At 42.4% G+C, this 72,089-nt stretch overlaps 1 protein-coding gene across 1 annotated transcript; it reads right to left on the bottom strand.

Annotated features, from left to right (window-relative positions):
- Positions 1–30,923: 30,923 nt before the first annotated feature.
- LOC140202071 (scavenger receptor cysteine-rich type 1 protein M130-like) lies at positions 30,924–62,876 on the bottom strand. Its single transcript, XM_072266931.1, has 8 exons — positions 62,582–62,876; positions 53,381–53,686; positions 47,393–47,707; positions 45,715–46,029; positions 33,570–33,794; positions 31,527–31,844; positions 31,365–31,439; positions 30,924–31,276 (listed from the first exon to the last, which is right to left on the bottom strand). The coding sequence occupies exons 1-8, from the start codon at positions 62,874–62,876 to the stop codon at positions 30,924–30,926; spliced, it is 2,202 nt and encodes a 733-aa protein (XP_072123032.1).
- Positions 62,877–72,089: the final 9,213 nt, after the last annotated feature.

Below are 72,089 nucleotides of genomic sequence, written 5' to 3'. Positions count from 1 at the left end.
TTCATTTCGCTCCCAAACCCCAGCAATTCTAGTTTAAACTCTCCCCAATACCCTTAGAAAACTTCCACGCCAGGATATCGGTGCCTCTGGAATTCAAGTGCAATCCATCCTTTTTATACACGTCACATCTGCCCCAAAAGAGGTCCCAAAGATCCAGAGATCTGAATCCCTGCCCCCTGCTCCAATCCCTGAGCCACGCATTTATGCTCCATCTCATTGTATTCCTATACTCACTATCACGTGGAACAAGCAGTAATCCCGAGATTACCACCTTTGTAGTCCTGCTTCTCAACTTCTTTCCTAACTCCCTGTAGTCTGTTTTCAGGACCTCCTCCCTTTTCCTACTTATCCCGTTAATACAAATATGTACCACGAGCTCTGGCTGTTCTCCTTCCCACTTCAGGATATCTTCGACGCGATCAGGAACTTCCCAGACCCTAACACCTGTTTCTTTCCTTCGTCCATAGAATCGCCAGTCGGACCCCCTAACTATAGAGTTCCTTCTCACTGCTGCCATCCTCTACCTTTCCCTACCGTTCTGCGTCACAGGGCCAGACTCTGTGCCAGAGGCATGGCCACTGTTGCTTCCCCCAGGTAGGGCGTCCCCTCCAACAGTACTCAAGTAGGATACTTATTGTTAAGGGGGACAGCCACAGGGGTATGCTAACCTCTGACTCCTGCCCTTTCCTCTCCAGGCTGTTACCAACTTATCTGTCTCGTACGGCCCCGGTGTTACTAACTGTCTATAGTTCCTATCTATCACCTCCTCACTCTCCTTGACCAGACGAAGGTCATCGAGCTGCATCTCCAGTTCCTTAAGGTGGTCCTTAAGGAGCTGCAGTTCGACGCACCTGGCGCAGACGTGGTGGTCCGGGAGGCTGGGAGTCTCCAGGACATCCCGTATCTGACAATCGGGACAGAACACCGGCCTCACATGCACACTTCATGTCTGTATTCTACACAGACAACCTACCTCGCCGCGACGCGCTACCGCCGAATCCCTGCTGAGCAAGTGCCTTGCTACCCTGTCTCCCTCTAATCCGTCGCCCACTCCTTGGAGGCCCGCTCTATAAAGCGGTCGCCTTTTATACTCTTCTTGCTCTTCTACCTGGCTGACGTCCGCATGCTTGCGCAGTCGTGCCCCGATCAAATCGCTGAAGACGTAACGGCTTAAGAAATAATCTTAAGAAGGAGGTGACATAGAATCAGAGAATGATGAATCTTTGTGGATAGAGTTAAAAAAACAGCAAAGTTAAATAAAAAGTACATTATGCAAATCATCTATTAGCCTCCAAATAGTAAACAAGATGTGGTGTGTGATTGCAAACGGAGCTGCAAAATGCAAATAATAAGGAGATACCTCAATTGTAATGAGGAACTTCAGTTTGCAAGGGAATTGGGTACATCTGGTCTGTTTTGGATCACAAGACAAGGATTCTATTGAGTGCCTACGAGACATCTTTTTGGATCAGAATGCACTTGAGCCTACTAGGAGAAAAGCGATACTAGATTGGGTGTTATGTAATAAGACAGTCTTCTTAGGGAGTTTAACGTAATGGAATATCAGCAGGCAGGGATCATAAAATGATTGAATTAATACTGCAGTTTGACAGGGAGAACATAAGTTGTACGTATCATTATCACAATGAAATAAAGGGAATTACAGAGGCGTGAGAGATGAGCTTGCCCAGGTAGATTGGGGGAGGATGCTGGCGAGGATGTCGGCAGAGCAGAGTTGATTAAAGTTTCAATAATAGATCACAGGGCACAGGATGGATAAGTCCCACAGAAGAAGAAGTTTTCAAACAGCAGAGGGTTATAACTGTAAATGACAAGAGAAGTTAAGGGCTGCATAAAAGCCACAGAAAAGGCATATAAGGTAGTAAAGTGAAAGGAAATTTGGATGATTGGGATGCTTTTGAAATCCAACAATAGACAACTAAAAAAGCTATAAGAAGAGAAAGAATTAAATATGAGCATAAACACGCCTATGATATAAAGCAGGACACTGAAAAATTGTCCAGTTATATAAAGAGAAAGAGAGAGATGAGTGTTGTTATTGGAACACTGGAAAATGATGCTGGTGAGGTAGTAATGGGGGTGTAAAGATTTAGCAGGTGGGCTTAACGGGTATTTTGCATCAGTCTTCACTGTGGGAGACACAAACAGTCCACCAGTGGCCCGTGTGTGTGAGGGAGCAGGAGCGAGTGCCATTTGCAGTAGAAAGAAAAAAGTGCTCGGCAACCCAAAGGTCTTAAAGTGGACAAGTCATCTGGACCAGATGAGCCAGATCCCAGAGTCCTGATTAAGGTTGCTGAAGAGATGATGGATGCATTGGTCATAATCTTTCAGGAATCATTTGATTATGGCAAGGTCTCTGAAGCCTGTAAGATTGCAAATGTCTCTCCAGTCTTTAAGGATGGAGTAAGGCCAGATAGCCTAACCTCAGTGGCTGGAAAAGTGTTGGAATATATTGTTAAGAACGAGTTTTCAAGTACTTGGAGACCAATGACAAAACTGACCTGTTGAGTTCTTCCAGGATTTGTGTTAAATTCTTCTCAGTTCTTTTGAATGAAAACTTATAGAAAGAATTTCAAAAAGGACATATTCTATTGCATTGTTATCTCTATTTGTCAGAAGTAATGTTGTCCTGTATCTAAAATAACTTCCCATGACACCTGCATACACAAGCACTGAAAATGGACCAACAGTTTGAAAATACTCTCCATAAGGCACAGCCAATAGATGGCGCACGAGGTCCTTCAGTGACCTGTGTGATGAAGGCATTTCCTCATATTGAACCACTCCTTAAATACGGTGTTGAAAAATATGGTGTTTTTAAAGATCAGGATGAATTGTTCTCAGTGAGAGACTTATGAACAGAGGACACAGATTTAAGGTTATTGCCAAAACGAGCAAAGGAGAGATGAGCGTTTTTATTTTCACACTCTGTGAATATTCTATTCGGGAAATTACGAGCTGAAGGGACTGTGGATAGGGATTTAACAATGAATCTCAAAGGGGAATTGAATGATTCCAATGATTCCAAAATGTACTGACACAAAAGCAAGTATTAAACGTGTATTTCATCTGCATTTATCATGCCATTTCTATTCAGCTAATGTCTGGCAAACTGTCATTTATTTTTCCTTCTTAAATATTTTTCTGCTATTGATTTTTCTAAATTTATATCATGACAATATCTATATATCATTGGTAATGCTTGTATTTATTACCTACGCCTATTTGCATCTGAAATGAAGAGGTAGTTGAGAATGAAGTTTGTTATTGCATCTGCAACCACAGATAGGGCAAATACAACAATATATTTGACCCAGATTGCATTGTAGAACCAACTGCATTTTACTGCAACTCAAAAGTCATTGTTATTCTTACTGAGATAAGAGGTTTATTTTCATGTTCAAATTCCACTGTTTCCATGATGGAATTTCAGTGTCTCACCAGCAGCTGTTGAGAATTCTTGCTGATACTTCACAAACAGAACCTCTATCTTTCATTACTGAGCCTAATTAATCAATCATTCTCTTGAAGTTGTAGTCAGAAGTGTGGACGTGGAAGTGACCAGCACCAGATAAGTGGCACTGAAACAAGCCTTCACTTGTGCAGTAACGTAGCAAATAATAGTTATTTTTTGAAGTCCTCTGTTGAAATGAATCCCATTAGAGGAAGCAGACTGGAGATTGCAGATGTAAAAAAATCAAGGAAATTATATCATTTGTATAAATAGACCAGCACACAACAATGTTTCAGAGTCATCAACACTCTCAGACAATCCACCACATTGCACCTCATACAATTTCTAATGCTATGTTCCACAAGTTAAACTGATAATGAAAATATCATGGTCGTATATCCAGTCATATTTGCATGGAATTTTATGGATAAATACACAAGAAAAATAAAGCTGGAAAAACTCACAGGTCAGGCAGCATCATATGGAGTGAAATGAACAGTACTCGTTTCAGGTGAAGACCCTACATTAGGACTGGAAGAAGGAGAGCTATAGCCAGAAGAAATGAATAGGGGGAGGCGGAGGAACAAGAAATTGTGGGTAAGAAGTGAATCCGGGACAGGAGAGACATTTTATATCTGGCAGTCCGCTCCTTTAGTATGAGAGCAATATCATTTTTTCTGTCATATGCAGATAGCTCTGAAATATTTTTCTGACAATGTTTTTAAATGTGTTTTTAAGTGCACTCAATGTGAGCAAACGGCCAGCAGAGTATTTGCACATGACAAGTCTCTTTACACAATATGATGCATGATCAGTTTCAGTGGTTGAATACCAGCCAGGTCACCAGGAGAGAATTCCTATACTTCATATAGATCATGTCAGCTGTGATTTGAAATGTAGCTTTACTTTGTGGAAAATCTCATATGTGGAGTATTTAAAATTATGATTGTTATTACTTCTATTTGCATTCTTACGGGAAGACCACACTCTGTGTGGATCGGAAATAAAATCTCCAGCTTACTGATGATCAACACTGGCGTACCTCAAGGACGTGTGCTTAGCCCACTGCTCTATATTTTCTAAACCAATGACTGTGTGTCAAGTCACAGCTCATATGCCATTCATAAATATAATAGGCATCCGTTAGTCTTGTGAGACCATGGATTTGCGCCTGGAATGCTTCCAGGGCGCAGGCCTGGGCAAGGTTGTATGGAAGACCGGCAGTTGCCCATGCTGCAAGTTTCTCCTCTCCACGCCATCGACGTTGTCCAAGGGAAGGACATTAGGACCCATACACCTTGGCGCTAGTGTCGTCGCAGAGCAATGTGTCGTTAAGTGACACAACACGCTATCATGGCCAAGGCTGGAACTAGCGACCTTCAGATCACACAGACAAATGCCTTAACCACTTGGCCACGCGCCAACATAAATATTATAACGGCACAATTATTGTTGGCAAAATATCACATAGTGACAAGAAGTCATAGATGAGTGAGATATATCGGGTAGTTAAGTAGTTTCGCCATAACAACATTCAACTCACATGCAGTAAGACCAAGGAAGTGATTGTGAACTTCTGAAAGGGTAAGTCGAGAGAACACTGATAGGGGGATCACAAACAGGAGAAACTCTGCTGGAAGCAACATGTATAAAATGCTGGAGGAATTCAGCAGGCCAGGCAGCATCTATGGAAAAGAGTACAGTCGATGTTTCGAGATAAGACCTTTCAGTAGTGCTCAGGGTCTGCCGAAGTCAGCAGACTTGAGTCCTGCCTAATGTTGTCGGCCCAAAACGTCGACTGCACACTTTTACATAGATGCTGCCTGGTCTGCTGAGTTTCTCCAGCACTTTGTGTGCGTTGTATAGAGGGACCACAAATGGATTTCAATTTCCTGTGTCAACATCTCTGAGGAACTAATCTGGCCCCAACAAATCAATGCAGTTACAAATAAGACACGACAGTAGCTACATTCCATTTGAAGTTTGTGGAAATTTGGAATGTCGCCAAACACACTCCCAGATTTCTACAGATGGTACTACGGACAGCATTCTGCATCACCAGCTGGTGGGCGAGAGAGAGCGGGTACACACAGGAGCCAAATAAGCTGCAGAGATTTGTAACCTCAGTCAGGTCCATCTTGGGCAAGAGTCTCCCCAACATCCAGGGAGGAGTTACATGAGCGAGAAGGCACTTACTCAGTGATTTAGGAACAGTTTCCCCCCTGCAATCAGATTTCTGAATGGACAGTGATCCCATAAACTGTACTTCACTACTTTGTTTTGCGATACTCATTAAATTTCACATGTACAATATATACAATTGCATTAAAATGTATGCATATACATATTTCTTACTGTAATTCACTGCTTTTTATTATGATGTATTGCAAATACTGCTGCCACATAACAACAAATTTCATGACACATGCCGGTGATATTGATAACAATGTATTAACGTACATCTTGTCTTGTATACTCTTCATCCAGGTCAATTTATCATAGTGTATTGAGGTAGTGCGTGTTAAAACAATAATAGAATGCAGAATAAAGTTCAACAGGTGCAGAGAAAGTGCAATGCAGGTGGATAAAAATGTGCAAGATTGAGACAAGGTAGATTGAGGAGTGAAGTCTCTATTTTATCGATGGCAGATAAATGTTGTTGACATTTGTGAAGATTTGGTTATCTCTGGACACAAATCACGACAGGTTAACTTGCGGGTACAGCAAACATTTAGACCATCATTGCCGGACCAGTTGCGTACCAGAATTAGGATGTTTTGCTCCAATTATAAGGGTCTACTGAGAACACATGCAGATTATTGTGTAGAGATCTGGTCTCCCTATGTAGGGAAGGATACACTAGTGATTGATGGAATGTAATGATTCACGAGATTGATTCCTGTGAACATTTTGTTGTAGAACAATAAAATGTTTTTTTTCATTGAAACACTGAAAATACCTACTCGGTGCTTGGTGGGACGGATACAGCGAGGATATTTTCAGGTTAATGGTCTCAAGGCGCTGATCGAGTAGAAAATGATAGGAAAGTTTCCTGGTGTCAATCTATCTAATAATAGTTCATGAAGGCAGATCATTTTATTATAATTTAAACTAATAACTCCACTAGAAAAAAAAGCTTGATTATTCATTGGCTACCCTCATTGTGGACTTAACGAAAGCAAGCTGACTCCCATATTACAGCAATTACTGTACATCATGACTACTGAATTAACTCCAGGCGACTTCATAAAGACTAACTTTCAAAGGAACTAGCATTTGCAACAAAGAAAAAACAAGGTTCAGTCAGCATCTGGGAAGTGAAAATTACAGTTGGCATTTCAGGTCAAGACTGGCAATACTAGATTTAAGTAATTGTCCAAGTTGTACTCATTATTGATATATCATTGCACAGAGCGATGGATCGCTGAAGCTCTGCGTGTGAACTGTAGAGGCTCGATCTTTCAGAGCACTAAAAGAGGAAGCTGGTAACTTGTTGAACAATCAGGGAATTCAGAGTTGTTTGGAAGTGACACAAAGAGGAAATCGGGCATGGGGCAGATCAGACATGATCATATTAAAAGCTGTCATTGGACTGAGTTAGATTGGCCATTTTGTCCTATTTTTCCAACTCTTCTATTAGTTAACTGAGTCTTCAATGTTGCTTAGCAAAATTCTGATGTTTACCCTATTTGCAACAATGTTGAGAGCACCTTCACCAGAAGACCACATGCAACTTTGACATAGCTAACAGAACGAATGGCTCATAGCACCTGAGATCTGATTTCAATACCGATGTCTGATGCTGTCTGTGCAAAGTTTATACACTCTCCCAGTGACTGCATAGAGTTCCTCTGGGTGCTCTATTTCAATTTTCCTGTGTCTCAAAGTGGTTGTGAGGTATGATATGCATATATGGGTGTTTATAGTTCAGTGTAGTCATGACGTACCAAAAGCTCTGTGATTTTTCAGTTGTCCAAGAGAATCCGTCATCACCAGCTTTTGGAGTTGTCGGTAAATGTTATCTAGTCTTTAGTCAGACCAGAAGGATTTACGATTTACAGAATGGTGCAAACTGCGGATTCAGGTAAGGCGAAGGGAAAAGGCGTATGTTTTCTGGTTACCTCTCGTTAGTGCTCCTATGTGACAGGTGGGTCGAACTTGAGTTCCTCGACTTGGAACACCTAACGGTCAAAAGACGTCCACTCTGTTTGCCTCAGGAGTTCACCAGCGGCCGACTAAAAGCAAGTACTCATGACGCTGCATGATGCTGTCTCCCGACAAGTAAAACTCCATCCAGACGCATTTCAAATTATAGTCGGAGACTTCAAAGAGGCTCGTTTGAAGCAAACCCGCCTGATTATCAACGGAATAAAACCAGTATTACCAGAGGTTCCAACATAATAGACATCTGCTACACTAAGGTAAGGAATGCCGGCAGTTCCTTTCCCAGATCATATTTTGGTAAATCAGATCGTGTGGCTCTCCTCCTTTGACGTGCATAGAGGCAGAGCATAAAAAGCAAAGCTCCAGGGATCAGGATGACTAACGGGCGGTCGTAGAAGGCTTTGCGTCAGTGGGCTGGGTCATGATCAACCACTCTTCTAGAGATATGATTGAATATACCATTGTTGCAATAGACTTCATTAAAACAGCTGTAAATGGAAGAGTCCCCACTTACGCATTTAGAGTGTTCCGATTCGGACACCCTGGATGAAACGTGAGATCCGATATTTGCTCAGGGCCAGATCAGAGGCATTCAATTCTAGGGACCAAGGAAGCAGCAAAATTTGAAGGTATGACCTCCAGAAAGCCATCTCGCAAGCCAAGTGGAGACTCCGGACCAAACTGTCAGTGAGGGATGTTCGGCAGCTGTGGTTGGCCTTGAATGATAGCACCTCCTACGAATTAAGTCAAACGACATGGAGACAGCAGTCTTTCACTGTCAGATGAGCTCAATTGCTTCTATGCTCGCTTTGACCATCAGAACATGGAGGAATCATCACATAACTCCACATTTCCCGATGATCCCTTGATCACCTGATGTGTGTACTACTTTCTGGGGGGTAAATCCATGGAAACCATCAACACCGGACGGGGCACCTGGCTATCTACTAAATCCCCTTGCTGACCCACTAGTTGCTGTATTCACTGAAATCTTTAACCTCTCGCTTCGGCACTGTGTGATACCCACTTGCTTCAAGCAGCTTCAATTATAATCATGCTTAAGAAGGGCATGGTGTTCTGTGTCAATGACTATCACCCAGTGGCAATTACATCCACAGTGATGAAGTGTTTTGCGAGGCTGGTGATTAAATATATAAGCTCCTGATCGAGAGGTGATTTGGTTCTGCTCTACTTTGCCTACCAGAGCAGTACGTACACAACAGATGCCATCTCACTGGTTCTTCATTCAGTCCTGGAACTTTTATCGATTACACCTCAGCATTTCGTGCAATTAACCCCCAAAGCTAATGTATAAGCTCCATGAACTGGCCTTAATTCCAACTTGTGCAATTGCATCCTGGATTTCCTCTTTTGCAGACCCCAGTCAGTTCTGATTGGCAACAACATCGCCTCCATGGTGTCCATCAGCACAGGTGCACCAAAGGCCTCTGTGCTGAATCCTCTGTTCTACTTTCTTTATACCTGTGACTACATGACTAAACACAGGCCCAATACCAAATGCTCTTTTGCTGATGAGAACGTTATTATGGGCCGAATCACGAGTGGTGATGAATCAGCATACAGGAGGTTATTTAAGAATTATTCGGAGTGATGTTATAACAATAACCTCTCACTCAGTGTCAGGAAGACTGAGGAACAAATAGCAGGCTTCAGACTGAGAAACCAGATGCCCATAAGTCTGACCTCATCAGAGGATCAGACGTGGAGAGGGTTAGCATCTTTAAGCTCTTGTGTGTTGCTATTTCAGAGGATCTCTCCTAGACACAGCATGTTAGTGGAATTGCGAAGGAAGTCGGGGAGCAATTCTACTATCTTGGGAGTGTGCAGAGATTCGGCATGACATCTAAAACTTCAATAAACATCTATAGATGTGTAGTGGAGAGAGTGTTGTCTGGCTGCACCTTCGACTGGCATGGAAACACCTATGCCTTTGAACGGAAAATCCTCCAAAAGACATTGGATTCCGCCCAGAACATCATGAGTAAAACACATCCATCTATTTGCACATGTACACAAAATGCTGTCGTAGGAACGTGTTATTTGTAATCAGAGATCCCCAACCATAATATCATGGTCTGTTCTCACTGCTGCAATAATATAGAAGGTATAAACGCCTCAGGACTTGCACTACCAGGTTCAAGAACAGTTTCTACCTCTCAGCCATCAAGCTGTTAAACTAAACAGATAACTACATTCACATGCCCCATCACTGAAGTGTTTCTACAACCAATGATAGCACTATAAGGATCTTTATTTCATTTTATCATGTACGTCTTATTTATTACAAGCTATGTATACCTTTATTTGTACAGCCTGTTTTCTGCTGCACTCCAGTTGATCTTTCATTAATTCTGTTACAGTTACTGTTCTATGGATTTGATGAGTATGCCGCAGGAAAATTAATCCCAGCGTCGTATTAGGTGACATATATGTACTGGTTAATAAAAAAATTACTTCAATCCTTAAAAATCCCCTAAAGTTGTGGGCTAGCCACAAGCATTCGCACGGACCCCATCTATGCCTGCCTCTTTGCTGGCTATGTAGAATAGTCCATCTTTACAACCTTCCCTGTTTATATTCCCCAACACTTCCTCCGCTGCATTGACGACTGAATTGTCACTGCTTCATGCATCAATGCTGCGCTGGTCAATTGCATCAACTTTGCCTCTAACTTCAATCCTGCTCGTAAATTGATTTGGTGCATCTCCTACCCACTGTTTCTCCTTTTTGCACTCCACTATCCTCATCTCTGGAGACAAAAAAAATGACAGGATATCTTTTATAAAGCTACTGATTCCCATGGTTATCCTGACTATACCTTTTCCTACCATATATACAGTAAAAATCATATACCCTTTTCTCAGTTTCTTCACTACATCTGTTGCCACACGAGGAATTTTGCAGATACTGGAAATTCAAGCAACACACATCAAAGTTGCTGGTGAACGCAGCAGGCCAGGCAGCATCTCTAGGAAGAGGTACAGTCGACGTTTCGGGCCGAAACCCTTCGTCCTGGAATTTCTATTTCTATTTCTCCTAATTTTCTACCTGTATTAGATCTCCAGACATTCTCCGACACTCCAAGGGATAAAGTCATAGCCTACTTAATCTCATCCTACAACTCCTGTATTCATTTTCCGGAAATATCCTGGCTAATTGTCCCTATTCTCCTCTAATCATATCGACAGCTGCAATGCAGGTAGATAAAGAGTAATGCCTACAGTACAGTACTCCAAAGTTGGACTCATCTACGTCTTCTGCAACTTTCGCATAACATCCCAGCTCCTATATATAATACTCGGATAAATAAAGGTCAATATGCCAAAAAAAACTCCCTTTACCAACTTGTCTGCCTTCGACACCATATTCCAGAGCCCTCTGCTCTACCGCACTTTCCAACGTCCTGCCGTTCACAATGTAAGTGTAGTTTGTCACCTCAAGGTGCAACCCACTACCGACGTCCAGATTCAAATCCATCTGACATATTTTAGTCCCTTTTTACTGCAGTCCAGGACAACGCTGGAAGCTTTGATCACATTCCTCGCTGAACACTGACCCATGCTCAAACCTACTGATTAACGTTCGCACAATTTCACCCAAATCCTAATGTAGATGACATTCAACAACGGACCCAGTAGCGGACATTGCGGTACACTCCTAAAGACAGGCATCCAATCAGAAAGCACATTTCTACGACCATTAGTTGGCTAATCCTGCGAAGCTAGGGTTGAATCACATTAACTCCTTCAACATGAATTCCAAACGACAGATGCTCCTGCGTCAGCCTCCCATGCTGGATTCTGTCAAAGGCCTTGTAAAGCTAAATGTGGGCAAGGTCCACCGTCTTTCCTTCATCACCTTTCCTGGTAATCATCTTGAAAACCACTATAGGACTGTTTAGACACGACTTACCACGCACAAAGTCATGCTGACTATCCCTGTTCAGACCCTGTCTATCAGAATTCTTGAATATTCTGTCTCTTTGAATGCCTTCCAATAATTTACACCGGCCAAATGTTTTGAATACATCTGGAGATCCATTCAATTTGCTACCAAGCATCACTTTGCCACTAAATCACCATTGCCAATCCACATTTCCACGGTCATTTCTAACGCCAAAAAAAAAAACGTACTCCTGAAATTTATAATCTCGAAGAGAAGACCATTTCTATTTTTCTGCATCATTGGTTCGAAATTAGACGAATTGCGATCGCTAGGCCCAATTCTCTCTCCTTTATATACAAAAGTACTTACGACACTCGTCGTGACTCGTTCCCTAATCGGAGATCTCGGGCACATTCTCTCATTGAAGCTTTCATACGTTGTTCGGAAGTTTCTCTTAACAGTTGACTGTTTTATCCCAGCCTGGCATTTTACAGTATGCGATTCTCAGTTGATGTGAGGAAGCTAAAATAATCTACCATTCAACTGTTCTTCTCGCAGCTGGCCTCTACCTCTCCATAAATTAGACCGTCTAAATCCCTCTGACTACTGGACAGTCTAAACAATAATAGAACTAATGTGGTCACCTCTGTTTTATTTCTCAGTTCCTCAAGTATCGGCTCAGTTGACGACTCTCTCAGCACTGCTATCTGGGCGCTACCATGATATTTTCCCGGACGAATGAAGCTAAACCTCCCACTTTAATACCTCGCCTTCTGTCATACCTAACACCACAGAAACACAGACTATTGAGCTGCCAGGCCTGTCTTTCATGCATCTCAGTTTCAGCTACGGCTACAATATCATAATTTCGCCTTCTGGTGTCTACTCTAAGGGCAGCTGCCTTATATAAAATACCCCTTTCATAGAAGTAAAATCAACGTAGATCACGTCCAACATTTGCTGTTTTTGTTTCCAGTCCTAACATCTACTTTCCCTACAAGAACTGCACCGGCTGTTCTGAAGCTGTCTCTCTCAGCACACTGCAGCTGTAGTTTGAAACCTCCAGGGCATCGCTAGCCAATCTTACAGTAAAGTTATTGGTCCCACTCCAGTTCAGTTGTAAACCATCCACTTTGTTCAAATACCCACTCCCTAGGAAGTAATTGAAATAGTCCAATCTGTTATGGAGATACGGCATCAGTCATAGAGAAAGCTGCAGACATGCAGCGAATCGCTGTATGTTCAGGTATGCTTTTCTGAATTGGCGGAATCCCCACGGTTTTGCTGGCTATTGATATCAGCGTTCAAAACATCCGAAACACTGAACTGAAAACTTATTTTATTGGAGGGCTTACTGAATGCGAACCCTCTGCGAGAAAATGTTGAAAATATCAGGAATATTTGCATGGATAAGGAGGATCTGTCTCCAGTAGGACGGCAGTAAGCAGAGGACACGTATATAAGGATATGGCCTGCGCCAAGTCAATGAGCGTGAGAATGGAAAACGTCAACGATTTCACTTTGGATCACGGTTGTAGATTTAATATGGCAGAACTTTGCAGTAGCTTTTCGGAGTTAGGCTTCAGCCAATCAATTAATGGGATACATTAGAAGATATGAACAAAAACAATGTATGGGTAAGCGAAGCAGCAATTGTTGGAGCGGTCATTGTGTGAATTGGGCAGTGTCGGAATCAGTTTGGCTCATCTGGTTCTGCTGAGTTCTCGAATTGGCGAGGTACGTATCTGGTAAGTATTTTCCTTTTCTTTATTCGGGATTCCTCATTTGTTGAGGCACCACTAGTCCAATAAGTATCACTTCAGGGACAGTGTTTTGTTTTGTGTGGGAGTTTTGGAAATTCTGGGAGAGCTCTAGTCTCCTGGGAAATACAGGTACGCTAAACGCACTGATCGGAAGCTCCTAAAAGAACGTGTTGAGTAAAAGGAACTACAGCTCGATGACGTTTGGTTCATACAGGTCGTGAGGAACTGCCAGATCAAAGCTACAGGGAAGGTAGTCACCTTTAGGTTACAGGAAGTAGGTAACTGGGTGACTGCAGGAGAAGGAACGGAAAAGCGCATTAAGTAGAGTATCGCTCTGCCCGTTCTCCTCTATAATCAGTATTTCAATTTGGATACCTTTGAGGGAGGGGTCGAACAAACAGGAGTGATGCATACGCGCCAGTCAGGATGAGAATATTATTACTTGGCAGATGAATCCGTGACTGAGGAACTAGTACTGGCGAGGGGACGAAGGGGGCAGAAGTTCAGCTTTCTGGATAATTCTGATATCTCCTGGTATGGCCTGTGCAAAAGAACACGTAACATCTGAATCGGAGTGTTCCAGTAACCTTGTGGGCAGGGTTACTGGTGCTTTTCGGAAGGATTTGAAATAAACTTTCAGGGAAATTTGGGCCAGAGTGATAGGGCTAAGAATGGTGTTGCTGTTTTCCAAACCGACGCCGTGTGTAGTGGATAGTAAACGGCAGTCAGCTGGAGGAGTTGTAATGCCAAAGGTACAGAAAAAATCGAAAAGGACGAAGAATACAGAACAGAAGTAGTAATATTTGAATGCAGGCAAGTAACAGAATAAAGTAAATAAACTTGTCCCACAGTTATAGGTTGGCATGTACGAGGTTGATTCATTGAATTGTGGCAGAAAGAAGAATATAGCTGAGAGCTAAACTTCCACGAATATGATGTATCGTAGGAAAGGTAAGTAGATAGATGAGGTCAGGTGGCTCAGTTGCTAAAAAAAAAAAAAAAAAAAAATTAATCATTAGAAACAGTTGGCATAAGGTGTAGAGCCATTGTGGGTCGATCCAAGAAACTGCAAGTTTAAAAAGAAAATGATGCGTGTTATCCACCTTAGCAAATCTGTGGTATAGAAATGATGAGGTAAGATAGAAAGTGCATCGAAAAGGCAATGCCCCAACAGTCAAGGGGGATTAAAATATACAGATAGTATGAGAAAACCAGGTTGGTACTGGATCCCGAGGGCGGAAATGTGAAGCCGCCCGTGTATGAGCCCACTAGGGGTCACTTTTATGGTTAAGGTGCTCTGTAACGAAATGGAGAAGATTACAGAGCTTAAGGTAAAAGAACCATAAGGAGGGTGTAATCATATGTGGCAGATTTCGCACTAAAGTTGGAGAACGAGATGTTAAATTCAGTTGAATCCGTATCAGGAGTTAGGAGCTGGCCAGTATTTATTGGAAGGAGGCAATAGCATAAATGACGGCGGAGCAGCAATTGCTGGACCTTCTGGGAGCATTCGGAAGGTGAAGTACAGATACATCCCAAAGAAGGAGAGATATTCTAAAGGCAGGTTACTGAAAAGAGGGCTGAAAAGAGAGTGAAACCCAAAAAAGGAGTCTAAAGAGAGAGCATATAATGGAACAAAATTAGTTGTAAGTTGTATGGTGGACAGCTTTGATAAACCAACAGAATGCAATTAACAATTCATGGCAGGAAACGGCGCAATACGAAGGTAGACCAGCCCATAATGTTAAAGACGATAGCAAGTGTTTGTTCACATATATAAAGTGCAGCAGAGAGGCAAGATTAGATACATGACAGTTGAAAAATAATGTTGGAGAGGTAGGAATGGGCAATAGGAATATTGCGGACGAACTGAGTACGTGTTTTTCATTAGTCCTTACTGTGGAGGGCTTTAGCAGTAAGCCAGAAGTTCGAAAGTTTGAGGGAGCAGATGTGCGTGAAGTTGCATTTAAGCGGGAGAAGGTGATCGTGAAGCTGAAAGGTCTGAAGCTTTAGGTCACCTGTGCCAGATGGTCTAAACACCAGAGTGTTAAAAATGGTGGCTCAAGAGGTAGCGGACGCATTAGCAATGATCTTTCAAGAATCAATGGATTTTGGTATGCCTATTGAGGGCTGGAAAGTTGCAAATGTCACTCCACTCCTCAGGAAGGAAGAGAGGCCGAAGAAAAGAAAATCTAGGCCAGTTAGTCAGACCTCAGAGTTTGGGAAGATGTTGCAATCCATTGTTAACAATGTCGTTTCGGGTACTTAGAGGTAAAATAGGCCAAAGTTAGCTTGGTTTCCTTAAGGGAAAACCATGCCTCATAAATCTCTTGGAATTCTTGAAGAAACAACAAGCAAGATAGACAATGGAGAATATATGAACGTTATGTACTGAGACTTTAAGAACACCTTAAACAATGTGTCACACGTGAGGTACCCTCTCAATGTTAAGTGCTCATGGTTATTCAGGAAGGATGCTAGCATTGACAGAGCATTGGTTGAATGGCAGGAGGTAAAGTGTTGGACTAAAGGGACATTTTTCTAGTGGCTGCCACTGACTCCAGGGCTCAACAGGGATATATTTGCGACCGCTATTTTTCTAAGGTATCCATCAATGATTTGCATAATGGAACTAATTGTTTTTTTGCCAATATTTCGGACGAGACGACAATGGGTAGAAGTGAAGGTAGAGTTGCGGATGTCGAGAGGCTGGAGAATAAAAGTTTAGAAGAGTTTCTAAATGTAAAGAAAAGTCGAAGTTCTGCGGTGCAAATGGACTTCGGAGTCCTCGTGCAGGATTCCCGAAAGGTCAATATGCAAGGTGTCTATAATGATAAAGGCAAATGCAATGTTAGCATACATTTACAGAGGACCAGGATATAATAACAAGGCTACAATGTTAACGCTTCAGAACGCAGTGGCGTGTTCTCACTTAGAATACCGTTGAGCAATTTTGGGCACCCTATCACAGAAAGGATTTGTTGACATTGGACAGGTTTCATAGAAGGTTAACACACTTGATTTCAGGATTGCAAAGCTTATCGTACGAGATTCGTCTGATGGCTTTGGTCCTGTGCTCACTGGGATTCAGAAGAATGGCAGGGGAGGGGTGGAATCTCATTGAAAATACATCGAATGTTGAAAACCCTCGACAGAGTCTATCTTTCAAAGATGTTTCATTTCCTTGGGGAGTCGAAGAACGGATAATGCAACCTCAAGAAATAGGGACGTCCATTTAGAATGTAGATGAGGATTAATGCGAGTGAAACTTACATTTATTTTCTTCCTCAAACAACAGGAATTCTGCAGATGCTGGAAATTCAAGCAACACACATAAAAGTTGCTGGTGAACGCAGCAGGCCAGGCAGCATCTCCAGGAAGAGGTTCAGTCGACGTTTCAGGCCGAGACCCTTCGTCAGGACTAACTGAAGGATCCCTTACTCACTCTTCCTTCCTTTCTTCTTTCATTCATGACTTCAACAGGTCTTGGTATCATTGGCAAGACATACATTTATTACCAATTTCTCAATTCAATCATTTATTTTCATTTCGTTCCCCCTCTCCCTTTCTCTCTCCATCCCCCTCCACCTTCTCTCCTCCCTTCAGTGTCTGTCATGATCTAGTCCGTGAAGTCCGCATTCCCGTTCATGGACCGGTCTATGGACTCAGGACTCCGGGTCTTCCAGCTGTCCCTTGTTTTGATTGAGTTAATCATAGGCACCGGATTCCCATTTTGCGGCTTGGAATATAAGTAGCCTTGGGATTGAGTGTGGGTGGTTGGTTTGTCTTGTCAAGATCCCCTGTGAGCAGCCTGCTGGTTGAAGGCTAGTGTGGCCACTTGCCATCTTTAGGCCGTGTTGGAGAACCATCGCTTCATGGAGCCTTACTGTCAGTAGTCAGAGCTGTCCTTGCGGTATGGTTTAAGCTGTTTCCTGGGCCAGCTGAGTAGCTGTCAGGCACTCCGAGCTAGGTAGTGATCCGGCTGTTTCTGTAGCCAGCTGAGGTTGCTGGCTGTAACTGCGACTCGAAGCAACCCTGAAGCAGAGGTGGAACTGTCTGTCGTTCTTTGGTGTTTGTCTCTTCTTGTCCTGGCCTCCGTGGGGTAAGTCAGGCTGTTTGCCGTTGCCCTTCGGGGGCTCCTGTCTTGTCTTGTCTTTGCCTGTGTTGGGTAAGTCAGGCCGTTCTGCCGTTACCCAACAGGTGGACCTGTCCCACCTTGGTATGGAGATAAAGTTGAGTGCTGGCTTGTCTATGGATGAGTCCCAGCTCTTTGTCTATGTACTGTCCTGTCTCATGTTCATGTTGTGTTAAAGATGAGTGCTGGCTTTTCGAAGAATAAGTCCTGGCTCTATGTTGATGTACAGTTCCCAGTCTATCTCTGAGCTCCAGCCTCTGAGTTATCAGCCTCCGCAGCTTCGAGACCCAAGACCCCAGCCTGCAGCCTCGAGACCCAAGACTCCAGCTTGCAGCCTCAGGACTCAAGACCAAGACCCCAGCCTGCAGCCTCAAGACTCAAGACCAAGACCCCAGCCTGCAGCCTCAAGACTCAAGACCAAGACCCCAGCCTGCAGCCTCAAGACTCAAGACCAAGACACCAGCCTGCAGCCTCAAGACTCAAGACCAAGACACCAGCCTGCAGCCTCAAGACCAAGACCCCAGCCTGCAGCCTCAAGACCAAGACCCCAGCCTGCAGCCTCAAGACTCAAGACCAAGAACCCAGCCTGCAGCCTCAAGACTCAAGACCAAGAACCCAGCCTGCAGCCTCAAGACTCAAGACCAAGACCCCAGCCTGCAGCCTCAAGACTCAAGACCAAGACCCCAGCCTCAAGCCTCAAGACCAAGACTCTAAGCCTGCCTCCAAGCCACCAGCCTCAACACTCCAAGCCTGCCTCCAAGCCTCCAGCCTCAACACTCCAAGCCTGCCTTCAAGCCTCCAGCCTCAAGACCCCAAGTCTGCCTCCAAGCTTCTAGACCCTTGCCTCCAGTCCTGCAGTAATGTCATGCCCATGCCTGGTTCTGGGGTCCGAGCCCGAGGCAAGACCCAGGTTCTGGGTCCTTGTCCAGTCTCTGGCTCGGGGTCCAAGCCCAAGTCGGCTTTCTTTTCCCTGCTCCTTGTCTGTATCCTGTCATATCCCTCTTCTACTCAAGTCCTGTTCCTTGTACTTCATTGTCTGCGTCTCGCATTTGGGTCCGTTCCCAGCGCCCCTCAAATGACAGTGTCCGTGCTTCGGACAAAATATGAACTTGTTAATGAAATTATATGTTTATTTAAGTTGCTCGAAGAACGTTACAATGAATCAGCGACTGCCAGCGATCATAACAAAAACAAAACGCGATAAAGCCGTAAGTCCTTCATCTGAACACCCAAGGATATTGTTAACAACTGTACGGAATTCTGGAAAGTCCAATACAAGCAAATTCCTATAAGCAATAATTTAGCATTAGAAATGGCCGTGATTCTTCTTCTCGAGTGATATTCTGATATTTCCTCATTTACTAGAATTGTTTACATTCAACTGAATAAAAATGTTTTCTTGAAAATTATCGTACAAGAGTCAAAGAACATATGCTCAAAATAAGTCAATGTTTCTACTATTGGTATTTTCGCGAGAAGACACAATTTGAAGAAATGCATGGTCATCCTTCTTGACCGATGAATGAAGAGCTCCTCCATGTGAGTCAGAACATTTCTTCCATTCTCTTCAAGGCTCGCATTGGAAGATGGGACCATGGACTTTCTGATAATCTACAAAGTAAGACACATTATGTCGGTTAAGTGTGGACTGAAATTAAGTAACATTTGAAATATTACTCTGCCTTTTTATTTCATTGACGAAATTATAAGCCATTGTTTACTCTCACTGAAAGTATTAGTCTCCTCAACCTAGCACGATTATGTGCCGTTTGAAACGAAAAATACCAAATTCAATACGCGAGTGGGAGAACCGTATGGCGAGGATTAACTATTGAAGATGAACGGCAATAATTTAATCAGCAGTGCGGATTTCATGCATCTCATCTGTATCGAAGGTTGGGTTGCTGGGGAGAGTTGGTTGGAAATAATTTTAATTGATCGAAATGCAATATATAAAAGAGAAACAGACGTGGAATATGCAATATCTTAGAGTCACGTGATTCGGACGGGATTCCGGGATGACAACTTTGTCTCTGATAACAGAACTGCTTGTAAACTACTTTCCCAGGACACGTATCTTTAAGAAATACAAATTAAAGATTGTGTTCTACGAAATCATAACCCGCTTAATGAATTGCTAGCCCCAGTGTCGGTTACTACGCATATGAAGGAGTCTGCATTCACCTTCACTTTTGTGGTCATCTTGAGCAACTGTGAACATCAGAGATTGTCGACACTGCCGGTCATCAGGACCGGAGCATCAAGTGAATCAATGAGCTCACTTCCAGCACCGCCGTATTCGCTTGAAGCCACGTCTAGGAGAAAGTATAAATCAAATCGTTATCCTGTAAGCATACGTTGTACAGTGCACTCTGCTGAATGAGAGATATTCTATTTGTTCTTTGTGTGATAGGCATTTCGATGGAAGACCGATGTTTATCTGTGCCCTGGTTATGACCAGCTTATTCTGCACGAACACCGCGCACTAATTATCTTTCAAAGCCCCCACGACGAAATGAGCAAAACGCAATGGAAAAAAGAAATGGCATTTCGTTCAATTACACACCTCACTCCTATACAATATATTATCGCATGAATGAATTAACGTAAATCAGTTACATAAGTCTGAGATCTCCGATCAGTGTACGTCGTACATGCGTGTACACATTCCTTATTTAGTGTATATTCGCGGCCAGCATGAGTTATAAGTCGAAAATAAAAACAGAATCACAACGCAAAACATGCACCAACCACAGACACAGGGGTTTCCTTCAGTACATTCTGGCCCATGAACGGTGCCGGTAAACGGGTCACTGGTGTAATAGTCGATTTGATTCATGGAATTAATGGAACCAGAGTCTGGAAGTCAATGAAAAAGATAGCTGATAGAAAGTTTAATTTTTACCTTTGGAACAGAATTCATAAACGCTTCATTATCTCAGTGACAGTATTGTCACATATGCTACGCTGATATCATGTCATAGAGTGCTGTGGAGGTGCAGCCTTCCCCTGTACCCCAAGTCCTGCAAAATCCGGATAAGCTTTGTGCACTCCTTCAAACTTTTTGGTATCTTTCTCGATGGTAAGTGACGAAAGTTGCACATAATACTCAAGTTAGTCCTCAACAACGTCTTCCACAGCTTCAACACAACATTCCAACTCCTGTACTTAGTGCATTGACTTATGAATCCCAACGTGCCAGAAGGTTTCTTTATGACCCTATCTACTATTGACGCATCTATCAGGGAATAATGTATCTGGTTTCCGAGATTCCTTTGCTCTACAGCACTGTTCGGTAATCCACTGCTCACGGTGTAAGTCCTACCATGTGCAACGCCTCACACGTGTCTGTAAAAAAATTCCGTACTCCATTTACAGCCAATTTTTTTCATCTGCTCAGGATCTGAGGCTTTGACAAAGAACCTCGCTGTCCAGTACACCGGGGTAAGCGGAGCGGCCATCGTTGTAGATAAAAGTGATACAGTGTGGATTTTGATGCTTCAGTTTTTTAAGGCATCAGCAAGGAGAGGATTGAGTGAGAGAAAGCGACAAGCTGTAGGTCGATTTTCTTTTCCCCACAGTCTATGTATTCTTTTTCCATCTTTATTTTTGCTCAGTTAGAAAAGGATGGAGACTCCAGTATCCCTCACAACTACACCAGTGAGAAATGCATCCAGCTGCATCTTCTAACGCACCGCGTTTAGTCTTTCGAGCTGGATCTGTATGAACTTTGTATTATTCAGTACAATGAGGAGCTTATAAATGGGATATATAGAGGGATAGTTACACCCAAGGTGCAGGGCACAGGAAATGGTGTCAGTCCGGAAGCGGAAAGTGGTTAAACAGCCAGTGCAGACTACCTCTGTGGACATCCCCCTCAACAGCAGGAACGCCACGTGGGTTGCTGTTACGGGAGATGGCCTAGAAGAGGAAACTGACAGTGGCCAGGTCTCTGCCATTGAGTATTGCTCTGTGACTCAGAAGGGAATGGGGGAGAAGAGGTGAGCTGTTGTGATAAGAGCAGGAGAGTCTGAGGATGAGAACGAGATTGCCAGATGTAATCTTGCCTCTCGGATTTCAGGCTGAGTCCTCAGCATTTTTAAGTGAGAGGGTGAACAGACAGAGGTCGTGATCCGTGTAGGTAACAAAGACGTAGATTGGTAGAGGGACGAGGTTCGCCAAGGTGAGCTCAGGGTAGTAGGTGTTACGTTAAAGGCCGGGGCATCCAGGTTTGTAATCATTGGATTGCTACTTGTGCCACGTGCTAGTAGAAATAGGAGTATCACACAGATTAACACGTGGCTAAGGAGTTAATGTAGGTGCGAGGTGGTCAGAATTTTGGATTATTGGACTGTTGTCGAGGAACAGTGCAAATGTCCGGACAAGTCTGCTTGCCGCTTAACTGGAGAGGGACTAGTAACCTAGCGGGAAGGTTTGTTTTTGATGCACGTTGGGGTGGGGTGATGGGAAGGGGAGTTAAGCCAGTGTTGCACGTTGATGGGAACCAGAGTACCAAAACACAGAGATTCTGGAGACAGATATTGTTATGATAGTGGACAAAGACAGGAAACAAGGTTGAGCATGGTGTGGCTAATGCCCTCAGTTGCATGTACTTCAATGCAAAAAGTATCGTATGAGAGGCAGATGAGCTCACGGCATGGATCAACACATGGTATTATGCTATTGTAGCCAACGGTGAGACTTGGTTGCATGGGGCAGGACTGTGGTTCCATTATTTCAGACGCGTCAGAGCGGGGGTGTGGGGTGGAGTTACTTGTCAGGGAAAATGCCACGGTAGTACTGAGTCATGACAGATTGGACAACTGGTCTAGTGAGGCATTATTGGTGGAACTGAGAAATAATAAAGACATGACCACGTTAATGTGATTATATTACAGACTACTCGAAAGTCTGCAGGACGAAGAGGAACAAGTTTGTAGAGACATCGCAGAGTGCTGCAAGAAATCTAAGTTTAGCTAGAGTAGGTGATTTTAACTCTCCACTGATTGACTAGGATTCCCATACTGTAAAAGAACAAGAGGAGATAGAATTTGCCAATTGTGTTCAGAAAAGTTTATTTTTTCAATCCCAGCGATAGAATGTGCGACCCTCGATCTGTTAATAGAGGAACAAACAGGGCAGTTGAAAGAGGCCTGTGTATCAGAAGGGTCCTAGCCAGTATGGATTGTGAAAGGCTGTTTTCTGGAAAACGTGTACTTTGGAAGTGGAAGACTTTCAAAAGTGAAATTTTGAGATTAGAAAGCGTGTATGTGGATTATCAGAATAAAAGAATGAGGGAAACTACGTTTTCCAGAGATATTGAGGCCCAGGTTAAAGGGAAAAAAATGGTGTATCGCAGGTGTACGCAGATACGAACAAATTAAGTACCTATGGCGTATATAAAATGCAAGAAAGCACTTCAGAAAGAAAGCAGAATGGCTAAAAGAAGGCATGAGTTTGCCCAAACCGACAAAGTGAAGCAGCATCCTAAGGGTTTGAACACTTTTGTTGAGAACAAAAGTATTCCAACGGACAAAATTATCCATTGGAATATAAGATTAGTAATCCATGCGTAGAGCCAAAAGTGATGTGGGTGATTGTAAATTAAGCTTCTTTTTTCAATCTGTGTTTGCATGTGAGACAGACACAGAGTCTATAGATGTGAGGAAAAGCTTCATCGACTTCAGGAACTATATACACATTAGAGAGGAGGGTTTGTTTGCTGCCTTGAGCCAAATTAGGGTGGGGGCAAGTACAGATATGGCAGGAACACTAGCACTAATATATAAGTCGACAGGTGACATACCAGATTGGAGGATAGCTAATGTTGTTCTGCTGTTCAAGAAAGGCTCTGGGGGAGAAAAAAACTGGGAAACTGAAGGCCAGTGAGCATGACATCAGTCGTGGGAAAAAAAAGTCGGAAGGTATTCTAAGCAACCGGATATATGAATATTTGTACAGACAGATAAGGAATAGTCAGCATGGCTTCGTGCGTGGTAAGACAAGTCTAATCTACCGATAGAGATTTTCGAAGAAGTTACCAGTAAAATCGATTAATGCAAGGCAGTGTATCTAGACTGCAGGGACTTTGGAAAGGCCTTTGGCAAGGTCCTGCATTGGAGGTTGTTAAAGATTGTTCAGTCGCAAGGTATTCAAAATAAGGTATAAAATTGGATTAGACATTTGGTTCCAGGAAAAAAAAACAGAGAGTAGATGTAGATGGTTGTCTGTCTAACTGAAGGCCTGTGACAAGTAGACAGTTCAGAGGAGATTGATGGTGACGATTCCGGCAATATAAGCGTTATCGCATGAGGAACGTTTGATGGCTCTGGGCCTGTAGTCGCTTGAATTCAGAAGGATGAGGATTGATCGCATTGAATCCTTTCGAATGTTGAAAGGCCCGGACAGAATTGATGTAGAACGGACATTTCCAATGATGTGACATTATAGGCTCAGGATACAGGGGCGCCCAATTAAATCAGAGATGTGGATAAATTTCTTTAGCCAGAGAAGAGTAAATTTGTGAATTTTGTGACCACAGTCAGCTGTGGAGGCCAGATCTTTGAGCATATTTAAGGCGGAGACTGATAGGTTATTGACTGGCCACAGCATCAAAGGTTACGGGAAGAAGGTCAGGCAGTGGAGTTGAGCAGGACAGAACAATATATCAGCCATGATTAAATGACGGAGCAGACTGGAAGGGCTAAATGACCTATTTCTACTCCCAGGTCTTATGGTCTTATGGTCGGATGAGATCAGTGGTGGACCTAGTCTTGATTTTCATCTATATCAGTGACCCCGATGATAATGGATCAGCAAAATTGCAGCTAACACCAAGTTTACGGGTGTAGTGGACAGCAAGAAATCCTATCAGAAATTGCAGCGAGATCTGGACCAAATTGACAAATGGACTGAAGAATGGCAGGTGGAATTTACTGCAGATGTGCGAGATGTTAAACATTGTTAGAATAAAGAGATCAGAGAATACAAGGTCATAATTCACTGAAAGTGGTGTCACGGGTAGGTACATTCGTAAAGATATCATTTGGCACATTGACCGTCACAAACCCAAGTATTGAGTACAGTAAGTGGATTGATATGTTGAAATTGCATAAGACTTTGCTGAGGCATAAATTGGAGTATTGTGTGCAGTTGTGGTCACCTATCAATAGGAAAGAGGGAATCAAGATTGAAAGGATGCAAAGAATATTTACAAGGGTATTGCCAAGGCCGGAAGCCTGAGTTATTAGGAAAGATTGAATAGATTAGGATGTTAAATACTGAGGGGACATTAGATAGACCAATAGAATATTATGAGGGGCATATAGACCATAAGACCATAAGACAAAGGAGCAGAAGTAGGCCATTCGGCCCATCGAGTCTGCTCCGCCATTTTATCATGAGCTAATCCATTTCATCCTATTTAGTCCCACTGCCCTGCCTTTTCACCATAACCTTTGATGCCCTGGCTACTCAGATACCTATCAATCTCTGCCTTAAATACGCCCAATGACTTGGCCTCCACTGCTGCCCGTGGCAACAAATTCCATAGATTCACCACCCTCTGACTAAAAAAATTTCTTCGCATTTCTGTTCTGAAAGGGTGCCCTTCAATCCTGAATTCATGCCCTCTCGTACTAGACTCCCCCATCATGGGAAACAACTTTGCCACATCCACTCTGTCCATGCCTTTTAACATTCGAAATGTTTCTATGAGGTCTCCCCTCATTCTTCTAAACTCCAAGGAATACAGTGCAAGAGCGGACAAACGTTCCTCATATGTTAACCCTCTCATTCCCGGAATCATTCTCGTGAATCTTCTCTGTACCCTCTCCAACGTCAGCACATCTTTTCTTAAATAAGGACACCAAAACTGCCCACAGTACTCCAAGTGAGGTCTCACCAGCGGCTTATAGAGCCTCAACATCACATCCCTGCCCCTATACTCTATTCCTCTAGAAATGAATGCCAACATTGCATTCGCCTTCTTCACTACTGACTCAACCTGGAGGTTAACTATAAGGGAATCCTGTACGAGGACTCCCAAGTACCGTTGCATCTCAGATATAGAGGGTAAATGTAAGCAGGGTTTTCCACGTTGGTTGGGTGGGACGACAACTAGTGGTCATGGCTTAAGGGTGAAATGTGAATATGTAAGGGGAATATGAGGGGAGACGTCTTCAATCAGAGGATCGTGAGAGCATGGAATGAGCTGTCAGGGCAAGTGGTGCATGTGCGTTCGAGTTCAATGTTTAATAGAAGTTTGCTTTTGAACTTGGGAGGTATGGGTATGGAGAGCTATCATCCGGTGCAGGTCGATAGGACTCGACAGTTTAAATAGTTTGGCATGACATCAATGGGCCAAATGAACATATTATATGCTGTATTTTTCTATCACTGTGACTGTTGTAATCGCATCTCACTGATGGATATAACGTAATCATCCTACGTGCTCATCGATGACCGAAGCTCATACGCCTTTCCTACAACGATTCTTGCAATTAAGTATATACAACTCAGAATAATAGTCACACCCTGCTCAGACTTTCGATTCCTGACTTTTTATGTTGGCATAACAACACTGATGCCACAAGCACTCCACGATCTGCTTTTAACCCTTGTTCCCATTTCCCTGCGACATTAGTTTAAAATCACAGACACCACCGGCTGCCCCTCCACAGCGTGCATCACTAGTCAACCTTCCAACAAAGGTATTATTCACCCACTAGTTCATTTGCAACCCTTCTCCTCTGTGGAGGTCCCAACTTATCCGGACGAGAGTCCAATAATCCAAAAATCTGAAGTCCTTTCTCCTGCACTATCTCCTGAACCATGTATCAACCTGTATAATCTTCTTGTTTCTGACCTCAATAGAACATGCCACGGGCAGCAGTCCTGCGATCATGATCAATGGGGCCATATTCTTCAACTTAGCATGTAACACCTGAAACTCACTTCGTTGGACCTCATCACGCTTCCTGCCAATATCATTGGTACTGACGAGAACCATGACGTCTGGCTGCTCAGCCTCCCACTTAAAAATGCTTTGGACTCTTGGTACCCGGGATGCAATGTGCTATTGGGGAATTCCGTTCTCATCGACACACTATGATTACAGCTCCTATCGTTACAGCTCTCAACTTCTCTTCCTGGCCTGTCCGGGTCTCAGAGCCGGAGTCAGTGAAACAGGCCTTACCATTGTGGCTGTCCTCTGCATGGATATCCCCCCACGTCTCCGAAGTGGTACAGGTGTCGTTAATGAGAACAGCGACAGTGGTACTCTGCACTGTCCACTGCTGACAGTCAGACTGACAATTGTTTCCTGCACCTTGGGTGTAAAAGCCTCTTTATAAGTACTGTCGATCAACCAGTTAGCCTTCCGAATAATCAGCCATTTCCAGCTCGAACTATAAACACGGTCTGAAGGAAACTGTACCTCTTGCAGGAGGAGTCATCGGGGATACGGGTTATCTCTCCACCTTGCTACACCCTGCAAAATGAGCCTTGCACTGTCTTTACCTGGCCTCCCCACTGCTCTAACTGTGCAATAAGAAAGACAGGAAGAAATTTTAATTGAAAAAGATCTGCGTACACACTCCATCTCTCTTCGCTGAAAAGTGTATGAGGTAAAGTTGAATTTCTCCTATAACTTTGGCCCACTCACACATGTTATCATAGGACTTCCATAACTAGCGATCTCAGGATTTTAATTTCAACCTTGAAGTATGTTTTGTTATCTTTTTCTGGTATTTGTTGATCTCTAATACCTTATGAATGGAAGAAGCGTTTATCGCCTGAAAAGTAAACGACAATTTACAAAACACACCTGAATCTCCTGTATCATCCAACTTCTTGATGCGGGGAGTATTCTCAATCTCTTCATAAATTGCTTGGTAAAGTATATCAGGTGAGTTTCCCCCTCGTAACAAGGCGCCTGTTGAAGTCAGAGTTGGGAATATCATGTTTACTTACAAGTTCCTAATAGAAGAATTAACTCTTCTCTACTAAAATTAACAACAGGAGATAAATATATATACTACTGTTGGTAAAAAAATAACTTGTAAGATTCCTTCAGCACTATTTTTATCTCGAAATATGGGCTAATTACAGTGTAATCGGAAAGATTCAATTTAAGACATATCTAGATTATATAAAAATAATTGTTCATTTTTGATGGACTGCATTCACACATTACATTGCAAATGACGACAAGGTTCTTATGACTGCATAGATGTGGACACCGTCTCGATGGTAACCGATAAAAAGAACACGGACTTCTGGGAAAAGAGCATTATTGCTCTTACCAATAAATAAAATACTATTCTGAACAATAATAAAGTGCAATTTTTGAATCTTACCTATTCTTGCTGACTGCCTTCTTATTAGCATCTTCAATGTGAATAGCTCGGCCACGAGGACGATTCCAAGAGTAACACAGACAACAACGAATACTTAAACGCAGATTTGTTAGATAAATTTAAAACAGGCACTACAATTTTAAGTTTCAGACATTTACAAAGAATAATATTTAAATTTAAGTACTGAGGTAAATCTGCATAATCCCTAATTACTCGCAAAATAAGATTTGCAGAAAGATAACGACTACTTAGTCGAAAGAAACAGAGGTAAATAATATGGGTTATTATGACGTTGGAGAAAGACACAAGTGGCTGCAAATATTGACTGTAATAAGAAATAATACGCACACAGAACGTCCTGGGAATATCTTGAGGGAACACACGTTATTTTTGCAAAAGAGGTATTTATCCTGAAAACAAATGACCACTGATCCAAGTTTGCTCGTGATTTTCTACTATTCATACCTATTCCAAACCCCATCCACACACCGTGTGGCAGCTAGAGATATACTCAAAATGTAGGCATCAAAGTAATGGAATTGCAATATTAAACTACAAAGTAAAGCATGCCATTGGAACTAAAAGAGTTTCCACTTTTTGCTCACCTAATCGAGTTTTTCAGGTCATGGGATTGAAATATGCCGTTTGCAATCATGGGGTTATGGCAGGTTGAGCTGCTAAACTGTGTTGAACATTGGTTTAAGGTGGTACTAGCTTTCCCTACCTGCATTATCACGCCGCATATTTTTTGTCTCCCAATTATAGTAAAGAGTAAAATCGGTCGTCCAATTTCATATTTATCTCTCAAAGGCGTCTGCGTTCTCTCCAGGCCAAATGAAATCATGGTCTATCAGGAAAAACACGCTTGAAGAAAACTCAAAAAAACTTTCTTGCACAACCCTGGATTTATAACTCTTCTTTCTTCACAAGTACTTCAAAACATCCCGAGACCAACAAGCTTTGCAAAAAGACTCGGCGACTTTAATGATCACCAGCAACCCACTCGTGAAAGCGATGCTAGGTTTGAAGCACAAATATATAGGAGGGCAGATGTTATCAGGAGGAAAAAGATACCCAGAATAGCGCTCATGTTTAATTTCTATCTCGTGCTTTTTCTCTGTGTCCCCATAACTCATAACTGCTGCACTGCAGTTATGTAGGAAAAGATACTTTGTGAAGAAGACGACATTTTTCACCGTGCTGTGTGGAATCGGGTGAAAACAGAAGACACCTGTAAGCTCTAGATTCACCACAAATGACACCCGACCAGAAGCAACACAAAACTGCGCATGTGGGTAATATGAGTACACCACAGACAGACACACACCATACTTGCCATGAACAGGAAATTAGAGTAACTCATAGGAAGTGGAAGGGCATCTGTCAAATGTTCAATTCTTCCAGCGCCAGCGCACACTGGCAAAGAATGAAAATTTTGGAATTCCTATTGGAATTGGTTCATTATTGCCACATTTACCAAGAAACTGTACATTGAAATGTGTGCCTTACATATTTTCCATACAGTGCAAATCACTGGACGGTGTGGGAGAACTCGATGATACAATAATGGAATGCAGAATAAAGTGTAACAGCTACAGATAAAATGCAGTACAATAAACTGTAGAAAACAAGATCATAACGAAGTACAATGTAGTGTCAAACGTCCACAGTGTTGTACCGGGGATTTTATTAATTGTCTTATGCAAGCGAGATGGAGCCTGGTTGTCCGTGTTTTCAGTCTTTGGTATCTTCAGTCTGATGGAGTGGACAGATAAGAGAATGCCTGAGTTGGAAGGGTCTTTGATTATACTGCCTACTATATATAGTAGTGAGAAGGTATGACTGAATCCACATAGGTGAGGCTGGTTTCGCTTACTTGATGAGCTGTGACCACACGTCTACAGGTTCTTGCAGTCCATGGTAGAGCACCTGTCAGACCAAGAACATGCATCGAGATGGGGTAATTTCTGTAGTGCTTCGGTGACAATTGGTAAGGCTGGACAGGCATGCAAATATAAATAGGTTTCTGAGGAAATAGAGGCCTTGCTGATCTTCCTTGGCCGTGGCGTCCACATAGTAGGACCAGGATACACGTCTGGCGATATTCACTCCTAGGAACCTGAAGCTCTCACACGCACATTCTCAATAATGTTAATGTAAAGAGCAAGATGCTCACTGATGGAAAGAATATTTTAAAATACACCATGTTACATAGCTTACTTTATCCATCCTGTAGTCTAACTCCTCGTTACTCTGATATGGCCTGCTAAGATGATATCATCTCACACGTGTGGATGGAGTTAGAGCAGAATCTAGTCAGGCAGACCTTGAATGTTCAGGGAGGAGGATGGTGTCAGAGGGCATAACGTTGTGGAACATCGGTGGTTAGATTGCAGTCTGTTGATCGTGAAGTCACGGATCTAGTAGCAGAGGGAGGGATTGTCCCATAGGGTCTGAAATATGGTAGTGGGCTTGCTTGGAATTACCATAATGATGAACAAAATACATGATATGTAACAGATCCATATGACTTCAATACTACTAAAACAGCAATTGCTTCCGCATTGACATATCAATGAACTAAAAACTTGCACTTTTTTCTCCAAGTCAGAGATAATATTGATTGCAGTGCATGTTAAGAATAAATTATTAATACTCAGCCAAAGATCAGCAATCCTTCATCAAAAGTGTATGAAAATTCTCCAAGGTTTCAATAAGAACACCTTTGCAAGGCCCTTTGTGGATGGTTAATAATGAGACGATGACCCCAGTGACGAAATCCTGTCATCTCATCAAAACATTTGACTGGAGTTGGATATATTATTATAAGAATTTTGCCATATCCGGGTTCAAATTCTTGATGAAGCAGTAAGGATTACAGTAAATATTTTAAACACTCAGGGGCGACCATTGTAATTAATAAACAGTAACAAAGGGATATCAGTGTTATAAACCTTGTTTAGAACTCGAATAATCAATAATGCTTTAATATCAATTACCTGAATGGGTGGAACCAGCTGGAAGACTGGACATTTCTGTAAAGACATTTATTGGACAAGGCTTAGCAACTTCGTGTTTGTTGGATTTCTTTTCCAGTTGTTCCTAGCTCCTAATTCTACAAATCAGTTGAACAGAACATAAACATTTGCGCAAAGATACCTACTGGAACAAAAGACAAAGACATCTTCCTTGTGATCGCAGTCATGTTGACCGAGTGGAGAGGAAGAACAACTGGACAGAAAAGATTCAGTCCCTTTGCACTTCACTTCATCCATCCAGATATCACCGACGCCCTGATTATTTACTTCCACCGCCGTAGTCCAAAGGGCAGAGCCACAGCCCAATTGCCTGCAGACTACATCGGCATCTGCCATGTTCCAGGAATCATCACATACAGTGCCCCAGGTATTACTGGACCGAATCTCCAACCTTCCTGAACAATTGTTGTTGCCGCCAAAAAGTCGCAAACGTAATTCTGAAAGGAATCGGAAAACATTTACATTGTGTTAATCACAACTTCAGAACTCAATTAAATTGATATTGTAATTTGTAGCATAGTTCACCTGCTAACCGGGGAGTATCAGGTATATTCCGTGAATCGCAGACCATTCCGCAGTAACCCTCCGGTAATTTGACTTCTGATCAGAAGAGAAAAATAATGCCTATTTATTTTTAACATCTATGCTTAAAATACAAATCGTCACGTAATGGATATCTTCTGTTACCTTCACATTCAATCCCTGCATATTCCCAATCGTCACAGCTGTGTTTTCCCCACGGGTCAGCATGACACTGCCAAAGGGTCGACTCGTACGAAGAACATTTTATCTCATCCAGTAATATTGGACCTAATTCCTTTCTTTCTGTCTGGTAGTTATATTTAACAGATATCATGGGTCCGCATTTCATTTGTTTACAAATCACGTTCCCAGCCTTTTCATCCAGTGTCCTGGAACAAACTGTTCCCCGCGTCCCATTGTACCGCACTTCCACCCAGCCTTTACATCGCCGACCTCCGCTCATCAGGCACATTTCTTTGTGTTCTGAAAACAAAGCAGTTAATGCAAAGTTCGTCACAATGTTTTCATACAGCAGCAAACTTAAATTGTTTTTGTAAAACAGAAAAAAACACGTGATAGATATCTGCAATACATAAAAATATAAATCACTCGAAATACTTCAGGGAGGGTAACGTGTGGAAGGATAATCAAATTAGAAATAAAATAAAGAGGTATTCTACCGATTTGCGGAATGTAGTGCAGGGGAAATGTCGTCCTTTTGGCTGAATTGTATTGGATTTCACGGGAACTGCGAAGGATCATGCACTGAATCTGGGCATTGTTTTGGTGGAAGATGAAAAACAACATTTCGTTTTATTTTTGTCTGAGTATGATGAGGACAGTGTGGAGAGCTGAAGGAAGTAAATTGATGGAAATAAAGGATAAAAGTCTCTTCAAAATTTTATAAGTAACGATCAATCTTTCAGCTTTTCGAAGGAATATGTCCCTCCGTGTATCAACTGTCCATTATTCAGAGTCCACCAGTCAAATTCCAAGTCGCTTTTTGATGCAACTGCTTTAGATGGGTCTATATTCTTCCCTGTGTACAGAACTCGGTCTTCAAAGTCTTAGCAAAATTCTCCTGCACTTCTTCCATTCTATCTATCTTGCAAATATTATTGTCCGTGTTTATAATTTAGTCCCCTTAGCGGCTTGATTGCTCTAATCAGCATCTACGTTCAATTCGCAAAACTGTTACTCAGATGAGCTTTTGGTTCCTTATTAAGTCATATTTCTGATCACTTCCTATTCGTTTCTTCCTTCCCGTCCCGTCCTCTCATTGAAAAAGTCAAATGCAACAGAAGCTTGAGAAATAATGCTTTGTCTTCTTCTAAATCTCACTTATTCTTCAAGAATCGATATCGTATGATGTCTTAGCTATTTATCTGCAAAAGAACAAGATTTTTCAGTTTGTCATTTTTTTCTGCGTTTTTCTTTCAGTAGCGCAGCCGTTAGCGTGACGCTATTTTATGGACGGACATCCGGGATCAATACTGTCGCTACCAGTAAGGAGTTCTTAAGTTCTCCTCGTGAACACTTGGTTTCCACAGGCTGCGCCAGTCTCTTTCCACATTCCAGGACGTACTTTGGAGGCTAAGTGGTCACTTGCTTTGTTGGGCCTCAAAAGTATAATATAGCACTCTACATCAAAATAAAAATCAAATACACTGGCCGAGAGTAAATAGCTCAAATTCTTACTATAAGGAATGCATCAGGTAATAGAACATGTCATAAGTCGATCTGGCTGCTCTAACTATCACATTGATTAATACGTTTTCACGCTGTCAGTAAGGTTTTCATTGTACTACACATTCACCCCTCTATCTTCTTATCTTTCAAATCTTGAAGAATAAATGAGATTTAGAAGTAGATTAAAGAATTGTTTCTCAAGCTTCTGTCGCATTTGGTTTTTGATTGTCTTTCATCTTTTGCAGTCGTGACGGAGGTACTCACATCCAAAATGCTCATTATTTTAGATCCAAAATGCAGAGTGAAAATATTACACAAACAATCCATTGCCAATAATTCTACTGGGTACCATAATACGATTCCGACATCTCAGAACGGAAGAATCATATACTGTACTGCGGAGGATCAGCACAATAGAAGTACCCTTACCGGAACACCTTACTGTCACATCTTCTTTATGGCTGCAGTCATGCTGGCCCCACGGAGCTGAAGGACATTTCCAGAGATGTGATTCATTACCCGAACATCTCACTTCATCCAACCAAACCTCTCCAGTGCTTTGTCCACAGTAATCAACATATTTTTCTTCCAAAGCATATCCACAGCCCAGTTGCCTACAGACAACATTAGCATCAACTAGATCCCAGGAGTCATCACAGACTGTTCCCCAGGATCCGTTGTAATAAAATTCCAGTCTTCCAGCACATGCATCTTCACTTCCGGACAGCCTTAATTGCAAGTGCCCTGTTGAACAGAAATATATGAGATTATTCATTCCATTAAAAATTGAACAAATCAACTCGTTCGCAATTTCTGCAAGTTCTTCTGAAATACAATTTTGAAAATAATTGTGCAATGATATCATCGAAAGCATAAAGCTGAAGATGCTTACGTATAAAATCTAAGAACACATAAAAAGCCCGAAAACTTCGGTATCTCATACAGCGCGTTTTTGAGTTTTATGCAAAGGTGGAAGCTCCGTCATTTGTTTATGCTGGACACAGGTTCTCGCACACCACATTCGAGAAAAAGACGGGCATGGGATCTGCTAGGTACGGTTTTCTTTGTCCAACACATTGTATTCAGGACCATACATCAATCACAGTGTCAAGCGTTGACCGCGCTGTTGTGCGGAATTGCACAACTTTACCTGAATATGTTCACTGTTTGTAGCCTAGTCGTCTCCTCGAAGTGATTCCCTGCAGTTTGCAGGATGTCATCACCTCCTACGGCAGTGGGAAGATAAGTGGACCAGATCGTAGAGAAGTCAGTATCTAACCACTGTCTCTCGAGTTGAAAGCCTCCAGCTGTCGCATTACAATAACTTTCAGGCCAACTTGTGATCCTCTTGGCTTTATTGCCAGCAATTACTAAGAAACTGATCTACATGCACTTGCACCTGACTATGTATTTCAAATTCGCAGTCATAACAAGTTTCGTCTAAAGCAGCTTTAAAATGGAACGATATTCTTTTGTAGATCCTGATGTGCCATTCTCTTCTGTATGTTTATACCGGCGAAGATAATTGAGCCTTTCGTTGATCGTACAGATAATATTTTGGTTTAAAATCTACTAATATACGAAAACAATTTGGTGACTTGTCAATAAACGGAATTCACATCAAACAGCAGAGCAACAGCAGCAAGTGCATACTGGATGTTCCAAGATGCATGTAAGATTGTCATAAGCCAACCTGTGGCATACACTTCTGGAGAAAAGGACTGGGAAGTGAATGCCGCTCTTTGATGAATAGATACAACACAACTACTTCGTCTGTCACTTCCTCTGATTCATTATTTATTTGCAATGGGAACTACCTTTAACCATAATTTTCTTTCCCAACTACTAGTGCACACAATTGTGTTCACCTTCTATGAAAATCTCAAACGTTCCAGGCAGTTACATTGAAACTTCACCAAGCTGGTGTTGGAAACACTGTGCAGAATTAATCTTTATGGAAAGTGTCGTGAATATCTGTTTTAAGTGTAAAGCTTACTCTGCATCTGTTTTGTCGTCAGTTCAGTTCATATTTCGACTGGGCAATGTCAAAAGTTAACAAAACATTTAATGATTTTGTTGTTGCTTTTGTTATTTTTGTTATGATGTACCCAAATAACAATAACGTCTGTGTTCAAACAACAGGAATTCTGCAGATGCTGGAAATTCAAGCAACACACATAAAAGTTGCTGGTGAATGCAGCAGGCCAGGCAGCATCTCTAGGAAGAGGTGCAGTCGACGTTTCAGGCCGAGACCCTTCGTCAGGACTAACTGAAGGAAGAGTGAGTAAGGGATTTGAAAGTTGGAGGGGGAGGGGGAGATCCAAAATGATAGGAGAAGACAGGAGGGGGAGGGATGGAGCCAAGAGCTGGACAGGTGATTGGCAAAAGGGATACGAGAGGATCATGGGACAGGAGGTCCGGGAAGAAAGACAAGGAGGGGGGGGGGACCCAGAGGATGGGCAAGGGGTATATTCAGAGGGACAGAGGGAGAAAAAGGAGAGTGAGAGAAAGAATGTGTGTATAAAAATAAGTAACAGATGGGGTACGAGGGGGAGGTGGGGCATTAGCGGAAGTTAGAGAAGTCGATGTTTATGCCATCAGGTTGGAGGCTACCCAGACGGAATATAAGGTGTTGTTCCTCCAACCTGAGTGTGGTTTCATCTTTACAGTAGAGGAGGCCGTGGATAGACATGTCAGAATGGGAATGTGATGTGGAATTAAAATGTGTGGCCACTGGGAGATCCTGCTTTCTCTGGCGGACAGAGCGTAGATGTTGAGCAAAGCGGTCTCCCAGTCTGCGTCGGGTCTCGCCAATATATAAAAGGCCACATCGGGAGCACCGGACGCAGTATATCACCCCAGTCGACTCACAGGTGAAGTGTTGCCTCACCTGGAAGGACTGTTTGGGGCCCTGAATGGTGGTAAGGGAGGAAGTGTAAGGGCATGTGTAGCACTTGTTCCACTTACACGGATAAGTGCCAGGAGGGAGATCAGTGGGGAGAGATGGGGGGGACGAATGGACAAGGGAGTTGTGTAGGGAGCGATCCCTGCGGAATGCAGAGAGAGGGGGGGAGGGAAAGATGTGCTTAGTGGTGGGATCCCGTTGGAGGTGGTGGAAGTTACGGAGAATAATATGTTGGACCCGGAGGCTGGTGGGGTGGTAGGTGAGGACCAGGGGAACCCTATTCCTAGTGGGGTGGCGGGAGGATGGAGTGAGAGCAGATGTACGTGAAATGGGGGAGATGCGTTTAAGAGCAAAGTTGATAGTGGAGGAAGGGAAGCCCCTTTCTTTAAAAAAGGAAGGTATCTCCCTCGTCCTAGAATGAAAAGCCTTATCCTGAGAGCGGATGCGGCGGAGACGGAGGAATTGCGAGAAGGGGATGGCGTTTTTGCAAGGACAGGGTGAGAAGAGGAATAGTCCAGATAGCTGTGAGAGTCAGTGGGCTTATAGTAGACATCAGTGGATAAGCTGTCTCCAGAGACAGAGACAGAAAGATCTAGAAAGGGGAGGGAGGTGTCGGAAATGGACCAGGTAAACTTGAGGGCAGGGTGAAAGTTAGAGGCAAAGTTAATAAAGTCAACGAGTTCTGCATGCGTGCAGGAAGCAGCGCCAATGCAGTCGTCGATATAGCGAAGGAAAAGTGGGGGACAGATACCAGAATAGGCACGGAACATAGATTGTTCCACAAAGCCAACAAAACGGCAGGCATAGCTAGGACCCATACGGGTTCCCATAGCTACACCTTTAGTTTGGAGGAAGTGGGAGGAGCCAAAGGAGAAATTATTAAGAGTAAGGACTAATTCCGCGAGACGGAGCAGAGTGGTGGTAGACGGGAACTGATTAGGTCTGGAATCCAAAAAGAAGCGTAGAGCTTTGAGACCTTCCTGATGTGGGATGCAAGTATATATGGACTGGACATACATGGTGAAAATAAAGCGGTGGGGGGGCCAGAGAACTTAAAATCATCGAAAAGTTTAAGAGCGTGAGAAGTGTCACGAACATAGGGAGGAAGGGATTGAACAAGGGGGGATAAAACCGTGTCGAGGTATGCAGAAACGAGTTCGGTGGGGCAGGAGCAAGCTGAGACAATAGGTCGGCCAGGACAGGCAGGTTTGTGGATCTTGGGTAGGAGATAGAAACGGGAAGTGCGAGGTGTGGGAACTATAAGTTTGGTAGCAGTGGATGGGAGACCCCCTGAGCGGATAAAGTCGGTGATGGTGTGGGAGACAGTGGCCTGGTGCTCCTTAGTGGGGTCACGATCGAGGGGTAAATAAGAGGAAGTATCCGCGAGTTCTCGCTGTGCCTCGGCAAGGTAGAGGTCAGTACGCCAGACTACAACAGCACCCTCCTTATCGGCGGGTTTAATAATAAGGTTAGAATTAGTGCGGAGGGAGTGGAGAGCAGAGCGTTCCGAAGGAGTGAGGTTGGAATGGGGACAAGGTGCGGTGAAGTCGAGACGGTTGATGTCCCGTCGGCAGTTAGCGATAAAGAGATCCAGAGCAGGCAGAAGACCAGAGCGGGGTGTCCATGAAGAAGAGGAGGGTTGAAGACGGGAGAAGGGGTCATCGGTGGGGGTGGAAGAGTCCTTGTCGAAGCAGTAGGCTCGGAGACGGAGACGGCGGAAGAAAAGTTCCGCATCATGGCGAACACGGAACTCGCTGAGGTGTGGGCGAAGGAGGACAAAGGTAAGGCTCTGACTGAGGACAGAGCGTTCTGTCTCCGACAGTTGAAGGTCGAAGGGGATGGTAAAGACCCGGCATGGATGAGAGCTGGGATCGGAGGGGGGGGGGAGGGGAGGGGGGAGGCTGGGGGTGTCAATGGAGAGGGGAGGGTTGGGGTGAGAGGAAGATGGAGCCTCTGCGGGCCCAGGAGCTGACGGTGGGATCTGAGAGAGACGGGATTGCAGAGTATTGGTGGGAGAAGGGGAGACGGGAGTCACAATAGCAGCACATAAAGACCCGACCTGGAGTTCAAGGCTGGAATCTTGAGAGCTGGGATCAGAGGCGGGAGGGGGGAGGCTGGGGTGTCAATGGAGAGGGGAGGGTTGGGGTGAGAGGAAGATGGAGCCTCTGAGGGCCCAGGAGTTACTGGAGGTGTCAATGGAGAGGGGAGGGTTGGGGTAAGAGGAAGATGGAGCCTCTGAGGGCCCAGGAGTTTGTGTTCGTACGGATTATGTCACCATGTGCATTGCCTGCCCGTTGGTTCGTTTCCAATGAACATCAGTAACGGTTTCAATTTCAGTATTTAATTAGCAGCTTGCCAACTGGGTTCTCGCTGGCTAGCATATTTTCGCTCCGGTCGAGCACATGTTACCCTGCCATGGGAAGACCCAACCCCCGAACCGAATGTAGGATGGTTGGCAACCCCATATCACAAAAAAAAATCATTGTTACAGATACGACAAGAGAAGCTCCAAAGCACTCATCCCTGGATAGTAATAATAGTCGCTAGAAGATATATGAAGTATGATCGAACTTCTCTAGGAAAGCTTCAGTCTTTCCGGACAGTAAGTACAGATTCTTATTGAACTAATCGTGAGAAGGGATACTGTACAGAATTAGTCCACCGTTACGAGGAACAAGTTGAAATATATGTTTTACTCCATTGCAATTTCAGTCACTGGTTCAAATAGCCAAACTTTACAGAATCAACATTACACAAAAGGGTAGCTTTATTTGTCGCTGTTGTTGTTGCTCCCCGAGAAACGAACATGTCGGCGCCCTCAGTAATCTGACATGATTTGCATACTCTGCCCAATCAATAATACAGTCGAAGAGTCATTACACAGCACAGATAGAGGCTTTTCTTGCCTAAGTATTATTCTCCTCAGTGACATCTATCTGCATTCGGATCATAGCCCACCATACTACTCCCTTCCAGGTATGTATCCAAATTTCTCTACAGTATTTTTTCAACACTCCCAGCACCTTTTGAATGAAGATAATACCCCTCAGAGTCCGATTAAATACTTGGTCTTTTAACTTCAACCTATGACTTCATTGGGGGGAGGGCGGGGTCGAAGGGATGGAAGTGCTTGTATTTACTCTATCTTTCTCCCTTATAATCATTTTCTTCTGTAACATCTCTCCTCATTCTCGTACACTGCAGAGACTGAAATTCTAATCTTTTCAACTTTATCCGAAAACACCTCAAGTCAAGGCAAAGTTACTTTAAATTTTCTCTGCACTCTTCAAGCCTTGTTAATGTATTTCCTGTAAGTAGGTGACCACATCTGGGCATAATACTGCAAATCTGGTATCATCAATGTCTTATCTCATCGCCTGTCTGCCAGAGCCCGTCGATGCCCACTAGCCCGGATGAGTATTGAAATCCGGCCAGGCTTCACCGTCCTGTTGCTGGATTACGCCGTGGAGGTGCTGAGGCAGGTTCCCGCAGATATGTTCCTTTCTTTCTTTATTAATCTTTTTTATTGATTTAGAGAAAACATATATACAGACAAGGGGAGAATTATCTCAAATATATATATCAGCAACAATATAAACAAAAGATGAAATAGATATTATCATAATTATACGTAGTAATAAGCAAATATGCAATATATAATTAAAAAACAGGACAACTAATTCTCTTATCAATACACAAAGAGAGGGAAAAACTTTGAATTTAAAATGAAAAGGAAAAGAAAACACTGCACTAGGAAAAAAGAAAAGAAGGGGGGGACAGGGCAGTCCATTCGGAGGTTACAACCAAGAAAAAGGGAAAGACTTCCTGATCAAATCTAAAACTTCGAAAAAAAAAAAATTGGAAGAGTAATGAATCAGATCAAATGAAAATACCGAATAAAAGGTCGCCATATCTGCTCAAATTTAAAGGATGTATCAAATGTCCAACATCCTATTTTCTCTAAACTTAAACAGGACATAATGGAGGAAAGCCAAAAAAAAGACAGTAGGTGGATTGGAATCTTCCACTTCAATAAAATAGCTCCCCTAGCCAATAAAGTCGAAAAGGCTGTCATACGTTGAGCGGAAACAGGAATTTTTCCTGCTTCCAATGGGATAATCCCAAAAATTGCCGTAAGTAAATTAGGTTGTAAATCCAGATCCAAGACTATTGATAGCATTTTAAAAACATCTCTGCAAAAGTCGTCTAGCTTTATACAAGACCAAAACATATGATTTAAAGTGGCCACTTCAATATTGCATCTGTCATAAATAGGATTAATATTGGAAAAAAAATGCGCTAATAGGTATAATATGATTAGGGTGTTGGCGCGTAGCCAAGTGGTTAAGGCATTCGTCTAGTAATCTGAAGGTCGCAAGTTTGAGCTTGGCGGAGACAGTGTGTTGTGTCCTTGAGCGAGGCACTTAACCACACATTGCTCTGCGACGACACTGGGGCTAAGCTGTATCGGCCCTAGTGCCCTGCTCTTGAACAACATCGGTGGCGTGGAGAGGGGAGACTTGCAGCATGGGCAACTGCCGGTCTTCCATAAAACCTTGCCCAGGCCTGCGCCCTGGAAACCTTCCAAAGCGCAAATCCATGGTCTCACGAGACTAAAGCATGCCTATATAGAATCTATTCTGTCAAAGAACGTTTTAGGAACAAAGGAAGGAACTGCTTGAAACATAATATGAGAATTTCGGTAAAACTATCATTTTAATAGCATTAATTCGACCTATCAATGATAATGTCATAGGCAACCATTTAGAAAGCATTTGTTTGGTGTATTCAACTAATGAAAAAAATATCTATTTATAGAGGCCCGCAGGTATGTTCCAGTTCGCCATCCATTACTTCCTCCGACTGAAGGAGAAGGAGGAGCCGGCCGAGGATCGGCGGCACGCCGTTGTCAATGAGATTCACCGAAGATCAAGCCCAACGGCAATAATGGCGAAACCGGACCTCAGACTCAACCGGACTTTGAATAATTACTTCTTCAGATACTAAGCAGAAATATTCGAGTTTGTACAGAAGCATTTAATAACGACGTCGAATATGAGAATGATATGAATCCCAGGATGGTTTATCTAAAGTCAGTGATGAACGATCTTTATTACAAGGCCTGCAATTATATTAGCCTGTTTTCAGATACTATGATTCCTGCGGGAAGACGAATCTCTGATTTGTTTTCTCTATGCACAATTTGACAATAAATGCACTTTCAATCTTCAGAAATATTTATCGAACTTCAAAATTACCTCACAACTCCTGTGCTCACTACTTCGATTTAGGAAACTCGATGGATCCAAATCTCTCTTGAAGACCCTAGTTACCTCCAACTCCACTTTCACGAAATTACAGATCCGTTTTCCCAAATCATCTGCTTTACTGCACTCCTCATTGCCCTGCCGGTCACTATGTAAGTCCTATCATGGTTTGTCCTCCAAAATTGCAAAACCTCACAGGAGTGTGCAATAAATTCCAAATGCCATTTCAGCCCATTTTTTCCAGTTACTCAAGATTCCGCAGCAAGTTCTGATAGCTTCTCTCGCTTCCACTAATTTACAATGTGTAATTTTGCAGACTGAGCTGCTAGATTATCATCCAGGTCTTTGATATAGAAGACAAACAAAATCGGATCCAGCACTGATCCCTGCGGCACTGCGCTAATCACAGGCCTTCAGATGGAGAGACAACAGCCTACTGTCACACTTCAGCTTCTCTCGGGAAACCAACGTCAAATCCAGTTAGCGACCTCATTGTAAATGTGAAGCCATCAACTGTCTTGAACTCTCACGAGGATTTTGCCAAAAGCCTTGCTAAAGTCCATGTAGACAAGGTTCTCTGTCTTTCCTTCATCAACATTCCTGCTAACCACGTGTAAATACTATAAGTTGCCACACAAGCTGAAACTCTTTTCCAATTAATATCTTAACAACTCTTTCTTCAAAATCAGACTCAGTCCCATTTTCGGTGTTGTCGTTATTGCTGTTGGACTTGCTCTGCATGGAACTGCATCGGCATTGACGGGCATAGATCCTTGTCCTGCTTCTCCTTCTCCTTCAGGTGGATCAATTACTGAATGACCAAATGGATAAGGTCAGCGGGCATATGACCCGTCACTCCCATGCTGTAAACCAGCAACAGGTCAGTGAGGCTGGGCACGATCTCGATATGTAGCCTGTCTCATGGGCAGCGACGGATCCTGTCAGACAGGAGACGAGGAAAGACCAATGTGATTTGCACGAAGCGATGTTGCCTCTCTCTCATCCGACCCTGCTTATTCAAATATTTATATATCCAGTTCCTTGTAAAGCCTTCTAGTAATGTACACACGACTTAAGTCAGCCTCAACAGCGTATAATTTGCCGATTTATTCTCATAGCCTCCCATAAACAACGGATCAACACTGGATATTACTGACTAACGTCATGCCTTCAGTCCAGTTGCGTATAATTAACATTTTCAATGCTATTGTTCATTTGGCGTGCGCGGCCACTTCGCTGCTGATGCCTGTTACCCGCCAAGTAAGGGACCGTGCACAATCTTAATTTGATGGAGACAGACGTGAGAGTACGGAGGAACATCTGGAAAACTTCTGAAATGCCCGCTTCGCTGCCGCTGCTACTGTGTGGTAACCGGAATCTCCGGAGCTGAAGGCCCCGAAATCTTCGGCTTTGCGTGTTCCAGCGGCCAGGGTGAGGTCGAAGGCGCTCGGCAGAGGATGTCGCTCAGGAGGCTGTATCGGAGAGGCTGGTCGGAAGCTCGAAGTTTACGGACGGACGGACTCGGTGTCGGCTGTGGTCGGCTGCTTCCAAAGCATCGGCAAGTTGACGGTGCCTGGAGGTTTATGGCAGGGAGTTTTTCCCTTTTGCCGCCGCTATCGGGGACTCGGGAGTCGATCGACTCGGGGACTTTTGAGACTTTATTTACCGTGCCAATGGTTTGTTCTGCATCAAATTCTGGTATTTCTTTGCACTGCTGTAACTATATGTTATAATTATGTGGTTCTGTCAGTGGTAGTCTTTGGTATGATCTGTTTTCTGTGATATTACCCCGGAAAAAACATTGTATCATTTCTTAATGCATGTATGCATTTCTAATCGACAATAAAAGAGCACTGAGTGTTCTAATAATCTAAAAATTAGTTTCCTTTCTACGTCATTAATTGGTAAAATACTGTATCTCTAGGCAAGACAAGTATCAATAACAAAGTTGCATTCATCAATAAGTCTGCACTAACATAAAAAGCAAGTTAAACGCCAAATAACGAATTATAACCATGTTAATGTTTTTTTTAAATATATATTTCGGGTTGTTCCTTCGTCACCTCCCACGTCCAGTCTACTGCACGGAAATAAAACTGCTCTTGCGAGGATGCACTGTACAACTTTTGGTAGTTGTCCAAGAAAAAAGACTGCATTTGGCAGCTGATTTTTCCTACCAAATTAACATTCGTTCATAGATCACATTTCTGAAAATACATTTTTAGATTCAGATGTTTATGTCGAGAAGTGTATGGTCATGCTTTTTGGTAGAAGAAATGATAGGGTTGACGATTTTCTAAGTGGAGAGAATATACAAAGAACTGAGGTGTAACGGGACTTGGGAGTACATGAAGGGTTCTCTGAAGGTTAATCTGAAGATTGAGTTTGTGATGAGAAAGGCAAATGCAGTGTTAGCATTTATTTGGAGAGAACAAAAATATCAAAGGAAAGAAGTAATTTACAATCTTTCTAAAGCACTGGTGAGACAGCACTTGGAGCATTGTGAGCAGAATTGAGCTCTTTTCTTAGAATGGATGTGAGGAAACTAGAGAGGGTACAAGGACTAAGAAATAAGTTTGATGGCTCTGGGCCTCTATTCACCAGAATTCAGAAAACTGAGTGGGTACCTCATTGAAACATCGAATGGTGAAAGACCATTAGAGAGTGGATGTGGAGAGGATGTTTCCTGCGATGGGAAAGTCTAAGACCAGAGGGTACAGTCTCAGAATAGACTGGCGTCATTTTCGAACGGAGGTGAGGAGGGGTTGATTTGACTACAGAGTGGTGAACCTGTGGATTTGATTGCCACAGCCAGCTGTGCGTGGAGATCAAGTATATATATTTATGTATATTTAAGGTGCAAGTTGATAGATTTTTGATGGGTGAAGTCATGAAGGGATACGGGGAGAAGGCAGGAGATTGGGGCTGAGAGGAAGATTGGATCAGCCATGATGAAATTGCGGAGCAGACTCGAAGGGCCAAGTGGCCTAAATCTGCTCCTATATCTTATGGTCTTAATGTCTTATGGTATCCAAGTTAACTTCATTTTCATTGAAATAATAACATTGCATTCATCTATAATCAAGCCTCCAATCACATTCCGTGGACTACATCAAAACTGGACTTTCAGAGACACCTTCAAAATTAATCGCTTAAATCATTTTGTTTCAGGATTAATAGGAGAATATGAATGCGCCACAACACTACCACTGATACACACTGACGCAAAAATAAAATAGTGCATGGTATTTTCTTTTGCGCACACAGACACAAATAATCAAACCTCACCTGAGTAATAAGCAGGCTGATCCATTGACAACTATTCAATAAACAGTGATCATGTTTGGCGTCGCGTTTGACTCTTTCTTTGATAATCTAATTCCCAATATTTCAAATCATAACTAACTTCTGCCTCACAGTACCACCGCATATGTTTGCTCTTTGTTCGGTTCATCAGATTCGAAACGCCCTTCTTATATTTAGCCTGATTTCAGTATCTGAAAATTCTTTCCTTTGCCTCATATCATGAAACTTTTTCATTAAACATCCCCCTTTCCTCAGTCTGGAATAGGGAACACTTCCTAGTACAGATAAGCTATCAGAGATTTGCCGTGTTTCAGTATTTAAAATGTTAGCCACATACTGACATGTTCCAATGAACTTCAACGTGGATTGTCCTGACTCGGATAGTTCAGCAGTGTTAATTTGCAGCTAAAGATAAATCATCGGTAGTACTCCAAAGTTGACAATATTTTATTCCTCCAATCAACTCCTTGCAATCTCCCCCTCACAGAATGTCTCGCTTGCTCAAATGCTCAACTTCCTCCTTCAATTTTAATGTGCCTTTCCTATCATTTTTGGCTTCACATAAGAAGACGCTGCATGAAAGCTATGCGACAGGCAAAACTTCTTCGAAGTATATATGCAGTGATTTTAGTCGTGTGAAATTAGTAGAAATTCTATTGCAAAGCCTGATTAGGGTCAAGGGAACGCAGAAAAAAAAATCCCACATTTCGTCGCACTGCAGTCACCCTCGGTTGGCACACAACCCAATGTGAACGAATGCGTAAAATCGTATACGCCGCGGCTAAATCTGACGTTTCCAGTGAAGCAGGTTAAATACATACTGTCTGCTTAAAATTTGCATTATCTGGCCGGAAAGACGTGGCTTTCCTCTGTATTACAATTTTAATTCAACTGCCCTAGTTGTGCAGGCTGGTAGGTTAATTGCCCTTTGTAAATTCCCTGTATTCTCCAGAGAAGTTGTAGACTCTATCGGGCGGGGCCACGGACAGAGTTCTGTGTGTCTGTTGGAGGAAGGGGTGCAGTATAATATGGACTTCCTTCAACAGGGGAGTTGACTGTCTGCGCCGACATTGTCAGGTGGTCAGATACCTCTCTGCATGTGTCAATTGCTCTGAATTTCTCAATGTATTACAAATGGTCACAGCTGTTTATAAACTCCCATTGCCAGAAATGTCATAATATTCACCTGAACAAAGGACACCGACGCCCGTAACATCAGAGGAAGACCGATTCAACTTGGTTGTTCTGCAACTGCGGAGATGCGACTCAGTTCCTTCACATTGAACTTCGGTCACCCACACGGGCCGTTCATTCTCTGGGTACCGTGAAGAGTTGTAGGCGGATATCGCAGAGCCGCAACGCAGTTGTCTACAGACAACGTTAGCTTCATTGATGCTCCAGTAGTTATCCTGCATTCTACGCCAGGTACCATTATCGTACAACTCCACTCGGCCATCGCAACGGCTTCCCCCGTCGTTCAGTCTCAAAGACCACATTTCATCTGCAATATCAAAAAAGCGTAAAACACATACCAAGCCAAAGTATTCCATACATTTTCAGCTAATAAATGCGAAGTTTTCTTTACACACTAATTTTCCACGTGTTACACAGGAAGGGAAAAATATCAGTAAACTTCATCGGTCCACTGAAGAGCAATAAAAACTGTTTGTGTACTTCATCTCAGAAAATTGGACTGGAAACGTAAGTCAGAGAGGTTACCCTTTGAATGTACTGATAACTACAGAAGGGATGGCGTATTTTGATACCTGAGTAACGGGTCTTCCGGAAATGTCTTTATTTTGTACCTTAATAACCATCGGAAAAACGCTTTGCAACTCCTCCCCACGTACGTGAGGATGGAAAAAATACACACACAGGAAGTAAAAAAAAAATCCTCGGATTTCCTTTGGAGAGAAGCAGAATAAGTTGTGATTTGATAGAGGTATATAAGGTGATAAGACTGTTATATACATTGGATAGATAAAGACTTTCCCCAAGGGTCTAAAAGAACAGGCATAATATTCAGCTGTTAGAAGGAAAGTGTGGGGGGCGCGCGTATCAAATTTACGGTCTTTACACAGAGAGTGAAGTGAGCGTGGGACGACCTGCTGCTAGATCTGATAGAGGCCGATACAATAGGGCCATTTAAGAAACTTTTAAAAAGGCACATGGATGATGGAAAAAGATGTAGGATTACGTAGTAGGAAAAAAAATTAGATTCATCTCAGAATAGGTTAGAATGTCGGCACAAAGATTGGTCGTTGGTTGTTGGTTTTATCGAGAAGGCAGGCGTATGGGGTTTAATGGGATCCGGCATCAGCCATGACGGAATGGCGGAGCAGACTCAATGGTCTGAAAAGCCTAATTCTGCTCCGATGTCTTAGGCTCGTATGATCTAAACATCGTGGACCGAAGGGAGTGTGCTGCCTTCAAATGTTTAAATTCTATGTAACAATACTGAATTGCACATAATCGAATTCACTTCATATTGATTCTCAGCAACCTGTCAATAAACCCTATAATGCCAGTACTCTCTGCGTAAATATTATATCTCCATTACATCGTGCCAAAAGCTACCATCCAGCTACATCAATTGACGTCATCCTCTGTCCTTGCATAGCATTATTCTCCAAAATTCCGATTTATCTGCTCCATGCTCAAGTTCGATCTATCATTAATGTCACGGAAATTGTATCATGGCCTATCGTTGGGAAAGGGAGGAACGACACTATCTTCTTCGAAATCGCAGTAGTGCATGGGCGCCACTAAACTGCTGATTCGATCAATTGGTTAAAACGTCACAGTTATGATTATACTACGACCAAAGAACAGCTTGTTTCAACCCTACATTTTTTGTGACTCACCAGTGCAGATGAGACCGGCTTCATTCCCACGTGAACAGCTAATCTGAGCCCAGGCTGAGACTGGACAATCAGCTATTTTAGACTCGTTCCCCAGACAATCGTAATTATCCTTCCACATCGGCCCGTTTCCTTCGCCAAAGTAAGAAGTTTTGCTAGATGCATTGACTGCACCGCACTGTAGCTGCTCGCAGACTACGGCCGCATCTTCCAGGCTGAAGTATTCATCACAAATCGTCCCCCACTTGTCTCCGTGCAGGACTTCCACACGACCAGAGCATCTGTTCTCTCCATCAACTAGTCGTGGTCCATTTTTCCCTGTATTAGTTATAATCAATAACACATAATTATTCTCAATAACAAAACAGGGGAAGCTAATAAAACGGCGAAATGGTTTCAATTTTCACCTTTTCTTTACGCGATTGAACAGCTTTCCAATTGTGTCTGTGAAGCATGATTTCACGAAAAGTAATACAGTCTATAGTACACTGCAGCCTTGCTCTTTAACTGTTTCAATCGCGATCATCTGTTTCCAATTCATGATTCTTATTGTTCTTTAAACCCATCTGGACTCTGGTCCATTTGAAGCTTTTGAAGACGACCATTGCTTCAAGCATGAGGCCACACACGTGACAAACTTTAGGCCATGCAGGTGAGAAGAACAGCTCTTAATTTACATTTTTATACGTACACTTCAACTAAGTATTAGTCCCTAATTTCATGATCTTTGCATACCCATTCCGTTCACATTGCCACACTACAAAAGGTAGCGGATACATCCCAGGCCAACATGGTTAAAGCACTCCCCGTCACTGAGCACATCTACATGGACACTGCCGCAGGAAAGCAGCAGCCATCAGCAAGGAGATGCAGAGGAGACACAGAATCAAGACCAACAGGTTCGGGTACAGTTATTACCTCTGAATCATCAGGCTTTTGAAACAAAGGGGATCACGTCACTTAACTTCACTCACCCAAATACCGAACTGTTCCCACAACATATGGATTCACTTTCAATGACTCTTCCTCTCGTGTTCTCGATATTTTTTGCTTACTTATTATTATTTTTCTCAGCTCATGCTGCTGAAACCTGAGACAAGCACACTCATTTTACAATTGCTAGGAAGTTTAGGACTATCCCAGTCATGCTTAATATTGTGTCTTTCTGGAGATTTACATAAATATTGCTGTATAGGTCTATTTGCTTAATGCTATTGTGTAGTGAACTTGGGATGATAACAATTTTTGTTATTCGGACAATGTAATGTATATCCTGTCCATGTTCCATCGTATTTCGATTTCCTCTTTTAATTAAGCATATTTCTGCTGTTTTCCGCTTAATGGCTTCTGGAACTCTGATGTGTTTGGAATGGCTGTATCTGTTCATTAATTTGTTCTTGCATGTTTACCTTGTAATGTTATATCCTGACGATTATGGAATTAATATCTGAAATAAAGGATAGTTCACAATATAATATTTTCAATTTCTGCCTCTAAAACTGGATAAAACTTTTATTTATGATAAAGTATACAGTTTATAGCAAGATTTTTTGTAGATGATATTTGTCATTTGATTGTGCCTGTGTAAGTAATCGGGCTGACTTAAACTGCTGCTGCATCCTGCAATATCTAGATTATTTCTGGTTTCTCTGGAAATGCTCTGCATTTATCATCTTGAATTTATTGTTCTTTTATTATGTATTTTGATTTGTTGTTATGTTTTCTGTCCTGTATCTCCACAAGGAACCGCCCTCTTTCCGGAAAGAGATCTCCAACTCCGAGTGAGGAATTCGACACTTCCTTGTAAACATATAGTCTGCTCAAATCGTGTGGATATATCCAATGGAGGGTTATACTCTGCCACTGGCTAGCTTTCTCTTCAATAGTGATAATCTATTCATATTTCTGGTTGTGTTTTTATTTAAGTTTAGTGCTGTATGCAGCGTCTCAGAATTTCATGTGCAGGAGTGGGCTGTTAAATCCTGTTTTCGTCGATGAAAATGTATCAGTAGAAGTTTTATCTGAATGTTGTGTATATTTTTATGTCTGTTATTCCTCTTCCACCTTTTATTCCAGGTTGTGTTAATCTCCATGCGTTCGAGTGTGCATAGGTTTGTTTTTCCAATATTCGACATCTTCGTCCTTATTTTTCATTGTAAATTTTCCAGAACAGTTTTGTATCAAGATACTATGGTAAAAGAACACAAATATATAGGTGTAGCAAAAGTGTTTATTGCCTTTGATATATATTTACTGTTGAGCTCTGTTTTAAAGATTTTCTTAAGCTTTGAACTAAATTATATCGATCGTTCTCACCTTTATGGAACTGTGATCTGTTTTACTAGTTCTATCGCACCTTACTTTGCGTTCAGTGTTCTGTACCTATATCGCCCAAAGTTCATGTTAATCTTTTCAGAAAATAGATCTACTTTTGAATGAATTGTTTTAGCTTTACTCATGAAAGAGCGTATAGCCTATTTAGCATATAATTTCAAATCGTCCATGTAGAAGTATGTATATTATCACTTTCTTTTTCTCAGCTAACATGGTAAAACCTGCGTTTCGGGCATAGCTGGGATCTTTTGGACTATTCTGGTGTTGTTTCATAATTTAACCTTCTGAAGGTTCGTTTAGATATTGTTGTGTAGGTCGAATTGTTTAATGTTATTGTGTCATTACTTTGGGATAATAACACTCGTAGATATTATTACTGGGACAATGTATACCTTGGTCATGTTGCATAGTATTTCCATTTCCTCTTCTAATTCAGCATATTTCTGGTGATTTTCCTTCACTGAGTTTTATATGCTGTGTGTGGTTGGAATGACAACATCGATTAACTGAGTATTTTCTTGCTTGCTGATCCTGAATTTTTATAGTCGGCTGGTCATTATAGATTATGCTCTCTGTAATGATGGGCTTGTTGTAATATAATTTGCTGTAACACAGGATCAGGTTTGTAATTATAGTAATTTACGGTCTATTTATGAGTTTGCATATTAAGTTATGATTTGATGACTTTGGTGAATGATGTTTGCCACTTGATTATGCCTGAATAAATAATCAGATTGTTAAGCTGCAGCAGGATCCTGTTATGTGTTGGATTGTTTCTGTTTTCTCTTGCCACGTTCTGCATTGACCGTCTTGAATTTGTTGGTGTTTTATTATGTATTTCTGATTTATTTGTGTGTGTGTGTGTGTGTGTGTGTGTGTGTGTTAACCACCTGGTCCTCTGTTGCCACAGTGAAACCATCTGTTTCTAGGAAGAGGTCTCCAACTCGGAGAGCTCTTCTCAACTCGGATCAGGGTTCAACACTTCATTGTCGATGTTAGCCTGCTCAGAATTATTGCGATACTGCACGGACTGGGCCTTTTCGGCCCCTCGATGTCACCGACCAGTGTGTTTGTTACCCTGGATTTCTGGCATCTGTAGATTTTCTCTTATTCGCGATCTGTTCCTAGCCTAATCATTGACCAATTCACGATGATCAATGAACCGACAAACCGGTGTATGTTTGGGCTGTGGGAGCAAACGAGAGCACCCGGAGGAAACCCATGCGGTCAGGGAGAGCACTTACATACTCCTTTCCGGTTGCGGCAGGGATTGAACAATAGTCGCCTGTACTGTAAATAATTATGCTACCCTTTACGCTACTATGCTGACAGGATCCCGGGGGTGTATTCCATGGACAGTAATGTTCTTCTATTCGATAACTGTAGCTTCTACAGTGATAATTTTCTTTCATTTTTCTGGGATGTGCTTGCACTTCAGTCTAGTCGCGTGTGCTTCTTATCGCAATTGCATATGCTTGCATAGAGTGCTGAATCTTGTTTACATTGATAAAAATATATCTTTAGAAACTTTATCTGACTTGTGTATTTTTTATGTCTAATATTCGTCTTCCTCCTTCTATCGTGGGTAGTGTCAATCGGAATGTGTCGTATCGTACTGTCTGTATCACTGGGTTGTAATGGTGTCATATATGTACTTTGGTAATAAAATGAATAAGATCTTTGAACTTTGAACGTTCAGGTTCATGTAATCTCCAAGCCTTTAATAGTTCTCTTAACTTCCATCTCTGTAACCATGATTGTGGTCAGTGACGGTGAAGGTGGTTCTCAGGAATTTACTACTGCAATACTCCACATGACAATGATTATCAATCTTAGAACGAATTAGAATCTGAAATAAATTTAATTGCATTCCCTGCCGCAGCATTGATAAAGGGCAACGGGTTTTCCTATTAAATCGCATTCTCTCAAAATTGTCATGAAGTCTTCTGGTTTCTGTCTGTTGATGGCGATTTATCAGACTTTTGGGTAACCAATTTTCTTCCAACTATTATTTTGTTATTTCATTTTGTCATTATTACCTGATCTCATTTCAATAATGTTCTTTGAAGATATTTGGCTTCTGTTTCCTGCTACAATTTCCAAAGCAAAGCAATGTTTCAACATATTTCTAATTTTCTGATTTTGTTTTCCAGTTGTGGTTTTTTCTGTCATTTATATTAGTGCTGCAGGATTAACATTCTTTTCCCACAAATCAATCGAATCACAGCAGACTTTTGCACATTTACCATCATGTATTTTACTTGTATCCATTTCTATACATTTCCATACAGTAATATCGTACACCATCTAGCCTGAAGATAATAGTAGCTGATTTGAATTGGTTGGCCTTATCTCTTCAGTCGTCCAACCATGCTTCTTTTTTTAGCAGCCCAATCTCCTGTGATTCATGGCAAATGGTAGGGCATTGAAGAACGCTGTAGGACAGAGGGATCTAGGAATAATGGTGCATAGTTCCCTGAAGGTGGAATCGCATGTGGATAGGGTGGTGAACAAAGCTTTTGGTATGCTGGCCTTTATAAATCATAGCACTGAGTACAGGAGTTGGGATGTAATGTTGAAATTGTACAAGGCATTGGAAAGGCCAAATTTGGAGTATTGTGTACAGTTCTGGTCATGGAATTATAGGAAAGATGTCAATAAAATTGAGAGAATACAGAGGAGATTTACTAGAATGTTGCCTGGGTTTCATCTCCTAAGTTGCAGAGAAAGGTTGAACAAGTTGGGCCTTTATTCTTTGGAGCGTAGAAGGTTTACGGGGGACTTGATAGCGGTGTTTAAAATTATGAGTGGGATAGATAGAGTTGACGTGGATAGGCTTTTTCCATTGTCAGTGGGGGAAATTCAAACAAGAGGACATGAGTTGAGAGTTAAAGGGCAAAAGTTTGGGGGTAAAATGAGGGGGAACTTCTTTACTCAGAGAGTGGTAGCTGTCTGGAACAAGCTTCCAGCAGAAGTGGTTGAGGCAAGTTCGATGTTGTCATTTAAATTTAAATTGGATAGATACATGGACAGGAAACAAATGGAGGGTTATGGGCTGAGTGCAGGTCGGTGGCACTAGGTGAGAGTAAGAGTTCGGCACGGACTAGAAGGGCCGAGATGGCCTGTTTCCCTGTTGTAATTGTTATAGGGTTATATGGTTATATGATTCAGGAAAATCTGTTTTTCGAGGCCGAACAAATTTGTTAATGTACCAACTCTTATTGACCCTCCTGTTCGACTGTTTGAGGAGCTTAATGTTCTTTCTTTCTTACTTCTCTTATAATACTTGTACATCTGTGCACCTGTTATGCTACAGTGATACAGGAATTTCCTTTGGGATCAGTAAAGTATCTATCTATATATTTACTGTCTGTCGAATTTAAGAGCATATTCATCAGGTTTAGATGAATGATTCTTGTTTTAGCCCATCGAAGTTTCCAAATAGAGGCATTTTTCAATTCCTCCTTCAGTCCCCCACATTAAAATCAATCATTAATGCTGACCAATACGAAATTCTTAAGGCTCCGCACCCCCAAAATGTCGGTTAATATTGCTGCACTATTAAGCCCTTAACAGGAAGAACTGTTGAGAACTGACTATTGATTTCCAAGTGCCATCAAAGTTTACCATTGATTTACTCTGAATCCTAGTACTCACCGGAACAGATCAGAATGAGATCATTCATGTGGTTGCAATTATGCCTAGTTGAAGAAACTGGACAGTCCGAAAGGGTCGATTCATTGCCCTGACATTCAACACTCTGTGACTGTTCATTTCCCTCTTCAATACGGGTTCCACTCAACACAGAAACAGCAACTCCGCATTGAAGCTGACTGCACACAACATTGGCATCTTCCATATCCCAGTGCGGGACACAAGCCCTTTCCCAGGTTTTACCAAACAGCACCTCCAGTCCTCCCGAACATTCGTCAGATCCAGACACCAATCTTGGAGCTCTGTGATCTGGAAAAAAAATGTAATGCGCAGTTATCATAATGACTATTTGATTTCAGATAATTTTACGTTCCGAAATCGTCGGGATTCAAATTTGGTCACAGACAGTTAGCATGTTTTCCCTCCTCCCTCGTGCACCCTACTTACTGAGTGCTGGTGGATTCATTGTGGCACCAGACCGAACAGTTTTCCCTCACATATTGCAAGTTAATGCTGCATGTGCTCAACGCACTCTCTGCAGTCCGGATCGAGAATATTCTGCAATGCGATTTAAACGATTTCTGTATCACAAGTGCATGCTGTCGGTTTGTCCTGTCAACAACTTCACTGATTTTCACATCAGGATATCAGTACTTCTCAGAAAGCATCCTTTCTCTGTTTCCACATTAATTGAAACTAGACAGTGATATTAAAAAAAAAAGCTATTTTACGTTCTCTCATGCACCCTGCTACCGATCTGCTGGAGTCTCTGCAAAAATCAATATGCGTATTTCTGATTAGCCTTCAATTAAGCCATGTCCGACGTTCAAACCGCTCTGTAATAGTATGACGAAAATACACCTTGTGTTTGTTGCACTAAGTTTGCTCAAATTCACCATAGTTTTACTTGCTTTACAAGCATTTATTTTCCCCTCAGTCCTATGATTCAGTATATCTGCAAGATCGAGTGCAATTTTGAGCTGCACTCGGGTTGAATTAATAGTTTGGGGAATTATTGATGACGGAACGTATGTCCGAAGTTACCTGCAACGCCATTCTCTGTTCCCTTCATCTTCCCTGATTGCTGAAGTATTAGAGTTTAGAGCATAGACACAAGTTTTTCAAGCGTTCTTCAATGTGTCCAGCGAGAATCCTATCTGCGCTTACCCATTTGTATGCTCTTGCTCCCTATTCCACTGAACATTTCTTTATCAGGCTCCTTTCTGTTTGCCTTTCAAATGATTTCACAACTGCTATAAGCTAACCTCTCAGCCGTCCTCAGTAAAAATATTCCCACCTTGACCACTGATTCTTATATCTCAAGCAGTACGGTCCTGTCAAAATCCACCTGACTCTTCTCTGCACCCTCTCCAGCTTAAGACCGTCTTTCCAGTAGCGTGAAGATCAGCACTGCACACAACACTAAAACTGCATTCGGACCGACATCGCGCACATCGGTAACCAGACGACCCACAAATTTGTTCAAATCCCCGGCCGATGAAGGAAGGTACGCCAGATGGTTTCTACACAAGCCGGTTTGTGTTGTTACTTTTAGTGAATCAAACACTTGCGCTTTGGCCCTCTCTGTTCAAATAACAACCCTCAACATCTACCGATTTACTATGTATGTCCTGCGCTGGTTTAAATACTAAAAAAATACACATCTTCGCGCCCATCTGAGTTATTTTTCAACTACCAGTCCCGTGCAGACTTTTCCATTTGATCCAGATCCTTATGTACAGATGGACAACTTTCTTATCAATTCACCATCCATGCACTTCTTTGTCATTCCACCTGGATTGTCATCCATGTCTGTAATATACTGTATACAACAGGCACAAGGTAAACACAGTACTCCGTTCTCAAAATGGAATGGATAACCGTCTGTCACTACCCTCTCCGTCCTATGACCAGTAAGAGTTTATATCCAAATGGCTACCTCACTCTTTCACCTCTTGGACCAACCTGCCATGCAAAGACATATGTACGGTCCATGGAGAAAATATTTACCGCCTTGTACTCGTCAATCGACTTGATTAACTTTTCCAGAAGAAAATAAAAACTCAAAAAATTTATGGCACACAGTTTTCCCCAGACAAAGCCCATCTGGTTATCGCAAGTGCACAGTTATCGTGTTAGAATCATTTTCTTGAAACGTATATATCGCTGGTGTAAGGACCATCAGTTTCTTGCTTTATCCCTGCGTCCTTTCTACTAAGCAGACATTACTAAGCAGCCTGAAATCTTCCGCTGCCTCACACATGACCGACAAATATACACAAATATTTGCCATTTTCCCACGTTACCGACAACGAGTAAGGATAGTGTTCAAAAGCTTAAGAAACATGTCTTTAACAGCGAAGCAGATCGGGGTGGGGGGAAATCATCATCCTGGGCAGGGACGCGGGTTATGAATGCAGTAAAGCAGATATGCCGTTGGATTCCAACTTTGAAGAACAGAGCTCACCTGAAGAGGATCTGAACATTGGAACATTATAGATGTCCTTCACTCTCTGTCAGGGTAACTTTATCCTCATATCCATTTTAACTTAAATGCTTACTTTTCTGTTCTTGATTAAAATGTGAAAATCTAACCATCCTTCCCTCACATTTTTCTACACTTCTATCAGGTCATATTTCGTCCATGTTCATTTTGTGGTAAACGAAGTTAGCCTCTCCATTCTTTCCCCATAAATAAAATCCTCTATTTCAAGCAAAATTCTTGTTCATCTCCTCTGCTCCTCCATTATAAAATGGCTGCAGAACTGCAGTTAGTATTCCTGCAAGCGAGGCCTAACCAGTGTCTTATACTGATTTATCACGATGACACAACTCTTTTGGACTTTATTTTTACTTCCGATGCCAAATATGATATATGATCTCTGAATCCCTCCATCCTCGCGTGCTGCCACTTTATCGAACTATGAAGCTATAAACCGCAACTTCTTTGTATTTATCAGAATTTTTCAACATTCCTTCTAGCCCTCCTCCTTACTATCTGTCATGTCCGTACTTGCTACACTAAGCTGCATCCTCTAGTATTTATGGAGATGGATCTGCCAATGTTCAATTTCATCTTTCAGCGTCTCCAGCTTAAGATAATATCATTTTAGCTATCCATATATTTCGAACATCGACTTTCTTAAAACCGTTGTGAACGAGTATCTGCCAACGAGAACATACTGTACATAGCGGAATCAAAAACTGTGGATGAGCCAGGAGATTCGTAAACTACTGAGGGCTAGATTACTGGCATTTAAGTCTAGTAACCCAGGACTATACAGGAAGGCCAGGTTCAACTTACGCAGGTCAATTCCATACATTGCCTCTTCATGCTTCTTGGGTCGCTTGGACAATACAAATATTTATATCAGAATGCGGTTTATTGACCTCAGTTCAAGCATTTCAAGCTTTCTGGTGGAAAGCTCCAAGCCTGTGCGGAGCTTGATCCTTGACTTCCTCTCTGGAAGATCGCAGTCTGGGCTGACCGGAAATACCATCTCCACCTCGCTGATTATCAAAACCGGCGCACCTCAAGGATGTGTGCTTCGCCCACTACTCTACTCTCTCTACACCCATGACTGAGTTGCTAGGCACAGCTTAAATCCCAACTATAAATTCGCTGACGGCTCAACAATTGTTGGCAGAATTTTGGATGGTGTCGACAAGGCGTACAGGAGCGAGATATATAAGGCAGTTGATTGGTGTCGCAACTACAAACTTGCACTGAACGTCAGGATCAAAGAATTGATTGTGACCTTCAGAAAGTTTAAGACGAGGGGATACACACCAATCCAAACAGAGGAATCAGAAATGCAAAGAGTTTGCAATTTCAAGTTCCTAGTGTCAACATCTCCCTCGGCCCAATGCATCGATGCAGTTACAAAGAAGACATGACGGAGAATGTATTTTATTTGAGCTTGAAGAAATTTAGTATGACACCGAAGCCACTCGCAAATTTCTACAGTTGTGTCGTGGGTAGCATTATAACTGGCCGCATTGCAGTCTTGGAGGGTGGTTACAGCGCAGGATTTAAAGAAGCTGCAAACAGTTGTGAACTCAGTTAGCTTCATCATGGGCACTAGTCTCCGTAGCATCCACGACATTTTCAAGAAACGGTGTCCCAAAAAGGCGGCCTCTATCATTAAGGGCCCCCATCATCCAGAATATGACCACTTCTCATTGCTACCAACAATAAGGAGGTGTAGGAGACTGAAGGCACACACTCACCGATTCAGGATGAGCTTTCTCCCCTCTGCCATCATATTTTGGAATGGCTATTGGACACTGCCTTACTATATTTTTTTACAACACACTTTTGTTTTAACTATGTTATATGCATATATTTGCTTGAATTCATATTTTTATTATAATGTATCACAATGTTCTGCCGCTGCAAGAAAACGACAACAGATGTCACCACATTCACCGGTGATATTAAATTTGATTCTGATTCTGATTCTGATTCCTTAACTCTGTAATGATACTACACACATTCATATCGAGGTCGTTGATATGTATATAAATATAGGACTCTGTGCTACGCCATTTGTCACAGATTGTCAATGGGAGAAGCATTCAATTTTCCATTATGGTCTGTTTCCTATCGTGCGGCGCATTATCGATCCAATTGGCCAATTCGCGTTGGAACCCATGTGTCTGCCTGTTCCAAAAATATACATTGAGGAGTCTTGTGAAAAACAGTACGAAAGTTTACTGTTCTGCCTTCTTTAACACTCCACTACCTCCTCAAATACTCAAGCTAGTGAGACAAGATTGCCCAACATAAATCCACGTTGAAAATCGCTAATCACAAGGTGCCTTTCCAACTGTCTTCCTTGGTGCATGCAAGTCCCGGCCTTTGCGGGCGTTGACAAACTGCAGGGATGAGCCAGACCATGGTTGCCCACAAAACTCAATGGCTTTAACGATTTTAGTAAAATCATATTTCATATTTAAACACTGTTAACATGAATTAAGTGCGGGTTAATTAACATTCAAGATACATTAATAATTTGGTTGACCTAGAGAAAGGATCTGGCAAGTGTACATTAAGACGGGCTGTTTTCTGGCAAATGTGTACTTGGAAAGTAGGAGGCCTTCACAGTTGAAGTTTTGAGATTACAAGGCTTCTATTGCCTGTTAGGATAAACAGCAATTATAACAGGTTGGGGAAACCTTTGTTTTCGAGTGATATTGAGGCTCTGCTTAAGGGAAAAAAGAGGTTCCTAACAGGTATAGGCAGTTCGGAACAAATGAAGTACTTATGGAGTGCAAGATATGCAAAAGAACGCTTCAGAAAGAAATCATGAGAGCTAAAATATGGCATGAGATTGCCATTGCAGACAATATGAAGGAGAATACAAAGGGATTCTAGAACAAATAAAAATAGCACGGGACAAAAGTTGGTCCTTTGAAAGACCGGAACGGTAATCCATGCATGGAGCCAAACGAGATGGGGGGGGGGGGTCTTAAATAGATTTTTTTTGCATGTATATTCACTCAAGAGACGCATACAGATTGTATAGAAGTGAGGTAAAGCAGTATCGAGATCGTGGACACGTTACAGAGAAGAGGTGTTTGCTGTCTTGCGGCGATTCAGAGTGGATAATCCCCAGGGATTGACAAGGTGTACCCTGCGACACCGTGGGAAGCAAGTGAAGAAACTGCAGTACTGTAGCAGGATACTTAAATCCTTTTCAGAGGCAGCCGAGGTTCTGGAGAGTGGAAGACCTCTAATGCTGTTCCACCTTTTAATAAGTGCTCTGAAAATAAACCAGGAAATTATAGGCCGACGAGTTTCACATCCGAAGTGGGAACGATATTGGAAGGCACTCTAAAGGACTGGATATATGAATATTTCAATAGACAGGGGCTGATTAGGGATAATCATGTCTAATCGGATATCAGAGGGGAAGAAGCTCTTCCTGAATCGTTGACTGTGCGCCTTCAGGCTTCCATGCCTCCATCCTGATAGCAGCAATGAGGACAAGACATCTCCTGTGTTGAGTACCCGAGGTATATTCTAGAAAATATTGGCACCCAGGAACGGTAGGGCAGTTAGGAGTGCTGTCGAACTAAACGATCTGGGACCTACCTACCTACAGGAAAGACGTAAATAAGGTTGACTGAGTACAGAGATATTTGCAAAGACGTTGTCGGAACTGGAGGATCTCAGTGATAAGGAAAGGTCAGATAGTTGAGGAGTTCATTCCTAGGAATGTAGAAATTTGTGGGGAGATTTAACAGAGGTATAAAACATTATGAGCGGTACACAGAGCATAAATGCAAGCATGATTTTTCCACTGAGCTTATGTGGGACTACAACTAGATGTCATGGGTGAAAGGTGAAAAGTTTCAGGAGCATATAAGGGGGCTGCATCACCTAGGAGGTCGTGTGAGTGTGAAGCGAGCTGTGAGCGAAAGTGGTGCAAGTGGGTGTGATTTCAACTTTTAATATGTTTAGATATGTACATGGTAGATAGGGGCATGGAGGGCTATGATCTTTGTCCAGGTAGTTGGGAGTATGCAGCTAAAATGGTTCGGCACGGAATCGAAGGACTTGTTGCTGTTCTGTACTATTCTATAACTCTTTGTCTCTGAATGTTAAGCCTGTCGGATATAAAATTTGAGAAAAGAGTTCCCTGTCAATCACGAAGAAACCCATCTGAACTCACTGCCCAGTTCAACTCAAAATGTACGCAAGATCGAGCAGATGTTTCTCTGTAACACTGGATTTCTCGCATGGCCCATGTTTCAAAGAAAAGTGTTCACAGCCTGAGGTTTCGATATTGCTATTTTCACAACTTGACGTACCTCTCCCCTTTGGATAACCTATTCGTCCTCAAAGCGAAAGCTTCTTTCAAGACAGCGGCGTGGTTTACGCTGCAAGTTCCACGAAACCGACTTACCAAAATTGTACGAGCCCTTAACTTTGTTCGGATATTAATCACACTTCGTCATTTTGGAGAACTGGTTTTCATTTGGTAGGATGTGAAACGCAAACTAAAACACTGCAAATTGCAGACGTGTGAACCAAACAGAAGTACGCTAGAAGCAGACAGAAGGTCAGGAAACATCTGTGGAGAGAATGTCTCAGGGCGAAGGCTCTTCCTTAGAACCGAGAAGAAAAACCGTGTTAGTTACAGAGATAGGGAGGAAGAAAGCTGGCCTGAAATCATATGTGTATTTGCTGTTGGAATATATATGGAATTTAACGTCGGAGGGAAGACGGGTTACCGTAAATGTGAGGTTATTGACATTTGCAGACTTTATTTCTTCCTTCTATGAAACATTATGGAACAAGTAGACCACAATCAGATTACAGAGATGGCATTGTCTCTATATCTCGAAAGCAGATAAATTTCACTGATGCTTTTTACAATGATCACATTTGGCTTAATTTCCTGCGCAGGTAATGCAAGGCTTAAATATTAATCAAGTGGGAGCTCATACCTGGTGCAGTGGACACGTGTCAGGAATACAAGTGAAGCTCGTGTCATCTCGCCTCGACATTCTGAGATTTTACATCACATCATCTGTAACTTATCAGTCAAACATGAACTGGAGGAGTCCGACAAATGCTACGGCGATGACACTTGTGCAATCTTTATTTACGAGGCAGCAAAGGTGTCATTTGATTCTCCCCAATATCACGTTATTATTGATGAGTCAAAACATGGGAAGTTCAGGAAATGCTAACATGGATCAGCTCCCATAATACTCAACTTATTTGAGATGATTCAGAACAAGGTAACTCGTCTGAGTCCATTTGCAAAATCTTAAACATCCTTGCTACCACCATGTGCATTAATTTTCTCCATTGCCGATATATAACATTATTCAGTGACGACCAAGTGCATTGCACCTAATTTAACTGGTATTGGAAGCACAGTCATTGACCTCACAAATAAAAGTACCACGAGGAAATTGATTCACAAGACGCGCAGATCAGCCATTAGCTCTCATGCTACCTTAACAGTTTTATGTCAGGAAACAATGACACCCACCCAGTGTCATGCCAACATAAAAATAAACGCAGATGCAATAAATCTGATCTTAAACCAAAATCTCTGGAAATATATGTCAGGTTAGGCAGCATTTGTAAGAAAGGAGCAGAAGTCACTGTGTTGCTTATTTTTATCTGAGACCTAATGTTGCATCAGGAACTACATAGGCGTACAGTGTGTAAATCCTGAGGGAATACACACACAGCTTTCTTCCATAGTCAAACAACTCCATGACTGTATCGTTGCAAATGCTGAAAAACGGAACAACTAAAGAGAAACTCCGGAAGACCTCAGCGGAATGTGCTTTTTTTTTTTGTAGAAGAATTCTCTCTGGTTCAGATTTGGATTTGTGTCTATCCTGACAATCATTTAGTCTTGCACCGCAGATAGTGCTTTTCCGCTTAGCTCTTCCAAAAATTGTGTTAAGTGTCGAGTACTATGTACGAAATGTAGGTGCTTTATTAATATCGGTGTATAAGTTCGGTAACAAAAGTTGCGATCGCAACATGACGGGAATAATTTCGACACAACACAGAATTAGTTTCACATCACTGGCGACCGGCAGTCGGTCCGCATTATTTTACCGTCGGGACATCAGGAAGTCATCAATCGGTCGGAACCATAGAGCCATAAAACCATAGAACACTACAGCACAGAAAGCAGGCCATTCGACCATTCTAGTCTGTGCCGAAACATTATTCCGCTAGTCCCATTGACCTGCATCCAGTCCATAACACTCCAGACCTCTCCCATCCATATATCTATCCAATTTATTCTTAAAACTTGAGTGAGCCTATATTCACCACGTCAGATGGCAGCTCGTTCCACACTCCCACCACTCTCCGAGTGAAGAAGTTCCCCCTAATGTTCCCCCTAAATCTTTCCCCTTTCATCCTAAAGCCATGTCCTCTCGTATTTATCTCTCCAAATCTAAGTGGAAAGAGCCTATTCACATTTACACTGTCTATACCCCTCACAATTTTGTAAACCTCTATCAAATCTCCCCTCATTCTTCTACGCTCCAAGGAATAAAGTCATGATCTGTTCAATCTTTCTTTGTAACCCAACTCCTGAAGACCCGGCAACATTCTAGTAAATCTTCTCTGCAATCTTTCTATCTTACTGATATCCTTCTTATGGTTAGGTGATCATAACTGCACACAATAATCCAGGGGGAAAGAATGTCTGATTTTACCTGAGCAGATGACACCAGCATCCGCCGTGTGTGGAAGCGGATAATGACCCCAAGGTTGAGATTTACACTCCTGCAGAGCTGCTTCGCTCCCTTTGCACTCAATCTCCCAGGTCACAATAGGTCCGGAACCTGCGCCAAAGTGTGAATAAGGCGGGACATCCAGCGCTTCGCTGCAGTTCAGCTCCCGGCACACCACAGCCGCGTCCTTCAGGTCCCATTTAAGTCCAACCACAGTCCCCCAGAATTCCTTATAGTAAACCTCCAGTCTTCCGGCGCATCGACTGCTTCCATTCATCAACCTCAACTTCACGCTTTCTGGAAAATATGAGTAAATGAAAGATCAGTCTTTAACATTAGATAAAGATAGCAGCTAGTCTGTCCTCAGCAGACTGCCCACCCACCCCAACCATTTAATCTCCGCAGGTGCCGTGTGTTCATCCGGAGAACTGGAAGTCATCCAGTCGTTCCGGGAAACAAGATATCTCCCAGAAATTAAAACAGCGGAGCTGCTGGTTCGTTTTCACTTTTCGGGGAACGAGGAGATGGCTGTTAGACTGCTCGGGTCATTGTCTCGCTGCACTCAGCCCTCATCAATTCAGGGATAAAACCCAAACTTGGTTGGACGTGGGGAGACACACCTGGAACTGGAGGTCAATGGAGAAAGAGTCCAAATTACTTAACGTGATTTCAATCACACCACTCAAAGACAGAATGAACTGTCGGAACACACACAAAATACTGGTGAACGCAGCAGGCCAGGCAGCATCAATAGGAAGAAGTACAGTCGACGTTTCGGGCCGAGACCCTTCGTCAGGTCTTACTGAAAGAAGAGGTAGTAAGAGATTTGAAAGTGGGAGGGGGAGGCGGAAATCCGATATGATAGGAGAAGACAGGAGGGGGAGGGGAAGAAGCTAAGAGCTGGAAAGTTAATTGGCAACGCAAACACGAGAAAATCTTCAGATGCTGGAAATTCAAACAACACAACGTGTTTGCGTTTTCAATAAACGGTAGGAACTCCTTTAAATTTTGGGACAATGTCACTGGCGTTATTTCTCTGCCGAATACCTGCAGTGAGCTTGCAGATTTCCGCTCCATGTGAAATCAGCAGTCACCTCTCAGCTCGATCTTCAGTGACAATCAAACCCAGCCCCACGCTCAATGAAAATTAAGCAAGATTACCTGATGGGTCCAGTTGACAAACTCCTGGACGCCCTAAAACAAGAAATGCATAATTAGATTGATTTGTGGACGCGTGTGTGGGACGTGGAAGCGGAGCTGCTCGTGGGAGGCCATGAAGTTTAGAAAACTATCAGCGGTAAATACCTTATCAATAATGTGAGACGGCCTATAGTGGACTGTTACACAAGAGTGGTTTCACTTTCTCAACTATTTGTGTTAATTACACTATAATAACAAGTAGGTAGCTGATAATTCCCAAATTGTTCTTACATTGAAAATTATTTTCAGTCTGCTGACATCTGGACACATGCTCTCATTGTAAGGTTAGTGGTCACATCTATACAGTTCTCCTCTATAACACATGTGAATGGCCGACGATGGGTGCGCCTCTACGAGTGCAAGGTAAATGAAGCACAGAACAGCATTTTTTTTAGGACCACTGTGATTACCCTAGCTCATTTGTCCTCAAATTAGGTCAAGTTCTCTGGCTTACCACGAAAACTCAGTCATAGAAATAGGCCCTTCAGCCAGTGTGGTCCATGCCGAGGCAGTGTTCTGATTTGCCCCATTTACCAGCTCCCCTATCGTAGCCCTTCGTAGCGCTCCTACACATGTGCCTATACAAACATCTTTTAAATGTTGTAAATTTTGCAACTAAAGAAATTTGGCCTGTCCGCTAAAACCCTCACTAATTTTTATAGATGCACCGTAGAAAGCATTCTTCTAGGGTGCATCACAACCTGGTATGGAAGTTGTCCTGTCCAAGACCGGAAGAAGCTGCAGAAGATTGTGAACACGGCGCAGCACATCACACAAACCAGTCTTCCGTCCGTGGACTCACTTTACACCGCACACTGTCGGAGCAGTACTGCCAGGATAATCAAGGACACGACCCACCCAGCCAACAGACTTTTCATCCCTCTTCCCTCCGGGAGAAGGTTCAGGAGCTTGAAGACTCGTACGGCCAGATTTGGGAACAGCTTCTTTCCAACTGTGATAAGACTGCTGAACGGATCCTGACCCGGATCTGGGCCGTACCCTCCAAATATCCGGACCTGCCTCTCGGTTTTTTTTGCACTACCTTGGTTCCCATTTTTCTATTTTCTATTTATGATTTATAATTTAAATTTTTAATATTTACTAATTTTAACTATTTTTAATATTTATAATATTTAGTATTTGTAATCCAAGGAGTGTGAAGCGCAGAATTAAATATTGCTGTGATGATTGTACATTCTAGTACCAATTGTTTGGCGACAATAAAGTATAAAGTATAACTTGAAACCGTAACTACCACTTCAGCCCGCAATTCCCTCCATGATCGGGCCACCTTCTGAGTGTAAAAGTCTCCCTCAGATTCCCCGAAAATATTTCATCTTTTACAAAACTTATGACTTTTATTTCTGGAGTCACCTAACCTAAAGGAAACAAAGGCTGCATGAATTTACCCTGTCTATAACCCGCATAATTGTGTATATCTCTATAAGCTCTTCACGGTATACGCTCCAGGGAATAAAGTGCTCAGCTATTCAACTTTTCTCTGTAACTCAAGTTCACCAGTCCTGGCAACATCCTTGTAATTTTTCTCTGCACTCCTTCAAGCTTATTCATCTCTTTCCCGTAAGTACGTGCCCAGTAGTGCAACCAATATTCCAAACTCAGCCACACCAAGCAAGGTCAGAATACAAATTCGAAGTAACATCCCAAATCTTGTACTCAAAGCTCTCATTTATGACGGTCAATGTGCCACAAGCGTTCTTTCCCAGACTATCTACCTGTGATGTCACACTCGGGGAAGTATGAATCTGTATTCCCATATTCCTTTGTTTTACCGCATACCTCAGCCCGACCGTTCGATTCTTACCCGAGTTTGTCCTTCTGAAGTGCAACACCTCAGACTTCTTTGCTTTAAGTTCCAATTGTCATTTTTCAGCCCATTGACCCAGCTGGTCCAGATCACTCTGCAAGACTTCATAGCCTTCGTCGCTGTCCAGTAGGCCACCAAGCTTGATGTTATCAACAACTTTGCTGATCCATTTTACGATATTATTAACATCGGACGCAGTGCTGATTCTTCCGGCACATCACTATTCAGAACGTATTAATCAGAGATTGCTAGTTCTGAATATTGGTTGTAATGCCATGGTAATTATTTATTCCAGACGAAAGGTACTTTGTGCAATCTATGCTAATGCATCAGCCCAGTCCTCCGCTCTTAGTTCCCGTGCATTGCTTGTGTTCGTGATAATTTTGTCTTCAAAAACAAAAACAATATTAAATGATCCCGTTGACATATTCATTGATCTTAATACCCTCTTCGCTGCAACTCATTTATATCTGGTTATTTGAAATGACGAGAACAGATTGCCGACGTTAGATCAGCATACCACTTCTCTTTCCCAATATTACCTACTGCATAAAAGGCAACTGATCTGCTCCCAGACTCTGCCTCAGAACAACATGCTTTCCACTTAAGCAGGACAAGGATAACCTATATATTCATATTTTATATGGATAGTGCGAGATGATATTCCAACGTTTACAGATCGCTCCGTTCATACTTTTGGTTATCCCCCATGTCTGAGTGCTCGCACAACTTGCTCCCGTGACAGAAACAACTCAAACATTGCCATTTTCTTGAATCCGATGTCTACGAACTGGGAAATGTTTGGTGATGTTCACAAACTTCAAGGGCGCTGGTATACTTCGTGAACCTTTTTCACGCAATTGTTTCCGACTCGTTGAATGTGAACAAGGAAGTAGTCATTAACATGATAAATATTTTGTCATATATCACTCAATGGAATATTTATAGGTCAAGTCCTTCAGTGGAATGGAATTTTCGGGGAATATTTTTGCTTATTAATAATTCATAAAGAATTTTCAGGTGATTCCTGAAAGTTGTAGCATTATCATTTCAGTTCCACTGTTGTTTAACTCCACGATGTGTATAGTGGAAAATCAGTCTTTTAATTCTTGTCTTACGTAACGATAAAAAATGAATTAGTTGAATCCCTCGGTCCCGTATTCAGTCCAGAAGAACAAGATCATTACCTTCATTACTCTACTTCCCATTAGTCTGCACATCTTATATCTCCCGAATAAACTGTCCTTTGGCTGCATTGAAAATTGCACTAAGGAGATACTGTTGGTAGCCAATTAACCTACCAACCGAAAAGTGATTTGCCTGTGTGAGGAAACTAGAGCACTATGACAAAGTGAACGTAGAAATTTCACATTTTGTGCGCCATATTCCCGAGAAGTCATCGGATTGTGTTGAAGGGGACAGGGTTTTAAAGAAGAGGTAGTGGCACACTTTGCATGTGACAGCTCCAGAGGAGACATCGGCTTGCATATAATTAGGCACGGGGAAGGACCAATAAACATAAGTTAGGTTTAGAGGCTGTTGTGTGACTGGGCCAGTGCTGGAGTGAAGAGCTGAGGCTTTGGCTTATTGGGGCCTTCCGTGAAGAATGGCATAGGCTGTGTGTTGTTTTTTATTATTATTATTATTATTATTATTATTATTACTATTTATTCTCTCTTTTTTATTGCACAATCGGAACAGTGGTGTGCCAGACACAATACCAAAATGTTTCCCATGCAGAATGTAAAATGGAAGAACGACATCCAGTGTCCTTGGCGACTACAACTGCAAGTCTTCATCCAGCTGCAGTTTCTGAGAGACAGTGTTTAAGAATTGTTGTAGAAACCAAATGAACTCAGGGTTATTCGAGAAGATGAGAGGTTTATAGACAGGACATGCAGAGAGGTAGTAACAGGATGAGGAATGAGTTTGCTAATGTGGATTGGGAGCACAGGCCTATTTGGTAGGACATTTGAGGAACAGTGGAATACTTTCAAAGAGATTTTTCACAGTGCTCAACAAAAGTATATTCTAGTCAAAAGTAAGGACGGTAAGTGTGAGGAGAGCCAGCGTTGGGTAACTAAGGAAATAAAAGATGATATCAAATGAAAAGCTCATGTGTACAAAGTTGCAAAGAGTAGTGGGAGACTGGGGGATTGGGAAAACTGTAAAAAGCAGCAAAGAACAACTTAACAAGAATTAAGGAAAGGGAAGATAGGGTATGAAACTAAATTAGCACAAAATATAAAAAAAACAAATAGCAAAAGTTTTATAAATATATAAAGCGGAAGAGAGTGGCTAAAGTCAATGTAGGTCCCTTGGAAGATGAGAAGGGGAAATTGATATTGGGTGATAAGGAAATGGCGGAGGCATTGAACGACTATCTTATGTCGGTCTTCAAGGTGAAGGACACGTCTAATATGGCAAAGAATGATGTTATGGATGAAATGGGAAGAGAGGACCTCGTTAAAATCACTGTCACTAAAGGGATGGTGATGAGCAAACTAGAGGGTCTGAAGGTAAATCAGTCCCCTGGTCCTGAGGAGATGCATCCCAGGGTGCTGAGGGAATTGGCAGAAGTTATAGTAGATGCATTGGTAATCATTTATCAAAATTCTCCAGACTCTGGGCTGGTCCCGGATTGGAAGACAGCAAATATCACGCTACTTTTTAAAAAAGGATATAGGCAAAAGACGGGCAATTATAGGCCAGTTGCTTAACATCTGTAGTCGGGAAAATGCTTGAAGTTGTCATTAAGGAAGAAATAGCGAAATATTTAGAAAGGAGTGTGTTTCATTAGACAGACGCAGCATGGATTCAAAAAAGGCAGGTCCTGTTTGACAGACGTAGTGGAATTTTTTGAGGACATAATTAGTGTAGTAGATAGAGGGGAACAGGTGGTTCTCATATACTCGGAATTCCAGAAGGCATTCAATAAGGTGCCGCACAAGAGACTTATAAATAAGATACAGATGCATGGAGTCAGAGGAGGTGTATTGGCATGGATAGTGGATTGGTTAACCAGTAGAAGGCAGAGAGTTGGTATAAATGGGTGCTTCTCCGGTTGGCAGTCGGTGGTGAGTGGGGTGCCGCAGGGGTCGGTGCTGGGCCCGCAGCTGATTACCATTTACATTGATGATTTAGTAGAGGGAACTGATTGTAGCTTAGCAGAATTTGCTGATGACACTAAACTGAGTGGAAAAGCAAACTGTACAGACGATGTGAAGAGTCTGCAGAGGGATATAGATAGGTGAAGTGAATGGGCCAAGGTCTGGCAGGTGGAATACAACGTTTGTAAATGTGAGATCATCCACTTTGGAAGGAATAGTAGAAGAGCAGATTATTATTTAAATGGCAAAAGGTTGCAGCATGCTGTTGTGCAGAGGGACTTGGGAGTGTTTGTTCATGAATTGCAAAAGATTGACTTGCAGATGCAATAGGTTATTAAGAAAGCAAACGGAATGTTGGCCTTCATTGCTATTGAATTCAAGAGCAGGGAGGTCATGCTGCAACTATACAGGGTACTGGTGATGCCACACCTGGAGTACTGTGTGCAGTTCTGGTCTCCATACTTACCATAGAAACCATAGAAACTACAGCACAGAAACAGGCCCTTTGACCCTTCTTGGCTGTGCTGAACCATTTTCTGCCTAGTCCCACTGACCTGCACATGGACCATTACCTCCATACACCTCCCATCCATGTATCTGTCCAATTTATTCTTAAATGTTAAAAAAGAACCCACTTGTACCACCTCGTCTGGCAGCTCATTCCATACTCCCACCACTCTCTGTGTGAAGAAGCCCTCGCTAATGTTCCATTTAAACTTTTCCCCCCTCACCCTTAACCCATGTCGTCTGTTTTTTTTCTCCCCTTGCCTCAGTGGAAAAAGCCTGCTTGCATTCACTCTATCTATACCCATCATAATTTTATATACCTCTATCAAATCTTCCCTCATTCTTCTACGCTCCAGGGAATAAAGTCCTAACCTATTCAACCTTTCTCTGTAATTGAGTTTCTTAAGTCCCGGCAACATCCTTGTAAACCTTCTCTGCACTCTTTCAACCTTATTTATATCCTTCCTGTAATTTGGTGACCAAAACTGAACACAATACTCCAGATTCGGCCTCACCAATGCCTTATACCACCTCATCATAACATTCCAGCTCTTATACTCAATACTTCGATTAATAAAGGCCAATGTACCGAAAGCTCTCTTTATAGAAACTTAGAAAACATAGAAAATAGGTGCAGGAGTAGGCCATTCGGCCCTTCGAGCCTGCACCGCCATTTATTATGATCATGGCTGATCATCCAACTCAGAACCCCGCCCCAGCCTTCCCTCCATACCCCCTGACCCCCGTAGCCACAAGGGCCATATCTAACTCCCTCTTAAATATAGCCAATGAACTGGCCTCAACTGTTTCCTGTGGCAGAGAATTCCACAGATTCACCACTCTCTGTGTGAAGAAGTTTTTCCTAATCTCTGTCCTAAAAGGCTTCCCCTCTATCCTCAAACTGTGACCCCTCGTTCTGGACTTCCCCAACATCGGAAACAATCTTCCTGCATCTAGCCTGTCCAATCCCTTTAGGATCTTATACATTTCAATCAGATCCCCCCTCAATCTTCTAAATTCCAACGAGTACAAGCCCAGTTCATCCAGTCTTTCTTCATATGAAAGTCCTGCCATCCCAGGAATCAATCTGGTGAACCTTCTTTGTACTCCCTCTATGGCAAGGATGGCTTTCCTCAGATTAGGGGACCAAAACTGCACACAATACTCCAGGTGTGGTCTCACCAAGGCCTTGTACAACTGCAGTAGTACCTCCCTGCTCCTGTACTCAAATCCTCTCGCTATAAATGCCAGAATACCATTCGCCTTTTTCACCGCCTGCTGTACCTGCATGCCCACTTTCAATGACTGGTGTATAATGACACCCAGGTCTTGTTGCACCTCCCCTTTTCCTAATCGGCCACCATTCAGATAATAATCTGTTTTCCTATTTTTGCCACCAAAGTGGATAACTTCACATTTATCCACATTAAATTGCATCTGCCATGAATTTGCCCACTCACCCAACCTATCCAAGTCACCCTGCATCCTCTTAGCATCCTCCTCACAGCTAACACTGCCACCCAGCTTCCTGTCATCCGCAAACTTGGAGATGCTGCATTTAATTCCCTCATCCAAGTCATTAATATATATTGTAAACAACTGGGGTCCCAGCACTGAGCCTTGCGGTACCCCACTAGTCACCGCCTGCCATTCTGAAAAGGTCCCGTTTATTCCCACTCTTTGCTTCCTGTCTGCTAACCAACTCTCCACCCACACCAATACCTTACCCCCAATACCGTGTGCTTTAAGTTTGCACACTAATCTCCTGTGTGGGACCTTGTCAAAAGCCTTCTGAAAATCCAAATATACCACATCCACTGGTTCTCCCCTATCCACTCTACTAGTTACATCCTCAAAAAATTCTATGAGATTCGTCAGACATGATTTTCCTTTCACAAATCCATGCTGACTTTGTCCAATCATTTCACCGTTTTCCAAATGTGCTGTTATCACATCCTTGATAACTGACTCCAGCAGTTTCCCCACCACCGACGTTAGGCTAACCGGTCTATAATTCCCCAGTTTCTCTCTCCCTCCTTTTTTAAAAAGTGGAGTTACATTAGCCACCCTCCAATCCTCAGGAACTAGTCCAGAATCTAACGAGTTTTGAAAAATTATCACTAATGCATCCACTATTTCTTGGGCTACTTCCTTAAGCACCCTGGGATGCAGACCATCTGGCCCTGGGGATTTATCTGCCTTCAATCCCTTCAATTTACCTAACACCACTTCCCTACTAACATGTATTTCGCTCAGTTCCTCCATCTCACTGGACCTTCTGTCCCCTACTATTTCTGGAAGATTATTTATGTCCTCCTTAGTGAAGACAGAACCAAAGTAATTATTCAATTGGTCTGCCATGTCCTTGCTCCCCATAATCAATTCACCTGTTTCTGTCTGTGGGAGACCTACATTTGTCTTTACCAGTCTTTTCTTTTTCACATATCTATAAAAGCTTTTACAGTCCGTTTTTATGTTGCCTGCCAGTTTTCTCTCATAATCTTTTTTTCCCCTTCCTAATTAAGCCCTTTGTCCTCCTCTGCTGAACTCTGAATTTCTCCCAGTCCTCAGGTGAGCCACTTTCTCTGGCTAATTTGTATGCTTCTTCTTTGGAATTGATACTATCCCTAATTTCTCTTGTCAGCCACGGGTGCACTACCTTCCTTGATTTATTCTTTTGCCAAACTGGGATGAACATTTGTTGCAGTTCATCCATGCAACCTTTAAATGCTTGCCATTGCATATCCACCGTCAATCCTTTAAGTGTCATTTGCCAGTCTATCTTAGCTAATTCACGTCTCATACCTTCAAAGTTACCCCTCTTTAAGTTCAGAACCTTTGTACT

The sequence above is a fragment of the Mobula birostris genome, chromosome 8 (assembly GCF_030028105.1).
Source record: "Mobula birostris isolate sMobBir1 chromosome 8, sMobBir1.hap1, whole genome shotgun sequence".
NCBI lineage: Eukaryota > Metazoa > Chordata > Chondrichthyes > Myliobatiformes > Myliobatidae > Mobula > Mobula birostris.
Note: the sequence above shows the minus strand (reverse complement) of the source record. Positions and strands in the feature narration are given on the sequence as shown.

Excerpts from the sequence above, each read along its gene's own strand:
- LOC140202071 (XM_072266931.1), bottom strand. The coding sequence starts at position 62,876 with ATGAATGGAAGCAGTCGATGCGCCGGAAGACTGGAGGTTTACTATAAG. Across the intron at positions 33,795-45,714 it reads CGTCGGTGTCCTTTGTTCAG|GGCACTTGCAATTAAGGCTG; the intron begins GTGAATATTATG and ends TCTGTTCAACAG. Across the intron at positions 31,277-31,364 it reads TGATACTCCCCGGTTAGCAG|AATTACGTTTGCGACTTTTT; the intron begins GTGAACTATGCT and ends GATTCCTTTCAG.